This window comes from Stomoxys calcitrans, chromosome 2 (genome assembly GCF_963082655.1).
Source record: "Stomoxys calcitrans chromosome 2, idStoCalc2.1, whole genome shotgun sequence".
NCBI lineage: Eukaryota > Metazoa > Arthropoda > Insecta > Diptera > Muscidae > Stomoxys > Stomoxys calcitrans.
The window spans coordinates 40,598,861-40,659,808 of NC_081553.1; the positions used below are offsets into that span (position 1 = coordinate 40,598,861).

General features: G+C 39.9%; 3 protein-coding genes across 5 annotated transcripts in view; 2 read left to right on the plus strand and 1 right to left on the minus strand.

Annotated features, from left to right (window-relative positions):
• Positions 1-3,864, plus strand: part of LOC106088733 (BTB/POZ domain-containing protein KCTD3) — a 15,188-nt gene extending 11,324 nt beyond the window's left edge. The window contains exons 2-4 of the mRNA XM_013254397.2: positions 519-1,846; positions 1,908-2,027; positions 2,199-3,864. Of these exons, the coding sequence (XP_013109851.2) occupies positions 519-1,846; positions 1,908-2,027; positions 2,199-3,166 (2,416 nt within the window). The 3' untranslated portion in view covers positions 3,167-3,864. The remainder of the gene's footprint in view (positions 1-518; positions 1,847-1,907; positions 2,028-2,198) is intronic.
• A 17,633-nt stretch (positions 3,865-21,497) lies between these two features.
• On the minus strand, positions 21,498-39,153 carry LOC106088731 (mucin-2). Of its 3 annotated transcripts, XM_013254393.2 has the most exons (10): positions 38,776-39,153; positions 37,937-38,074; positions 37,747-37,877; positions 33,746-33,861; positions 33,309-33,672; positions 33,049-33,189; positions 28,116-28,804; positions 27,704-28,040; positions 22,359-22,945; positions 22,043-22,174 (listed from the first exon to the last, which is right to left on the minus strand). In XM_013254393.2, the coding sequence occupies exons 1-10, from the start codon at positions 38,904-38,906 to the stop codon at positions 22,133-22,135; spliced, it is 2,676 nt and encodes an 891-aa protein (XP_013109847.2). In that variant the 5' UTR covers positions 38,907-39,153; the 3' UTR covers positions 22,043-22,132. The 3 variants fall into 3 exon arrangements, with proteins under 3 accessions (XP_013109846.2, XP_013109845.2, XP_013109847.2); XM_013254392.2 differs by having other exon boundaries at positions 21,498-22,945; positions 33,049-33,186; XM_013254391.2 differs by having other exon boundaries at positions 21,498-22,945.
• A 4,667-nt stretch (positions 39,154-43,820) lies between these two features.
• Positions 43,821-48,245, plus strand: LOC106088726 (E3 ubiquitin-protein ligase TRAF7). Its single transcript, XM_013254382.2, has 3 exons — positions 43,821-44,051; positions 47,041-47,583; positions 47,659-48,245. The coding sequence occupies exons 1-3, from the start codon at positions 43,944-43,946 to the stop codon at positions 47,884-47,886; spliced, it is 879 nt and encodes a 292-aa protein (XP_013109836.1). The 5' UTR covers positions 43,821-43,943; the 3' UTR covers positions 47,887-48,245.
• Positions 48,246-60,948: the final 12,703 nt, after the last annotated feature.

Here is a 60,948-nt window from a genome sequence, read left to right on the forward strand (position 1 = left end):
GTGATTGGCTAATGTGCCCATTTTGGGCACATTCATTTCGACATGAATTTGTATGCCAGATTCGTTATCTACTCCCACATACTTTTCGTTTGATACCCATATTGTCCTTATCGGTCCACTTTTCATTTTGGGTGGTGTTTTTGTGGTAACGGCGGAGGGTCTGTCCCCTTCCGTTATCTATAAATTATAAAGCCAATTCCTTCTTCCTGGCCATATTCGTAATGTACTCCCGAATACTTTTCATTTGAGTCCCATATTGTCGTGATCGTCAAATAAACCTATTTTAAGGGGGTTCGGGGCTGGAACGGCCCCCAGGTACTTGGACCCAACTTTTATTATGAAATTCGTACTTTACTCTGTGAAAATTTCATGAAAATCGGTTCAGCCGTTTTTGGGTCTATACGGAACAAAGAACCCGAAACATAAGGAGTAGTTCATTATAATTTGTTTAAATTAGCCACTGCGTGGCTTCGAGTTGCATTGTTTGAATAAAATGAAATGAAATTATTTCTTTGCAGATTTTCGACATCACGTCAAACATTGACATGGATACCGGATACATTTTTTACAGCATTATTAAGTGGACGCATATCAAGTTTAAAAGATGAAACGGGGGCGATATTTATTGATAGGGACCCTTCTTTATTTTCGATAATTTTGAACTATTTACGCACCAAGGAAATTGATGTCAAGAATTGTGAGATTAGAGCATTAAGGCATGAAACTGAATACTATGGGCTAACGCCTTTGGTGAAGCGGTTGGCATTGTGCGAAGATTTGAATCATTCCTCCTGTGGAGATGTTTTGTTCTATGGGTTTTTGCCAGCACCGACAATTCCACCAAATGATAATCTGATTATAAATCAGCAACAGCCAGTTGGCAATGGTGGTGGTGGTGGCGGTGTTGGTCCTGCGCCAGCACAAGACGTTAATAACTTGAATGCGAGCTCTCTCAGAAATAATCAAAACGGTGGTTTTGCTGCTGCCCCGGTACCAGTACCTCTGGAGGCTTGTTTACCTTCGACTTCATCGGCGGCTGCAGCAGCGGCGGCCTCATTAAATGGAAATGCTCGACCTGGTTCTATGGTACGGGTACCAGAACCCTCTAACGTTGTCTCGAATCGTCATAATTCTCACTCTAGAAATTCATCGTGGGATTTGCGCATGGGTCGGGGTACCTCTGCAACCAATGAAAACCGTTGCTGGTCTTCCAATGCGCGTGGCGAACACTCACGCAACCCCTCATTAGATTTTATGCGCCACTCTCGAAACTCCTCGGCTGATCTGAATAAACTCATACGCAATGATGTCGGCTTAGTATTTTCACCCACACTCACCTCAAATTGGGTTGATCCCCTCAGAGTACAAATCATAAAAGCTCACCAGAATTGGTTTGCAGTGGCTTATGCCCATTTCGTAGCCTGTTATCGTGTCAAGGATTCCAACGGTTGGCAATTGGTATTTACTTCGCCCTATATTGATTCCACTATTGAACGTATAGCCATTAATTCCAAAGTGAATATGTCCACCGGAGAACAGGTGCCCAATAAAATGGTGGCCATCTCCTACGGCAGTCAGATACGTTTGTGGAGCATACAAGAGGGAGGAGATAAAACCGACATTGGTACATTCAATCTGAATGTACGGGTTGAGCATCTATTTTTCATAGGCAGTCAGCTGGTAGCTCTCTCATCGTCCTCGTCATCGTGTCAAACGAAAATAGGTGTATGGCATGCCATGATGACCCAGCATTGGCAGGTACAAGATCTAGTGCCGGTTCTGTCGTTTGACTCGGCTGGTTCATTTCTGCTGTTGGGTTGCAACAATGGTTCCATTTACTATATAGGTGAGTTATTGCGATTTGCAAAGTTCAAACTTCAAGTTGTAATTTTTGTCATTATGTTTAGATATGCAAAAATTCCCTTTGCGCATGAAAGATAACGATCTCCTAGTTACGGAATTGTACAAGGACCCCAATTTGGATCCCATTACGGCCATATCGGTGTATTTAACACCTAAAACATCAAGTATGTATCTGAAGGCTAGAACTAAACAACAATTGCGAAAGAAAAGTCTATTTAATGGTTGGTCTAACATGCCAAGTTCATTTCGTATTTAACTCTTAATCGAAAACTCATTTAACGAGCGCGCGCTCTCTCTCTCTCTCTCTCTCTCTCTCGCTCTTCTGTATATTTCAGGCATAAGTGGTAATTGGATTGAAATTGCCTATGGCACAAAAAGTGGTGCTGTGCGTATTATTGTGCAGCATCCCGAAACAGCCGGTCATGGCCCCCATTTGTTCGAGACATTCACCGTACATCAAAGTCCTGTAACCAAGGTTACACTTTCGGAAAAGTATTTAGTTTCGGTATGTAACGAATATCATCATGTGCGTACCTGGAGTCTAACCAGATTTCGCGGTATGTTGTCCACCCAACCGGGTTCTACGCCAGAGGCTTCTTTCAAGATTGTCTCCTTGGATGCCACCGAAGCCAATTACAGTTATGTGGCCGGCAATGATTTTGGACCCTATGGCGATTACGATGAGCAGATATTTGTGCAAAAAGTTGTTCCCGAAACGGATCAGCTATATGTGCGATTGGCATCGAATGGCGAAAGGGTTTGCATCATCAAATCTGTCGATGGCTCAGCGATAACCTCGTTTTGTGTACATGAATGCGAAGTGTCTTCGCGCATGGGATCACGCTTCATTTTGACTGGCCATTGTAATGGCAACATACAGATGTGGGATCTCACAACTGCTTTGGCTATATTTTTCAAAAAGAACGAAGATAGCCAGAAGCAGAAAACCGATGGCGGACCCGACACCAACGAGCTACTCCGCCTACTTGACCAGTGTGAGATCAGTAATAGCCTCTGCTCAACGCCTTGTATGTCACCATGTTTCACAGCTCTGGCTGGGATGGCGAACAGCACCAACAATATAGCGCGAATTAAGTCCAGCAATATGGCACTGCTCAATCAATCGTTAGCTCAAATGAATTTATCCACATCAAGCAACACTGCATCGGCATCAAGCGCATCAGCATCATCATCATTGCAGCAGCAACAGCAACAGCAACCACTAGGACAATCAAGCCACTCGCAGCATGCGTCACAAATGCGTGGCGGCCGTGGCGGCGGTGGTGGTAATGCCAGCGAATGAAATACGGTAGCGACGTTTGCAGAGGCGGCGTTAGTCGGGCGTATTTCGACATCATTTGCAGTGTTTCACATTTTAAATGACATACACAGTTGCTGTAAATTTTTACGTATTATATTTTGTACTTTATTTTATTTATCCATTATGACGCTATGCGTTCTAATCGCTCCCTGATGGCACCACTAACCAACAACAAGCCACCATCAACAATCAACCACCTAATATTAGAGATATGTATTCTTCACCAAGACAACCTTGAAAAGGTTACCTACCTACAAACTATACACAATTGAAAACAAAAACAAAATGTAGCATAGTTAGAAATTATTTTTCATTCTACAATACGTACATGTGGTAAACACCCTTTGATCCCTCATATTTTTTATATTCTACATTTTTTTTTGTTTGCATTATTATCTAAATGTATGTGTCTTATTTTCAAAAAAATTCCATATCAAGCCACCCAATCGATCAGTATAAAACGAAACAAAATTTGTATGTAGTACCTACCTATTATCTATGTGTGTTGTGTTTTCTTTTTTTTTTTAATTTTAATTTCCGGCTTGTGTTTTCTCTTTATCTTTTATTCGAACGTTTTTATGGGACATCTTATTAATGAAGGTTTGTTGACATTTCTTAAATGTTTTTATTTCAGAAATAAAACGAATAAAACATCTCAAAACATAAAATGTTATAACTCACGATTTCTTTTTTCATTTGGAAACGAGGAACGCCGGTTTGAGTGAGCGGGATGACAATGAGCGCCAAATGGGTTGGAAGGAACAATGAGCTCCCGTCGTAGCCACATTTGTATGTGGAGGTAGCGATCCTCGTCAAGCTCCGTGGGATAGCAGGATCGTTTTGGTTAATTGCACCGATCGCCGCAGGAACGTTATGGCCATTGGCTATTTAAAGGCGCCAAAAACTCCTATTGTATTAAAGCAAGAGCCGTTGCAAATCGGAGCTTAGGGATTTGGACACAACTCAGAAATTGGAAAATTTTCCTACGTTTAGCTGGTGACTTAACCTTCAATAAATTTGCCTAGCTGGACCGAAGCAGTAACACATTCATATGAAGTATGTGTGTGACTATCACATTAACATGTGCGTTAAGTACAGTTTCAAAAGCAAACAAGTAAAACGGCGTTAAGTTCGACCGGGCCGAACTTTGGATACCCACCACCTTTCGCCAAAATCCGGTGAAAAATGTTGCGATTAGGACCAAATACTAATTACAACAAGTTATTGTTCAATTGTGTACAACAAAATATTGGTCTTTTTAGTAGCTATATCGAAAAATAAACCGATCTGAACCATATACGACACGGATGTCGAAAAGCCTAACATAAGTCCCTGTGTCAAATTTTAGTGAAATCGGATTATAGATGCGCCTTCTATGGGGCCAAGACTTTAAATCGAGATATCGGTCTATATGGCAGCTATATCCAAATCTGACCCGATTTAGACCAAGTTGCGGAAATATTTCGAAGAGCCTAACACAACTCACTGCCCAAAATTTGGGACAATAAATGCGCCTTTTATGGGCCCAAAACCTTAAATCGAAAGATCGGTCTATATGGCAGCTATATTCAAATCTGGACCGATCTGGGCCAAATTGAAGAGAAATATCAAAGGGCCTAACACAACCAAATTTTGGCGATATCGGACAATAAATACGGTAATTATGGGCCCAGACGCTTAAATCGAGAGATCGGTCTATGTGGCAGCTATATCCAAATCTGGACCGATCTGTGCCATATTGCAGAAGTATGTCGAGGGGCTTAACTTAACTCACTGTCCCAAATTGCGGCGACATCGGACAATAAATGCGCCTATTATGGGCCCAAAGCCTTAAATCGAGAGATCGGTCTATATGGCAGGTATATTCAAATCTGGACCGATTTGGGCCAAATTAAAGAGAAATGTCGAAGGACCTAACACAAATCACTGTACCAAATTTCGGCGATATCGGACAATAAATACGGTAATTATGGGCCCAAAGCCTTAAATCGAGAGATCGGTCTATATGGCAGCTATATCCAAATCTGGACCGATCTGTGCCATATTGCAGAAGTATGTAGAGGGGCTTAACTTAACTCACTGTCCCAAATTGCGGCAAAATCGGATAATAAATGCGAATTTTATGGGCCTAAAACCTTAAATCGAGAGATCAGTCTATATGGCAGCTATATCCAAATCTGGACTGATCTGAGCCATATTGCAGTAGTATGCCTAGGGACTTAACACAACTCACTGTCCCAAATTTTAGCAAAATCGGATAATAAATGTGGCTTTTATGGGCCTAAGACCCTAAATCGGGGTATCGGTCTGTATGGGGGCTATATTAAGATATGGTCCGATATAGCCCATCTTCGAACTTAACCTGCTTATGGACAAAAAAAGAATCTGTGCAAAGTTTCAGCTCAATATCTCTATTTTTAAAGACAGTAGTGTGATTTCAACAGACAGACGGACGGACTGTCTAGATCGTCTTAGATTTTTACGCTAATCTAGAATATATATACTTTATAGGGTCGGAAATGGATATTTCGATGTGTTGCAAACGGAATGACAAAAGAGTATACCCCCATCCTTCGGTGGTGGGTATAAAAATCCGACACAGAGTTTACAATTCGTTCCGAATTCCTTCAGAATTGGCAGAACAAAAATTCCTAACAGTTCAAACAATGAAATATGTGAAAGAGCAAACACAAAAAAGACAAAAACATCCGACACGGAGTTCAGACGTCCTTCAAAATTACTTCCAAACTATCGGAAAAATAATTTAAAAAAAGCTTTGCGAAAAGACGGGCAGACATCTTTCAGAACTGTCGGAACAAAGATTCCTTCCCTAAAAATAAGACAAGTCGGAAAAAATATCAACATTTTATTCCAGAATGCGGTCTTAATTGGAAAAGACAAGTGGGAAAACACATCCATATTCATTAAGACTCAACAGCAGAATTCGGTCGAAAGTTTTAACGCAACTCTAAATTTTCTTCCGAATTTCTCATAATTTTGGTTCAGAATTCTGTAAGCGTTTGGACAGAAACATCGGCAAAAACAACCACTCCATATATTTTTCGTAAAGAATTCGGACCGACTCCGGATCTGAATTCGAATGAATTGTCCGACTTTTGCATAGACTTCTAGCCGAATTCTAAACATTTAGTTCGCTGGGCGGTCACCCCGGTAGTCGTGTTGGTATCGTGGCTGAACCTGAATCTACCGTTGAGCCATGAGTTGGAAGCATACTCGGATTGGCAGTGCGGGTCGTGGGTTCGATTCCGGCCAAAGGCCTGATCTGTCGTAACAATGACATAATTACCAGGTAGTGTACCGTAAACAGCTGAGTAAAATTTTTTCTCGCGAAGTACACTATCTGTCAACGAGTTTTGGTTGTGTGGGTATTATAGTTAAGAACCATGACACACAGAAACAACGAAAAATGGCGCAAATTTCAGTGAAATTGAATAAACAATACTGCTTTTATGGGCTCCAGACCTCTTATCGGGGGATCGATCTATATGGCAGTTATATCTAAATATAGTCCGATCCAGACCATATTTGGGGCGGATGTCGGGAGACCTACCCACTGTTTCAAATTTCATCGAAATCGGATAAAAAATAAAGCTTTTATGGGCTTCAGACCCTTTATCGGCAGATCAGTTTATATGGCAGCTATATCTAAATATAGTCCGATCTGAACCATATCTAGGTTCGAAGTTGAGAGGCCTGAAACAACCCGATATTTCAAATTTCAGCGAATCGGTTAAAAAATAAAGCTTTTATGGGCTTGAGACCCTTTATCGGGAGATGGGTCTATATGGCAGCTATATCTAAATATAGTCCGACCGGAACCATATTTGGGTCCGATATTGGGTGGCCTAAAACTACCCATTGTTCCAAATTTCAGCGGAATCGGTAAAAATAAAGCTTTTATGGGCTCCAGACCCTTTATCGGGAGATCGGTTTATATGGCACCTATATCTAAAAATAGTCCGATCTGAACCATATTTGGGTCCTATGTTAGGATGTCTAAAACTAATCACTGTTCCAAATTTCAGCGAAATCGGTAAAAAATAAATCTTTTATGGGCTCCAGACCCTTTATCGGGAGATCGGTTTATATGGCACCTATATCAAAAAATAGTCCGATCTGAACCATATTTGGGTCCTATATTAGGATGCCTAAAACTAATCACTGTTTCAAATTTCAGCGAAATCGGTAAAAAAATAAAGCTTTTATGGGCCTCAGACCCTTTATCGGGAGATAAAGGGTCTGAATTTTCGAAGCCTGTAGAGTGATTACAACAGACTAACGGACAGACACACGGACATCGTTAAATCGTCTTGGAATTTTACGACGATCCGAAATATGTATATGTACTTTGAAGGGTTGGAAATTGATATTTGGATGTGTTGCAAACGTAATGACTAAATAAATATACCCCCTATCCTACGGTGGTGGGTATAAAAATGAAACAAATTTAATAATTACCAATAAACAATATTTTTATTTTTTACTTACGACTGCCTTTTTGATCCCATTTTGGTGTTAGCTTTTGTATTTTCATATAGCGACTGCTGTTCATAAAACAGCTGACCTTTACATAACATCTGTTCAAAGTTGCAAATTTCTGCTGGCAAAAAAGTTCCAGTCGAAATTTGCAGGTTCTCTATTTTCGAACTGTCAAAATTTGTTCTCTCTCGCGCTCTCTTCAGCTGGCAAATAAAGTACACGAACGACTTCTAGTAAAAATTTGTGCAAATTTGAGTTCCCGAACAGAGCTATTATTTTATTATTAAAATATTTGAAATCTTTCAAAAATGTAATTGCGAAAAACATGTGTTTTCAACTGTGAAAAACGAACATAGTACCGGCCTTAAGTAATTTCTATTAAGATCATTAGGTATACTGTAAAATTACCAATTATTTCAGCCGAACTTACTTTTAAATTTACATTGCGATTTTAAATTTCCACACGAAATACTTGTTTTCTACGTGATTCTATCCTCACTCTATCCTTCCCTCCCCTAACTCTTGTATTTTTTGAGATTCCTTCTGTTCTGTTTTGCATCTCTCCAATACAACAACAAAATATTCTCTCATTCTCATGCATACTCTCTCATCATAAATTTTAAAAAACCGTTAGTTAGACGAGCCACCAATGTTGGGCAATAAGCGCTTGCAAAAATAAAATCAATTTTAGATTTTTTTTTTTAATAATGGCTACTAATTCTCTGGATTATTTACGCGTGGTGGTCAACATCAACGATAAACAAAATGATGGCAATAACAACGACTCCATGGTAGAGCACACCTTACAAAACAATCGTGACTTTAATCAAAACAAAACCATTGTCTATGAGAAAAAGAAATTCGAAACCACCATGTCATCGCCCCACAATGGAAGTCCCATGAAGGCGGAAATCCTGATTATTGATGAACAAAATTTACAAATGAATCTTTTGACAACCGACGAAATGCCCTACACCAACATCTCGCATAAAATGCAATTCGATCGGGTAGATCACAATAGTGCCAACTTTGTGAAAACTGAACTCTCGCTGGTAATGGATGAGTTGCTGGTGAAGAAGAAGAACAGCTGCATAATGCGTTTTTCCAACAGCGGTGAATTACAGACGGAGCTCTTTTACAAACACTTGGTTAACTTTCTCAACAAGCGTTTGCACTATCAAAAGTTATCATTGCAAAATATTGAAATCGCCTATCGTGATATAGCTGCCGCACCCTACTTAGACAAAGAAAGCAATACGGACAATGTCCGGGGAAAGCCATCATCGCATTGGACCATGTATACTTGTATGAAAGATGCCAAACAGCATTTCCGTGATTCACAAAATCTATTGCCTTGGCTGTTGAATGAACATCGTCGCAGGCGCCAGCATGTAAAGTTTCATCAAAAGCTCCAAATGACTCTGTACCTATATGACTCATGGCGAAAAAGTGTTTTCAAAATCCAGTTGCACATTTTCAATATACACTTGGATTATATGGACTCAAAGGAGCGCAATCATTGGCATCAATATATGGATCATACGAATGAATCATGCTCCGATCCAGCATGCAATTTCATGCATACTGGACTAACTGTCAGCCTTTCAAGTCATCTGGAGGCAGCCGTGGCAGAGGGTATTTGTGTGCTTATGTTCAATATCCCCAATAATCCAGAAATTCCAGGCGATACCGTGGAAATCATACAAATGGCTTATGCCGTGATAAAGAATCGTAAGAAGAAACAATTTGAATTATATAACAAAAAGTTGGATAAACGCAAGTCTATGTATGCCAAAACTTTGGCGAAATCTCTACATGATGTAAGAGCTGGCCCTAGTGATGCAGCTACCGCCACTGGACCTTCTTACATTGCGTGCAAGCCATTAACAGGACAAATAGCCGCGACAAAAGAGTCTAAACCAAAAGAAAGGCGTTTATCTTTACCGGCAATGACAAACCACACAGGCGTCCGTTTCACCATACCACAGCTAAGGGCAGACAGCTCTAATCCCCATCCCCATCCAATTTCCCCATTACCCCACTTCCACAATGGCAATGATCTTTGTATGACCCCACACTATCTCAACAATTTAAGCTGTTGGTATCGCAAAATCGATGAGCACTATTCAGCTCTTTGTTCATGGCGCGAAAAATATTACAAAGTTTATTTCAATTCGACCACAAAACTTCTATTGAATTCTTTCCAATCAATGCCCTTAGAGGAAGATTTAATTGCTCCCCTTCAACTGTCTAAAGAAGAAGGCCAGCAACTGCAGCATATCTTTGAGAAATATCGCCATGCCGAAAACGCATTCCAATTTCTATACAAAAGAGCTCACAATACCATTTATGAGGATGTTTTAAAAATCTATTTGGATACCAAATTTTTCCAACACAATCAAAACTCATTGGATTTAAAGCTCAAGCAACTGAATGACAGTGTTAAACGTTTAAATGTGTCCCTAGATTATACCTTTAATATGTGAATGTGTGTGTTTGAAATGTTTTGTTTAATAATTTTTCACTATTATTTTTTTTTTAATTTATGTGTATTGTTGTTGTTTTTAATCCTAATAAAGAAAAAATTATTTTTGTAAATGATTTGGCAAATATTTAAAAATAAGCAAAAAGGGCACTATGGTATGCCCATTTTCCGCAAAAGAAATCTAGGGATTGATAGTGTAGGGCGCCCCGGTAACCGAGTTGGTAGCGTGCATGGATTACCAGTGCAGGGGTCATGGGTTCGATTCCCGCTAGAAGCCTTTGTCTGTCGCCACTGTGGCATCACAATGGACTTAAATTTGTCTGAGTCTGTAAAGGACTGACACTCTTATCTAACCTAACCTATTACAATGTAAGATGGGGTCTTACGCAATTATGTACTTTAGCATGAAGGCGTTTCATTCGTCAAACATTTCTGGGAAATCATTAAATTGGATCTTAAATCAAGTATCCACACATCCCTACTAAACGCGCCCTTGCAAAAATGTAAATAAGGTTGCCTGAGGTTATGGAGAAAACATATCGCCAAAATTTTTGTATACGACTGTGGTAACGAGGTTTACTATCTGCAGACAGTGTGATTGAATAACTTCCTCTCAGAACGAAAAGCAAAAATCAGACTAAGCAACAAGAACCGATGGGTTGTCAGCTAAACTACTCTAGGCTGCAGGTCGGAAGTCAAAACGTAGGTGCCAACTAAATAGGAATAAATCTCCTTTTCTTCGAAAACGAAGTGAAAACAGGCGATTAAAATCGCAAATTTTGTTACATCTTGTTAAAGGTAAAGGGAGATGAAATATTCCCGGGTAATGGCAGCAGAAATCCATAAGTAGGTAGGTTCGATAGGGTTAGGTAGGAGTCCAACCGACAACAATCTCGGTTAATTATTAAAGGCGCCAATAACTGTCCTTGTCATATCGAGCATCATAGACACTCAGTATTTGCGCAAGAGCAGGTGCCGCCGGCCTCTCACTGAGACTCTCCGCTCGATACCGTTGATTGTCTGCGACTGTCGTTGCAGCTACTCCATATGTAGCATTCCACTATCCGCAACCTGTGGAGGGTCTCGGATTACCTGTCGCTTTCCGGGAAGGAAGCAGTGGGGGCAGATGCTGTGTTTGAGCTGGATTAGATCTAGGTATTCACTGACGCCTTCAAGATGGAGTCAGGGACGGGACTGAGGGTCAAATAAGAGACACTCGGCATCGGTAAGTCAGTTAGAAAGCCGGACAACTGCGCGATCTTTGTTCCTGATCTGCGTTCCTGAACACATCGATATTCTGGGAAACGGGAAGGTGGACGAGTATGCCAGGAGGTGATCCTCCAACGCAATCAGACCTGTGGCCGTTATTGCACGCACGCCTTTTGTTGAACTATTGAACATAGTAGAGGAGATGACTAGTTGGTTGGTTGTCGGATTGCCGGGACACTTTGGCTGCCTGTTGACCGGGAGAGGACGAGGGAGATAAGATGGCACTGAGTACGATTATGGGAAGTGGCATATCAAGCAGGTCTAAACAAAATTCATGTAGACACGGTAGCAGATGCGATAAATGGCTACCGGGTGAATGTGGTCCTTGGAGAACGACCGCCTCCCATTGCACCTGGAGAAATTGAACTCCCCCGGCAAACCAGAGTAGTTCTGGCTTAATTACGTTCCAGATGTAGTCGCCTCAACTCCTACAGAGCAAGGATTGATGCCGACGTGCCCGATTGTAACCAAGGACCGCACTATACACGTCACCTGTTTAACTACCAGGCCAAATCCACTCGACTCGACTCAGATCCCTGTGGACGCACCCCATCTTATTCGCAGAGATAGAACACAATAAACTGCTACAACAACAACAAGGCGAGAGAATTAGGTTTCTTAAGGCAATCCAGACACGGAAGGAGGGGTTCACACATTATCGAGTGTCTTCTTGCAATTTCGGGGTAGTGACAAAAAAGGTATATCAAAATGCCTAGGGCGACGTGGGAATGACCAGTCGGTATTCCTATAAGGGAAGGAGGGGTTCACACATTATCAAGTGTCTTCTTGCAATTTCGGGGTAGTGACAAAAAAGGTATATCAAAATGCTTAGGGCGACGTGGGAATGACCAGTCGGTATTCCTATAAGGGAATGACCAGTCGGTATTCCTATAGGGTGAGGCTATGAGCATCACACGGTTTGGTAGTCTAAGCTCCGATGTGTGTGGTGTTCATAGTCATCACGTGAAGCACAGCTGAGAGCTTGGCAGTTTTTGAGGGTTGGCGTGACCCCCTATACTTCAATCTGTTTTTGTATGCCAGATTCGAACACCTTTCATTTGAGCCCCATATTGAAATGAACGTCCAATATGTCTGTTTGGGAAGGTTTTGGGTTTGGGGCGGCCCGATGGGTACTTAGACTTAAATTTTAATACCATATTCGTATTCTACTCTCCGATACTTTTCATTTGATTCATATAATGTCCCGATCGGTCCACTTTAGATTTTGGGTTGGGGGTCCCCCCATAAGGGGGAGGGTCCGTCCTCCTTCCGATACCGAAAATTATATAGCCTATGTTTCCTATCGGTTCTGCCGTTTTTCAGTCTATATGGAACAAACAAACCGATTCCCATATAGTAGTACTTTTGGAGTAAGGTCCTATATTTCCTTCTAGACTAACCTACACAATCTGTGAAAATTTCAAGGTAATCGGTTCAGCCGTTTTTGAGTCTATACGGAACAAACAAACATACAAACTTTAACTTTAATTCATATGGAATAGTATTTGCATTCTTATCGGTACGAACTTCGGCATGGATTCAATTGCATGTTGCTTAAGAGAATTTATTGTTTGTTATAATTAAAATTTATTTTTAGCCAAAATCAAATGGAGGATTAGAAGAAAATAAACGATTTCAAGATAGATAAGAACCTAAACAGAATGCAAACTTAGCAGCGGCATACCTCCTTTGAGTCCTATCAATTTGATAATATATCACGCATTTTATCTACATTTCTTTGTTTAATTCATTTAGAAAAATTGATTCCATTCGCACTTACCTGGTTATTGACTTGACATATCGGACCTTATCATAATTTAATATGCAGTTAATGCAAAGTTAAATAACCTCCAGAATTTTGTGACCTTGATGAATTGAGCACAATAGACGATGTTAACTAAAAATGTAGGTTAGCTGTAAACATGGCCACTAACGATAGGAATACCATAAATGATTGGGGTGTAAACCACCTTGTTTTACTCACACCCACACTCCTACTCCAATCAAATTGATAATACACAGTTGATATTGCTTTACTGTAATACGCTTTAGTGCAAAATTCTGTTCAAGTGAAACTTGGTGGAAAATACCATTCATTTTTAGTATCCTTTGGTGCAATTGAATTCGCTTAAATGAGAATACTGATAAAGTGGAAAAGTTTTTACATCCCTAAATCAGTTTCGTATAAGTGAAATATATGATTCCATGGAAAACTATTTGGAATTTTAAAACCTCGCGTCATCAATAAAATTCGGAAAAATAAATTTTGGTATATCTTACTTTTAAAGAGTTCTTTTACTGAGCATTGCTCTTTTTCAAGTTATCTCGTACAGGATTATAACGTTAACGTGGAAATTCGCGTATATCGCTTAAGTGAAAGCTAGTTTCACTTATCCGAATTTCTCTAAATTGAAAATTACGGATAAGTGAAACCAAGTTGATGTATGTTTCACTTATCCGTAATTTTCACTTTAGAGAATTTCGGATAAGTGAAATTAGTTTTCACTTTAGCGATATACGCGAATTTCCACTTAAACGTTCTAATCATGTACGAGATAACTTGAAAAAGAGCAATGCTCAGTAAAAGAACTCTTTAAAAGTGAAACCAAGTTGATGTATATTTCACTTATCCGGTTTCGACTATATACAGATTAAAGAAAAGGTTTTCCATTATCTACACATTACTTTCTTACTAACTTTAATTGGCTATGACAGAATATTTGTTCCACTAGCCGAACGTAGAATATCGTTCCAAGCGCCTCGATCTTCTGCGCTCATTCTAAAATCGTTGACACCAAGTTTCGAGGTGTCTCACACAACTTGATCTTTCCATTGGGCTTTTGGTCTTCCCGGTTTGCGTGTACCACCGTGTTTGCCTTCAAAAGACTTCTTTGCTGGATCTTCTTCATCCATTCTGACAACATGACCTAGCCAACGCAGCCGTTGTATTTTGATGCGTTTAACTATGCTATCGTCGTCATACAGCTAGTGGTTCATACGTCGCCTATATTCTCCATTTACGCAAATTGGTCAATTTATTTTACGAAGAATCTTTCTCTCCAAGCACTGCCTCATCTGCTTTCACAAGTACCCATGCTTCAGAACCATATAACAGCGCGGGTAGTACCAGTGTCTTGTATAGTGTAATCTTCGTCTGTCGAGAGGTGGCCTTATTTCTAAACTGCTTACTTAGTCCAAAGTAGCATCTGTTTGCCAGTATTATTCTTCGCTTAATCTCAAAACTGGTGTCATTCGTTTCGGTATGGCGCTGCCGAGGTCTGACTGTCTCAAAGTTGTGGTTCCCAACGTTCCCCATTCTCTTTATCTGCTGGGTTGTTCAAGCCTTTTTTGGGAGTTGAAACCATCCATTTCGTCTTATCTCCATTTACTGCCAGACCCATTTTCACTGACTCTCTCTCTCGATTCTTTCAAAGGCTGCAGTTACTTCTCCCGGTGACCGACCTATGATATCGATGTCGTCGACATAGGCGAGTAGCATGTGTTGTGTTGTGATTAGTGTGCCATATCTATTCACATCTGCATCTCGTACAATCTTCTCCAGCAGGATATTAAAGAGATCACACGATAGGCTGTCTCCTTGTCTGAAACCTCGTTTGGTATTAAATGGTTCGCAGAGATTCTTACCTATTCTTAGTGAGGAACGCGTATCAGCAAGTGTTATCCAGGAGAGTCTTATTAATTTTGCAGGGATACCAAACTCATACATGGCTTGAAATACCTTTGAACGTAAAGGAAAATAGAAGGCGGCTATGTAGTCAACAAAGAGATGGTAGGTGTTGATTTGTTCTTCTCGGGTCATTTCCAGGATTTGGCGCAGTGTGAATATCTGGTCTAGGGTTGATTTACCAGGTCTAAAGCCGCATTCATAGGGCCCAATTATCTCATTGACTTTAGGTTTTAATCTTTCACACAGTACGCTCGAGAGTATCTTGTATGCGATGGGAATGGAGGGGGATTATCATCTACACATTAGCTGAAATTTTCTGGGTGCAACAGATCTGGGGCCGAATTACCGCATATGAGATGGAGTGCACTTTCCTAACAAATGCAATTTCATCTCGTATTTAATGGATGTTATACCACTTTTATATACATTTTGTTTGATTTTGTTTTATAAATCATGACCGATTTAAACATTCGAGTTCCTAAATTTCAAAAATTGTCGTTCAATAAAGTAATGTATAATTCACAATAGAGTGATTTCGAACAATTTTACTCGTTCATGTATGCCGTAATTCGGACCCTGGTACTTGATTGACTTTTTGCAACCCCTCGTCAGCATCAGAAATGTCAAAAAGCATTATTCTTCTTGTATAGGCATATTATAAAAAGGCCTTGTTTTATTTTTGTCATATAGGTTTTGTTTAAATAATAAATAATTAAATAAAATTTAAAAACAAAAATATTTACGAATTTTTTTTTCCGTAATTTTGTTGTTCGTTTTGTAAACAGTTACAAAGAAGATGGGCTCCTTAGTTATACAAATATGCTACGTACATACTTAGCTTATCGGAATAATTACAATTATAACACACAATAATAATAATAATTAAAATATACATATAATAATAGTAATAAAAAAATGATGGTAAAAAAAATACAAAAAATGGAACTATGTTTTTTTCCTACTTTTTTCCTTTTCTTTTAAATCAAAGTGCATAGCATGAGTGCGCTGAATTGTGCTCTGGAATTTTGTAAATATGAATAAAAACAAAAGAACAAGGAAAACGCATTTGGTAAAAAAATAAAAATATAAACAAAAAAACATAGCATCGCCTGAAATGCAAAAGAGCCTAAGAATTGTTTTTTTTTTTAGCAAAGAAAATAGGACATCGCCTGAAATGAACAAGAGCATAAGAATTGTTTTTTTAGCAAACAAAATAGGACTCCTTTAAAAGATATTCAGATTTTATTAAAAACGAAAATAATAACAGTTAATTATTAACGTCTTCATTTATGGTGGTCGCAACAGGGGGGCATTTAATCGCCACTCCTATGGGTGACCACCATAAATGATCTATTACGAATGCTGACTGAGTAGGGATTTGAACCTGTCTGCTATGCAGACGATGTTATAATACTTCTAAGGGGTAAGGATCCGAACTAGCTATGCACAAGAGCCGAAAGAGTCTTGCATATTGCATATGACTGGGCTAGACCCAGAGGTCTCAATATTAACCCAGAGAAGACTAAAATATGCCTGTTCACGAGGAAGACGAAGGTAGGCCAATTTAACGCATCGTCAATAAGACGATTTCGATATCTGACTGAGAAACTGAATTGGAAGTCTCACATTCAGGAGCGAACTGAGACGGCTCACAGATGTTGGGTACTGTGTAGACGGGCCTTAGGCTCGAAATGGGGACTGAATCCGAGGATGGTCCACTGGCTCTACTGGAGCGTGATTAGACCAATACTTATTTACGCCTCAGTAGTTTGGTGGACTGCTATGGAGCAAAAGTGCAACATAAGGACCATACAACAGGTTCAGAGAAGAGGTTGTTTCGGCAAAGGCGAAGCGATGAGGAGTTTGGTGGACTGCTATGGAGAAAAAGTGCAACATAAGGACCATACAACAGGTTCAGAGAAGATGTTGTCTTGGCATAGGCGGAGCGATGAGGACCACGCCCACCAGGGTACTGGAGACTATTCTAGATGTCCGGCCCATTGACATACATATTAAGTGTGAGGCAGCCATTGCGGCTATGAGACCTAAGGCGATGGGAGAATGGATTGAGGATAGGAGCAGGTCACACACTCGCTGTATAACCGAGGCGACAATAGAAATTACGGAAGGAATGGAAGAGGTTTCCGTTCGGATACCTGAGACGACACAGTCTTGCAAGTTCATGCTACACAGTCTGCAAGTTCATGCTACACAGATGGATCAAAGCTAGAGGATAGAGTGGGTCTAGGTGTCTACGCTGTAAACAGGGATTGATATCTGTTTTCCACTGCATGGCCATAATAGCCGGAGCGATGAGGACCACGCCCACTAGGGCACTGGAGAGTATTTTAGATGTCCGACCCATTGACATAGGAGATTAAGTGTAAGGCAGCCACTGCGGCTATGAGACTTAAGGCGATGGGAGAATGGATTGGAGAAGGGAGCAGCTGATACCATCGCGGTGTAATCGAGGCGACGATAGGAAACCTGGAAGGAAGGGAAGAGATTTCCGAGCGGAAACATGAGATGAGCCTTGAAGTCGAGTGCGAGGCGCTGCAGCCATCGACACAGTCTTGGATTGATGGAACCCTAGTATTGCCATCTGGAAGATCATGTTACACGGATGGATCAAAGCTAGAGGACAGAGTGGGCCTGGGGGTTTACATTGAGATCTGAGTCTGAGACTGCCTGACCATAATACGGTCCTGCAGGCGGAAATTCGGACGATTACGCAATGCGTGAAGTGGTGTGGTGCTAACGCGAGGACGTCGAGTGTGAACATCTTTACCGATAGTAAAATTGCCATAAGGGCAATAACAACCAGGACGGTAAGGTCACGAATAGTCTTGCAGTGTAAGGAGATTAACGCCTTCTCTGAGGATGGCAAAATCCGCATCGTTTGGGTGCCGGGCCATAACGGAGTAAGGAAAAATGAAAGGGCAGACGATTTGGCGGTGAAGGTCAGAGGACTGCCGTCAACAAACTTGGTTAACCCGAAGCCTTTCGGGTCGACGCAGTCTGAGTTAAGGGAGGGAGGGAATGGAATGGAGGGGGGAAAGGAAACACTTGGAAGAGAAGTTTTAACATGGCAGGATACCTCACACATGTAGCCTGTATTAAAAAGAGGATAACCAGCGCTGAAACTATTTCTGATGTTCACCCCAGGATTTGAACCCAGGCGCTCGGCGTCATAGGCGGACATGCTAACCTCTGCGCCACGGTGGCCTTAAAAAAAAGAAAAAAACATTTTCTTAAACATGTTTTTTTGATAAGAAAGACCGACATTTTCCTTTTCTATCAGAATATTGTTTTATCTGTTATTATAGTAAAAAGTTCTTACGTCTCTTTGCATTTTAGGTGACACTACATATGTACGTATGTGTATATAACAAAAAAATAAAATAATCAACTTTAAGCTGCATTCGTTCGATGCCTTAAAATGACATCATTATAGTTAACGAAGATCCAGAAGAAGCACACTTTGGTTCATTCAAATAAGAACAGGTCTTGTAAGTCTTTTGAGACTATTATGGATTGCAAAACAACTGTAGTTGCGTTACCAAGAGATTAAATCATGAAAATTGTATAAAGTTGGAAATTTTTCTCCGATGTATTTAATATCAGTGTTTTGAATGTTCGGTTACCAAGCAAATTGTAAACCAGTACCCAGTTTCTTTAACAAACTTGCCTGTTGGTAACGCAATTGAAGTTCGGTTAGACCCATTTGTCATAAGTATAGTCCGCATTTTTATGCAAAATCGTATCTTTCCTATCGTATCAAATGGAGAGATATATGCAATATACCATATACGCATTTGCCGAAAAATTGATGCCAAAATATTGATTTTGCACAAAAAACCGAACTCTACTCATAAAACATCCAGTACACAGGTGTACTAAAGCATTTTGATGAAAAATTTGGGTCGAAACCGTCATTTTGAGGTTTACCGGTTGCTCAAAGAAAACATTCTCAACGAATAACATGGCCATCGAGAAATCAAGAATCCTCAACCAACCTAGGCAACCAATCTATAGGTATCAAGTGAAAGTTATAAGCGAGTAGATTACAAATTTGTCGAATAGACATATGCGAATATGCCTAAAAATTGGACCCGGGAAAGTCCTACGTGGTCTTGAGAATTTTGAACTCCCTCAACCCTAGGCAATATGGGTAACAAATAAAAGTTATTAGCGAGTAGAGTGCGAATATGCAAAAACATGTCTAAAAATTGGACCCGGAAAGGACCTAAGGGGTCTTGAAATGGTGCAAAAAATGAAAAAATTGGGGTGCGCCCTATAACGTGCATTTTCCTCAGCTAGTCTTCTCGCCAGACAAAGTGTACAAGACATACTACATAGAAATACAACCCACGGAAATACTAGCCGAGGAGAGCTGGGAGCACAACACAGGCTGGTCCGATCTGTGTGGTTTTCATTGCTGTCACGCGAAGCTTAGTTGCGAGATACCGCGCGTGACCAGGAGTTGTGGATAGTGGAATGATCCATACGGAGTAGTTGCAACGGCCGTCGCGGACAGTCGGGCGGAGTCTCAGTGAGAGGCCGGGTGGCAATGTTTCCGCGGCAATCGGTCCTTTGGAACGAGCTTGCTCACCTACAGGAGACACCTCCACATGTAAATGTGCCTACAACAAAAACAGCATGACCAACGGTTTCGAAGTAAGGGTTCTTACGAAAAACAGTCGAATTAGTTATTGGAGTGTTTGAGAGAAAGATGCTTTGGAAAAATGAAATTTATGAACCAATATGCGTTAATGGAGAACCACGAGTTGCGGATAGTGGAATGCTCTATACGGAGTAGCTGCACCGCAGTCGCGGCCAATCAGAGGTATCGAGCAGAGAATCTCAGTGAGAGGCCGGGTGGCAATGTTCCCGCGACGATAGGTCCTTTGGACCGGAAGGAGCTTGCTCACCTACAGGAGCCACCTCCACATGCATAAATGCCTACAACAACAACAGCATGAACCACGGTTTCGAGGTAAGGGTTCTTACGAAAAACAGTCGAATTAGTTATTAGAGTGTTTGAGAGAAAGATACTGTGTAAAATGTATGAATCAATATGCGTTAATGGAGAACCATGAGTTGCGGATAGTGGAATGCTCTATATGGAGTAGCTGCAACGGCAGTCGTGGACAATCCGGAGCCACCTCCACATGTAAATGTGCCTACAACAACAGCAACATGACCCTCTGTTTCGAAGTAAGGATTCTTACGAAAAACAGTCCAATTAGATATTGGAGTGTTTGAGAAAAAGATACTGTGTAAAATGTATGAACCAATATGCATTAATGGAGAACCACAAGTTGCGGATAGTGGAATGCTCTATACGGAGCAGCTGCAACGGCAGTCGCGGACAATCCGCGGTATTGAGCGGAGAGTCTCAGTGAGAGGTCAGGTGGCACTGTTCCCGCGGCGATCGGTCTTTTGGACCGGAACGAGCTTGCTCACTTGCAGGAGCCACCTCCACATGCAAAAGTGCCTGCACCAACAACAGCATGATCCACGGTTTCGAGGTAAGGGTTCTTACGAAAAACAGTGAAACTAGTTATTGGAGTGTTTGAGAGAAAGATATTTGTAAAATATAGGAACCAATATGCGCTAATGGAGAATATCGTTGTCGTATGAATGACCATGTTTATGAATATGTTGGCATAGTTAAGCGAATCAAAATGCAACGATAGCGTCTCCACAGCGAATGGCTTTATGCACCACAACGATTTTGTTCACCTTAAGAAACTGGAAAAAGATAAGAACAACAACGATTACACATTGGGTATGTCATATTGACAATGAATGAAAAAAATCATTTGAGTAGGAATCTGCTGATTTACGCAGAAGGGATAACCCAAAACTACGATGAAAAGACCAAGTGGAGAAGGACACCTTGAAGCTATGGTTCAGAGAGATTCTAGAAAGGAGAATTATAGTTTTTTGAGAACGAATGAAAGATCATACGATCTGTAGCAATTAAATAAGTAAGTAAAGGTTGCTTTCAAAGATTCAAGAATTGAGATTTACTTGTTTGTGTTTGAGAGATTATAGTCAACATTCGGTATTGTTATGAAGAAATGCACTAAAGATTTTGAATTTTCGTCTGTATGACAGAACAAACTAACAGAAATAACATACACGGTATTTAATTATAAAAATAATGAAAGAAAGTATAGACTGTCCTTATTTAAATGACCCAAAGTATGTACACAACAATGTACTCATTAGAAAATGATTACCCATAGATAATAAAAAAAAACTTAAATCTCAAAAACAAAAAAAAAAAAAAAAACAATATAATACATATACATAATATTTGTGTGTTTAAATCTACTTTTTGAAAGCAATAAACAGATGTTCGGTAAAAAAATGTATCGTCTTTGAAATGATATGTTCGTGCCAATACTTAATAATTGCTAAGCAAAAAAGCCCTAAACTAGTTTCATATGTTTGTCCGTTTGTGTTAAGTGTCCGTCTGTTGGAATTTACTATACAATACGCGTATATACTATCTTAAATTGTCTGTCTGTCTGTCTGTCTGTCCGTCTATTTGTTTCAGTGATTGATATCTATGCCTTAATGTGTTTTTTTTTGTTGCTTATATAGTAAAATTTAGTTTTTGTATATCTTGTAAAAATATAAATTAATCAATGGAATCACTGTCTGTCTGTCTATCTAAGTGTCTCATCATCTGCTAACTATTCAATTTATACTTGAAAATAGTCATTAACCAAAATATCATTAGTTGTATCTTGGGCTAGATTTAGCTTGGAACCATTTGCAGCTGCGGCTATTGCTGTTGTTGCAGTCAGAATTCTATTATGTTCTGCTGGCGAGGCGTTGATGGCATGGGCATGGGCGGAAGGGGTTTGCGCCGCCGAGCTGGTTGTAGAGATGGCCTCTGGCGTTAGGGGGTTACTACTTAATTGGGTGTCATCGGAAATCTCAGTGTTTAGCCTCTCGTAGGGATTCTCCTCTTGGCCACCCGACGAGGTGTTTAGGTAGCATACCGATTCATAGTTGGGATCTGTTTCACTGCCTGTAAGGGATTCATATTGAGAAGATGAGGTAGGTGTTTGGCGAGAACTAATTGTGCTAGTGGTTGTTAAATTTGTGGAAGTGGAATTTATTGAACTGGTGGTGTTAAGCATTGAACTACTTGTTATGGACGTTGGTGATGTTATGGATAGTTCTGTGGTGCGTGGTGTTAATAATTCATCTACCATTGATTTATTGGAAGCACTTAGCGGTAAGCTGGGCGGTGTACGTGGTAATGGTGGCTCATTTTTCTCAGCAATGCGAGCATAATGATCACTGTCAGTCTCAAGGTGTTGGTGGTGGTCAAGATCACCTCCGGCCGCTTCACGTTTTGTCTCTATAATGCTGGCATAGTTGTGATTGGCATCTGGTCTTTTCACATCGGCTATGGTGCTATAACCTGCCGCTGCTAAGTTGCGCATATCATCACCGTCTTCTCCCTTTACCTTGCTATACCCGTCTATGGTGTCTTCATCCACAACTAAATGTTTCTTCTCCAAAACCTTAGCATAACCATCGTCAGAGGCCCCAGCCGAGTTTGTGGCCGTTCCACTGGGACCCTTAAGGACCTCATAGTTGGGATCGTAGTCGGAAGATTTCTTTTCATTGTCATCCTGCAGCTGTGGGCGATTGGTTTTTGGCTTCAACAAAGTCTCATAACCAGGATCATTTGAACTTGCATTAGGCGGTTGGGCTATAGTTTCATAATGCTTATCGCTATTGTTTAATTGTATATTATAGACGTTAATCGGTGGTACGGATGAGGTATGAACTGCAACACACAATAGTGAAAAGAATGAGAGCGGAAACGTATGTTAATATTAAATTATTATTAAAACAATAAATTAAACAAAAATGCAACATTCAGGTATAAATAAATATATACACACACACATACATATATACAAACATATAAGGACTAAAGGGTAAACTTCTAATCGTGTGCAAAAGTGATTAAACAAAATTTAACAAAAAAATCCTTTGAATTGACGAAGAAAGCGTGAAAAGTCTTTGCATTTGGGTTTAATGGAACACTAGGTTTCATTGGACTACAAAATATAAGAAAACAAACTATTTATAAAACAAAATGCTAGGTTTTACTTAATAAAAAAGAATTCAACCAACACCAAGAGGATATCCTCCATATTGTTTTGAATGATTTGACTATCTGTGGCAACCAGCTCAGAATAAGGTGCAATTACCGGGTGTATTTGCAGGTAGATTGAGTAAAATAACTGGGCTTGATAAGCGGTTGCATGTGTGCATTGTGGCATGAGGTCCCTAAATACACACTGAATATGTCTATCATCAAAGAACATACAGTGACATCCTTTTACTGTTCTCCGTGTGGTATTCTGGCAGGTTTGAATATTTCTCCATTTGGGGGCTATACTCATCGAAAACGTTGTCGACAAAGAAAAACTTATACGGGCGATATGCAAGTTATATCAATTTTAAGAACGTACTTAATGTTCCAGCCTGCAGCGATTCGTTCGCTTCCGCGATTCGATCGCTTACGCGATTCGTTCGATTACACGATTCGTTCGCTTACGCGATTCGTTCGATTACACGATTCGTTCGCTTACGCGATTCGTTCGCTTACACGATTTATTCGCTTACGCGATTCATTCGCTTACGCGATTCATTCGCTTACGCGAATCATTCGCTTACGCGATTCGTTCGCTTACGCGAATCATTCGCTTACGCGATTCATTCGCTTACGCGATTCATTCGCTTACGCGATTCATTCGCTTACGCGATTCATTCGCTTACGCGATTCATTCGCTTACGCGATTCATTCGCTTACGCGATTCATTCGCTTACGCGATTCATTCGCTTACGCGTTTCATTCGCTTACGCGATTCATTCGCTTACGCGATTCATGCGCTTACGCGATTCATTCGCTTACGCGATTCATTCGCTTACGCGATTCATTCGCTTACGCGATTCATTCGCTTACGCGATTCATTCGCTTACGCGATTCATTCGCTTACGCGATTCATTCGCTTACGCGATTCATTCGCTTACGCGATTCATTCGCTTACGCGATTCATTCGCTTACGCGATTCATTCGCTTACGCGATTCATTCGCTTACGCGATTCATTCGCTTACGCGATTCATTCGCTTACGCGATTCATTCGCTTACGCGATTCATTCGCTTACGCGATTCATTCGCTTACGCGATTCATTCGCTTACGCGATTCATTCGCTTACGCGATTCATTCGCTTACGCGATTCATTCGCTTACGCGATTCATTCGCTTACGCGATTCATTCGCTTACGCGATTCATTCGCTTACGCGATTCATTCGCTTACGCGATTCATTCGCTTACGCGATTCATTCGCTTACGCGATTCATTCGCTTACGCGATTCATTCGCTTACGCGATTCATTCGCTTACGCAATTCATTCGCTTACGCGATTCATTCGCTTACGCGATTCATTCGCTTACGTTATTCATTCGCTTACGCGATTCATTCGCTTACGCGATTCGTTTGCTTACGCGATTCGTTCGTTTACGCGATTCGTTCGCTTACGCGATTCGTTCGCTTACGCGAATCGTTCGCTTACGCGATTCGTTCGCTTACGCAATTCGTTCGCTTACGCGATTCGTTCGCTTACGCGATTCGTTTGCTTACGCGATTCGATCGCTTACGCGATTCGTTTGCTTACGCGATTCGTTCGCTAACGCGATTCGTTCGCTTTCGCGATTCGTTCGCTTACGCGATACGTTCGCTTACGCGACTCGTTCGTTTACGGGATTCGTTCACACGATGACCCTCGCGCGAATTATTCCCTTACGGGATTCGTTTGCCAACACGATGACCCCCACGCGATTTATTCCCTTTCGCGATTAGTTACGGAATTCTTTTTTCATTTTTTCTGTTACGCGAGTTGTTACCTTACTTGATTTGTTAATTTTTTCGCTTACACCATTTATTCGCTTACGCGATTTACTCGTTTACGCGAATTTATTCACTTAGGCAAATTTATCTCTTCGCCATTTGTTTGCTTATGGGATTTGTTCGTTTATGCGTTGTATCCGTTAATGCGATGTATTCGTTTATGCGATGTATTCGTTTATACAATTTGTTCGCTTACGAGATTTTTTCGCTTACGCAATTTGTTCGTTCACGCAATTTTTCGATTATATTATTTAATTTTTCGTTTGAACGTTTCGTTAGCTTACTCTATTTGTACGCTTAGCAATTTCATCACTTATGCTATTTGTTCTCTTCGTTCATTTTTGCGATTCGTTCGCAAACGCTATTTGTTCATTAATACGATTTGCGTTTACGCTATTACATTGAATGCGCAATTCCTTAATTTACGTGATTCGTTCGCTTAAGGCCAAAGCAGAATGAGTGCGTTGTATTTGTTTTTTGAGCGTTGCGTTGAAAAATGCAGCTCTGCTAACAAAATTTGTTTGCTTGCGCAATTCAATTGGTTATGCGATTTACTTTCTACACGATTTGATCGCTTATGCGATTAGTTCAATTACGCGATTTTTTAAGGGCGCGGTTCTTTTGTTAGTGCGATAAATTTGCTTTGCTGTTTTTTCGCTTATGCAGTTTGTACGCTATCCCTTTTCGTTTACGAGATTTTTTCGTCTTTGCTGCTTGTTTGCTTACGTGGTTTTTCGCTTACGTAAATTGTTTGCTTACGCGATTTGTAGGCCTAAGCTATTTGTATGCTTCTGCGGTTTGCTCGCTTGCGCGGTTTGTTTGCTTATGCTTATTTACAGGAAGCGTTCATTTGCGTGATTCGTTCGTTTAGACGATTTGTTCATTTAGGCGTTATGTACGTTTATGTTATAAGTTTGCTAACGTGATTTGTTTGCGTTATTTTTCGATTTCACGATTTTTTCACTTGCGCGATTCGATTGGTTACGCGATTTGTTTGTTCACTTACGCGTTTTGATCGCTTAAGCAATTTGTTTAATTACGCGATTTTTAAGGCCGCGTTTTTTTTTGTTCGCGGGATAAATTTTCTTTGCTGTTTGTTCGCTTATGCAGTTTGTACGCTATCCCTTTACGTTTACGAGTTTTTTTTTTGCTTATACGGGATGTTTGCTTACCCGGTTTTTCGATAAAGTGAATTGTTCGCTGGCGTAATTTGTTTGGTTACGCGATTTGTAGGTCTACGCTATTGCTTCTGCGGTTCGCTTGCTTGTGTGGTTTGTTTGCTTACGCGATTTTGTACCATTTGTATTTTATCGCGGTTCGTTCGTCTGGGCGATGATTTCGATTATTATTACTTATGCGATTTGTTCGCTTAACCGATTTGTTCGCTTACGCGATTTGGTCGCTTACGCGATTTGTTCGTTTACGCGATTTGTTCGCTTACGCGATTTGTTCGCTTAGGCGATTTGTTAGTTTACCCAATTTGTTCGCTTACGCGATTTGTTCGCTTCCGCGATTTGTTCGCTTCCGCGATTTGTTCGCTTACGCGATTTGTTCGTTTGCACGATTTGTTCGCTTACGCGATTTGTTCGCTTACGCGATTTGTTCGTTTACGCGATTTGTTCGCTTACGCGATTATAAAATTTCTTCGCTAACCCTATTCGTTTGCACACGTTCGTTCTCTTGTGCGATTCGTTCCATAAGGCGATGCATACTTTTACGTCATCACTTTGTATGCGCGATTTATTCGTTTGCGGATTTCTTCCATTCTTTTGCTTAAACGGCTCGTCCACTTATACCCTTCCGTACGCTTCAGCTTTTATCTCTCCTTCAAGCATATACTGTCCAATGAAATATTAGCCAGCCAAAGGGTAACGTGCAACCAAAACTAGAGCCCAAAAATTCAACCGCCATGATTTACGCACGAATATAGAAGCGAGAGTAGTTCCACTGTAGGCTTTCAGTTTAAAGAGGTGATAAAAATTAATAAAAAAAAAGATCAGTTTCTACAGAAAACTTACAAAACTACTTTTTGTAAAACGAAAAACAAAAACTGTTTTTATTATTCATTCAATTTTCCAACTGCACTTTTCACAACAATCTCATCGCTACCGCTACCTAAAGTAAAATAATTTTTCTGGCTAATCTAAAAAGACATCATGCAGCTGGAATAAGGTTAATTTAAATTTTGATTATACTAACCATGGGTTCCAAATTAACAAATTCGATGATTACGATTTTTTTGAAGGGAGGAGTTTTATGAAATGTCAATTCGTTTCAAATCATAAGAAAAGAAATCATTTTTTGGTTTCATTTTGGTAAGACTAATTCGTTTTAGTAGTTAAGGGAATAGAACATAGAACAAATAAAAGTAGGTATGTGAGGTAGTGAGAACAACAATGAAAAAAAAAGAATGAGTTGGGGAAGAAAAGCATAAAAGCGATAATTTGATTTGATTTGATTTTGGAGGAAAAAAAGTATAGGAAGAAAAAAATGTTGTCAATAGTGAAAATATACAGAAATGGAATTATAATAACAACAACAATTAAGGGACAGATGATTTGGTTATTTGGTTAAACATATGTATATGGGAATATGGAGGGCCCACTTTAGTTTCCATACATACCATTTTCACGCTGCCTTTCTTTTTGTAAAATATGAGTATAACAATCGGATTTGCGATTTTCTATAACACCTTGTGAGGAATTTGTACGCATGGTGTCAGCGGGTATGGTCTCATAGCCATGATCTTTAGAAGCTCCATAGCTATTGCTGCGCAAACGACTGCGTTCACTGGTTGAGTTAATAATACTATGATTCTCCAAGAGATCAGCTGCCATTGAATCTAAGGGGCTAATGCCCAAAGCTGAAGCATTATCATCGGGGGCATATTTTCGTTGCATAACGGGTGAACTATTCTGCGATGAGGGGGAATTGCGAGAGAATTTATTTTTCTTCATAACCTAAAAAAACAAAAGAACAGAAAGAGAGTGAGAGAGAGCTCAATAATAAGACTTTGTATGTTGGCTTCCTCTTACCTTGGCATACATGCCCTCTATATCCTTGGAGGGACTTAAACTTTTATTCCTTCTCTGCGGCGAACCTTCTTGTGCTAATTCTGCTAGAGTCTCCTCATTCAGTTCACCCGCACATTCGATCACAGATATCACTGAGTTGCGGCCTGATGTCAAATTGCTGGTGGAACTCAAGGCTTGCAATTGACTTGTGGAGGAAACATTTGACTTTGGTGTTGGCGGTAGCGGTGAATTGGCTTGGCGTTTTTCCGGTTTGGGCGAACCCAAAGTGCACAATGAGGTGCTGTTATTAGATGATGCTGAGGCCTGCCTCGAATGCATTTGTGCTCTTAAACTATCAACGGGTGGTGGTATTGGTGTTGTTGTTATTATTTCTAAACTTGCACGCACCGAACCGACCACAGTATTTGTGGAATGCTGCGAACTGAATGATGCATTGTGCGCATCTGTATGAGATGATGGCGTTGAAGTATTTTGATGTGCTGTGCCACCAACATTACTGCTAGTGTTTGCTGCTACCGGAACGATAGAGGGAGCAAAGGCATTATTGATTTCGACCGAAACTACCATGGAGTTGGGCGACTGCATTGGTTGAATTTGGGCATATGTTTCAGAACCACTGGTATAAATATCAGTAGCGACATTAGCCTGCGGTCGATTGTTGGGATCTTCAATGGCGGCGTATGTTTCATCTGTAAGATAAGAATTAAAAACATGAGTATGAAAAAAAAAAAATATTTGGGCTTTTGAGTTTAGGTGGGCTAATGCTCCATCATGTAGCGTCATTTCAAGACAGAGGGACGGACAGTGCTGGATAGTCTTCGATTTTTACGACGACTAGCATTATATGTATACTTTACAAGCTGAACCGGTCCTGCTCCGCTGCAGTTTTTTTTTAACTTTTTATGGAACAGAATTATACTTTGAATATTGATTTTCGACAATTAAAGAGCTTTTAGGAAATATCATGCAAATAGTACATGCATACCGCTTGACTAAGTGCCTTAATCTGTATCCCATTTGATCTTTATTGGTCTATGAATTTTTCTCGAAGAGTTTAATGTCATTTAAGTTTGGGGAAGGGTGGGTGCCCCAAAAACATGTTCCCACATTGTCCCAAATACCTATATTTGAGCCCCATATTGCAATGGTCAGCAAATACTTCGTATATGGGTAGTGTTCTGGGGGTGGGGTGGCCCCATAAAAACTTTTTCCCGAATATTGATATCAGATTCGTTCTTAACTCTCGAAGACCTTTCATTTGACCCCCATATTGATATGGTCGTAAATATGTCCTTCTTGGGGTCATGACCAAGTGTTTGGGGGGCCGCCCCTCGGTCCCACATTTGGATATCAGATTCGTATTATACACTCAAATAGCTTTTACTTAAGCCCCATATTGCCATGGTCAGTAAATAAGTCCTGTTTGGGGGGTGTTTTGGTGAAGTGGTAGACCCCCAGAAATATGGTCTTACATTTGGATATCAGATTCTTATTCTACTTGCAAATACTTTTCACTTGAATCCCATATTGCCAATGCCGGTAAATATGCTCTATTTAGGGCTGTTTTTGGGGTTGGGGTGGTCACCCAACACTAGGTCCGACAATTGGATATCAGATACGTTTTCTAATCTTAAATACCTTTCATTTGAGCCCCATATTGTAGTGATTGGTCTATATATATATCTGGTAAGTTTTGGGGAGGAGCGGTCCCCCTAGGTACCCCATCCGAAATTTTTGTTTTTAGGTTAATATAAGAGAGCACCCAAAATTTCGCTTAAATCGCACCAACCATCTACGAGATCTGGCCTTTCTGAAAATCAGGGTAGGGGGAGGGTCCGCCCTCCCTTCAGATATCAAAAAAACGCAGTACCCTATTTTCACCACGGGATCATTATGTACCATCTTTGAAAATTTCAAGAAAAACGGTTCAGCCGTTTTTGAGTCTATAAGGAACACACAAATAAACACAAATTGATTTTTATATATAAGACTAGCTGGACAGGGCCGGCTCTGCTGCGCCCTCTTTTACTCTTTTATTTTATCTAAACCCTATACTGGCACGGTCTAGAAAAAGTCTTGTTTTGGGGGTGCTGATACGGCCTTTCAAATTTTTCACCCCAATGTGGATATCATATTGGTGTTCTGCTCCCAAATTTCTTTCATTTGAGCCTTATATTGCTATGGTCAGTAAATATGTCCGATATGGCTGTGTTTTTTGGGGTGAGGTTCATACTCTACTCCCAAAAACCACATTTGAGCTAAATATTGCTATAGTCGGTATATATGTGTGGTTTAGGGGGAGTTTATGTGGTGAGACGTCCCTGAAAAACTTGGCCCTTTTTGCCATAATCCACAAATATGATCAGTTTGAGGGGTATGTAGGGTGGGGCGACCACCCCCGCATTTAGCTCTGATTTTCGATTTTCTTTTATTTGAGCCAATATTGCCATTCGTTAAGGGAGAATTTATGGGCTGAGATGACTTGGCCTCAAAATTCGATATCAAATTAGCTTTCTACTATCAAATACATGGCCGGTTTGAAGGGAGTTTAGGGGGCGGACCCTGAAATAATATCAGCATCGTGCTGGACCACGATTTTGTTTGAGCTCTATAAAGTCAAGCGTTTTGAAGGTGGCTATCAAGAGATTCAGGGCTTGTGGTCTCGTTCAGATGCACACTAATTAAATTTTTTTGTATTGGTTATCTACATCCAAAATCATTTTTCAAAGCTACCACTTGGGATATCACATTTTTAAAGATCCGTAGGTCCTCCTGTGTCTATTCCAATTTAAGGGTAAAAAGTGTACTCTCCTGCCAAAGACCTTTTATTGCTGTCCTATTCTATCCTGATTGGTCTTCATTTTTTATTTTAAATTCATTGTTTTGGGTAGGATGGGGGAAAGGCGATTGCCCTCTGGCACGTCCTTTCATTTGAATACAATATATTCTCGGTCGCCCTACATGACAGTTGGGTGTTAATTTTAGTGGAAGAAGAGGGTCGGTCCCTCGACGCTAAGACCCAAAAGACAATTTTTTTGAGTACTTTAATGTCAAGATCTACATATCTGTCTGAACGGCAATACTCCAGGGCGCAACCCAGATATTGAATCCTTATATCAACATTAGATTCGAACTCTACTGTCATAGACCCTTCGTTTATTTGCCATATTATTCCGATCGAACTACACGTCTTATTGAAGCGTATTAGGTGGGTGGGCCATCAGATTCGTAGACAACTCTTAAAGACCTTTTATTTAAATATGTCGTTGGGGGGCCCTCAGACACCAAGGAATACATTTATAATGCAGGGCGCAACCCAGATATTAAATCCTTATATCAACATTAGATTCGAACTCTACTGTCATAGACCCTTCGTTTAATTGCCATATTATCCCGATCGAACTACAAGTATAATTGAAGCTTATTAGGTGGGTGGGCCATCAGATTTGCAGACAACTCTTAAACCTTTCATTTTATACCCATTTTGTGACATTGGACATTCATGTCCGTTTGGTGGTTTTTGGGTTTGGAGAGGAACCCTACCACCTTGGACAAAATTCTTATAACAGATGTGTACTTATTGTCCCAATCGGAAAATACATCCTGTTGAGGGGTTTTTTTGGTTGGTGGGGTCACCTCAGACCCCAAAGAATACGTTTTTATATCAGTTTTCTACTATACTTTTAAATACCTTTCATTTGATATCCATACTGACCAAATCGGTAAATATGTCGGTGGGGGGCCCTCAGGCACCAAGGAATACATTTTTATTTCAGAATTGTACTCTACTTATAAATACCTTTCATTTGATACCCATATTGCCCAGAGCGGTAAGTGTCCTGGTGGGTGGTGTTGATGGGGGTGGGTAACCCCCTGACACTTAAGGTGACATTTTTATGCCAAGTATGTACTCTAATTTTGAACACATCTCATTTGATGCCCAAATTGCCCAAAGCGGTAACAGTGTCCTCTTGGGTGGTGTTTGTGGGGGTGGGATACCCCCAGACGCTTAGTGTGCAAAGTTCGTACTCAACTCATAAATACCTTTCATTTGATATCCATATTGTCCCAATCGGTAAATATGTCCGGCTAGGGGGTTATGGGGGGTGGGGAGGGATGTGCGCCTCAGACACCAAAAAGAAACTTTTATGTCAGTTTTGTATACTACTTTTAAATACCTTTCATTTGATACCCATATTGCCCAAAGCAATGAAGAAGCCCTGTTGGGGGGTTTTTTGGGGGTGGGGGACCCTCACGAACACTTAGGGTAAAATTTTTATACCAAGTTCGTACTCTACTCTTAAATACCTTTCATTTGATACCCATTATGCCCCAATCGGCGAACGTGTCCGTTCGGGTGGATTTTAGGATGGGGCGTCCCCCCAGGTTATTTGACCCCAAAATTGTATACTTATTTCGTGTTTTTGGGAGACCATAAGGTGGCATACAAAATTTCGATTAAATCAGTGCACACATCTCCGAGATCTGGCGTATTTGAAAATAGGGGTGAGGGGGAGGGTCCCCCGCCCCTTCGGATATCAAAAAATTTAGTACCCTATTTTCACCGGGGGCTCAAACTGTACCATCTGTGAAAATTTCATGAAATCGGCTCAACCGTTTTTGAGTCCATAAGGAACACACAAACAAACAAACCGACAAACAAACCCAAATTGACTTTTTTTTAAATAAGATTGGGTCGGAAAGGAATATTTCGATGTGTTGCACCCAAACTTTCTGTGGTGGGTGTACAAAATAAGGTTTCAAGGCACATGTTATCAAGCATTACTTTTAACGGGGAGCTACCCCAGTTGACTCCGCGATAAGGTCTGTGTACACATTTAAAATGAGGAGGGAAATAATAAGGGTCTGGGCTTGGCCACGTTAAAGCCACTCAGAACATTTGCTTTAGTTTCATAAGACATCATCTACTTACCAGAATCATCTGAGACCGTCGCATAATGTGAGTCATTAACATCACGTGAATGTGCTGCATTACGGGCTACTGGTTGAGGCGGAGGTTGTTGGGCTAAAATGTTCGCCAAAGGTTCTCGTACACTGATACTGGTGTAGCCTTCTGATAATAAATGAATCAATAGGTATGAAAACAAATATAACAAGTAATTTGTAAGTAATAAAATAACAACAACAAAACACACACATACACACACACAAAATTTCAAATTGTAATCTTACTTGAGGAATCTTGGGAATCACCACTAAAATGTTGATTTGCTATTGGTGGTGTCATATACGGCAAATCTTGACTGGCCGAAATCATGCCAGCGATAGCAGACGCAGCAGGTATTTCCGCTTGTTGACCAACGCTGACGCCACTCTCATTACCATGCTGTGAATTATCACTGTGATGCGAAGAACGCTGTTGATGAATTTCACCGTTGTTGTTGTTGGATAGTTGTGTACCTGAGACATGGTGTTGTTGCTGCGGCTGTTGAACAATGACGCCGTCTACAATGGAATTTGCTGATACAGCTGCAGACGTGGTGTGCGATGTCGATGGGACATTTAACTGGGCATACGGGTGTTCGGTAGGACGCACCTATAAGATTATAAGATTTTATTAAATATGTGCAAAGTCATTGCTGGCTAATGTTTTTTTATAGACAACTTACCTTGGCATAATCATGGGGAGAGTTTTTAACTCTTGAATAGGGAGAGCTTACATCATCTGCTTGACTGATGGAACTATGCTGGGAAACACTGATCTGTTTCTTTAAACTGGGTACAGCTGAAAAGGAGAAATAACATTAGTAGAAAAAAAAACATTAGGGAAAGTAGCATTAAAAAGCAAGGCATGATGAAGTACAGCAATATTATTATCATCATGGAGAGACCAGACGACGGGATGTCTTACTTTGGAGGGGTTTTTCTGTACTAACCACTTGTAGCCCAACATAATTTTAGCCACTTTGGCAATAAGATACATGGCCATGGTTGAATGAATAGATCATAGACGCAGTTCATACTATGGCTGTAATATCCAAGCAATGATGGGAAACCTGCATTGAATAGCAGGGGTCTGGGATTGGAGGATATCTGGTGTGGCCATCTGGAAATGCATGAATGGAGCTAAGCCAGAAGACAGATTGGGCTAGGGGCTCTACATTGAGATACAGAAACTAAATGCTTTGGGATGGTATGTATTTAGCGCGAGGACATCGTGTGTAAACTTGGTTTTCGATTCTGTGCCCCTAAGTTGGTTCAAGCATGGAATGGTATACGCACGCTGTCACTTGAAGCAAGTCATACTTTGGCTGAATAATCAAAGCACCGATAGGAAACCTGCATGGAATAGGAGGGGTCTTGGATTGGAGGATATCTGGTATTGCCATCTGAAAGTTCATGCAACATGAATGAGATCCAGAAACTGAATGCGTTGAGATGTTATGGATTTAGCGCGAGGACCTCGTGTGCAAACTTAGTTTTCGCTTCTGTGCCCTCAAGTTGGTTCAGGCCTGGAATGGTATGCGCACGCTGTCCCTTGAAGCAGGTCATACTATCGCTTTAAAATCGAAGCGACGATAGGAAACTTAGATGGAATAAAAGGGGTCTTGGATTGGAGGATATCTGGTATTGCCATTTGGGAGTTCATGCAACACGAATGGAGCTAATCTAGAAGACAGATTGGGGTAGTAAGTAATATTCAGGAAATAAATGCTTTGAGATGACATGGATTTAGCGCGAGGACTTCATGTGCAAACTTAGTTTTCGAATCGGTGCCCTTAAGTTGGTTCGAGCCTGAAATGGTATGCGCACTTAAGTGGCGAAATCTTTTATCTGCGAAAGCCGGGCATAGGCATGGGCAATCTTTCAACATATCTTCCTCTTCTCCACATGCCCTAAGCATACTGTCAGCTGTGGGTTTGTCGCCCACGGCCATAGGACGTCCTCGGGATAACACCAAACCAAATCGCAAAGCAGTTCCTGACTACCCGCATCTCCGCCTGATGGGCCGTATTATGGGCAGGCAAACCTAGCAACGTATCTTCGAAGTCTTACCGCTCTTGAATGTCACAGATCTCTCAACGAGATGGCTGAACAATTCAAAATTCACCTCTTCTGGGTGCCGGGCCACAGAGATATTCCAAGCTTGCGACTACCCTACACATTCTAGGGATACTGGGATCTGTGGGTATGCCTCTAGCGACATGGAAGCTACATTTTCAGGACCAGGCCCGAAGGACAACGAATGATAGATGGTCACAACGAGGGGGCTGTGAGCATTACAAAACTATGTGCCCTAATCAAGACTTGAAGAGATCTACCGCTTTGCTGTCATTGGCTAGAATAGCCGCCTCAGTCATTGTGTTCGTCATGACAGGTTACTGTCTAATGGGAAAACATGTTGACAGACTGAAGGTTGCCAGCAACGACTTTTGCAGAAGCTGTGTGGGCTTCGAAGAAGAATATACAATAGAACACCTTCTGTGTGCGTGTCCCGCAGTCAGAAGGAGTTCCAATTTAGGTTCTCATTTTTCTGAGAACCTGTCTTTTTTGGCGGATGTGAACGTTCACAAGTTGTTGGGATTTTTAAAGTGATCTGGATGGTTCAAGGGTAGGAACTAAAGACATCCTCCTTCTTCTGTTCCTGTGGTGTTGCAATAAACGGAAACGTCCACGTGAGTCTGATGGCAGACTGCCGTTTGAACCTAACCTAACCCAAACATCTTCGAAATCTTCACGTTCCCTACGCACGCTGTCACTTGGCTCACCAATGCTGCATAAGTGTGCTCGTTGTCCTATTTGAGGCGCAATGATACCGGAAGCCATAATGATCTTTTTCTTACTTCCGCTTTCGTCTTTTTACGATCCGCATTTTCTAATAGAATTTGTGTCGTCCTACTGAGCATTTAACAGTTCCACAGTGTTACATGCGCGTTTGCCCTGCATAGTGCCCAAGATCCTCAAAACTTCTTGGAACGCTCCTGAATGTGACACTTCCAATTCAGTTTTCTGCCTACGATCACTATAAGTATGTGGGGTGCAAGGATACCGAAAGCCATAATTACCTTCATCCGACTTTCTCTCAGTATAAGCATCGTCTTTGCACGATCCGAATTTTTCCATAGAATTTTCGTTGCTCTACCGAGCATTTTACCGTTCCACAGTGTTACATGCGCGTTCATCGCCCATGTACTTAGTACGTCCTCCGGTTTACGCCATACCAAATCGAGCACTCCCTGACTACCTGCACCTCCCAATATCATGGCAGACGGAGACGCTGAACGCCTGGGTTCGAATCCTGCCAAGAGCATCAGGGAATTTTGTGAAGTACTATGTCATGTAAAACTTCTCTCCAAAGAGGTGTCGCACTGCGGCACGACGTTCCGATTCGGCTATAAAAAGGGGGGCCATTATCATTGAGCTTAGACTTGAATCGGACTGCACTAATTGATATTTGAGAAGTTTGCTCCCGTTCCTTAGTGAAATGTTCATGGGTAAAATTTGCATGTGTTACATGTGCGTTCGTCGCCCATGCCCTTGGGACGTCCTCGGGTTAACACCATACTAAATCAAGATGTCCCTGACTACCCACATCTCTGCCTGCAGGTCAGACAATCTTACAACGTATCAATGACGTCGTTACTTGCCCTACGCACACTGTCACTTGGCGCACCAATTCCGCATAAATGTGCTCGTTGTCCTATGTGGGTGCAAAGATACCGAATGCGGTAATGACCTTCTTCCTACTTTCTCTCATTACTAGCCTCGTCTTGCAACGATCCAGATCTGACGTTTCGCGTTTGATCGTCTGCATAGTGCCCAAGATCTTTGAGCCTTCTTGGTACGCTTCTGAATGTGACACTTCCAATTTATTTTCCTGTCTAAGATCACTCCTAAGTATGTGGGGCGTAAAGATACCGAAATTCATAATGACCATCTTCGTACCTCCTCTCATTATTAGCTTCATATTCTCACGATCCGGATCTTTCCATAAAATATTCGTCGCTCTACCGAGCGTTTTACTGTTCCACAGTGTTACATGTGCGTTCTTCGCCCATGCCCTTAGTACGTCCTCGGGTTAACACCATACCATTGTACGTAACGGATTGACCCGATGGAGTTCATCATCGGCAAGGGCTGGCACCTTAGTGTATAACACAATGCTACAACAACAACAATAAACGTAGCATCCATAAAAATCACCCTGGTTCCAAAACGGAGGCCACCGTAGCGCAGAAGTTAGCATGTCCGCCTATGACGCTGAACGCCTGGGTTCGAATCCTGGCGAAATTATCAGAGAATTTTCATCGATGGTTTCCCCCCCCCAATGCTGGCAACATTTGTGAGGTAGTGTGCCATGTAAAACTTCTTTCCAAAGAGGTGTCACACTGTGGCACGCCGTTCGGAATGGGCTATAAAAAGGAGGACCCTTATCATTGAGCTTAGACTTGAAACGGACTGCACTCGTTGATATGTGAGAAGTAAGCCCCTGTTCCTTAGTGGAATGTTCATGGCCAAAAGTTGCATTTGATTCCAAAATGTTAATGGAACAGAAGATTGCAAGCTTCTCCTTGGCTATCCAGACTAACATTTCTCCAAGATTGACATTTTTGATATATGTTCATGTCTCCAAAAACTTTAGAGTACATTGATTTTTGTTGAAACTTACGACTTTTATTTTGATTTTGTGCATCCATAAGCATTTTATCAGCCACAGTTTCATACAACTCGGAGCCGGTGTCACCATTTGCCTCCGCCACTGGTATATCGGGTAAGGACCGATGTGCTGCTGTACTAGCCCTGGAAAATTGACAAAAATAATCACCATACTTCAACAAATAAACATTGGAAATAATTACCTTTTTTCCGAGTCTCCTTGAGAAATGGTAGAGTTGTTCAGATCCGCATGAGATTCACTGTTGTTTAATTGTGTCATCACAATTACTTCATCGGGATTTTTCAGTTTGACCATGCCCTCCAGACCCAAAAGATCATTCCTGAAAAAACAACAAATGTTATGGATTATAAGCAGCAACAACAATAAGAAAACAATGTAAAGCAAATTGCAATTATTTTAATTTTTGTTGGCTGTAAATACAAGTCGAAATTAAACGAAGCATGACACTCAAAACTTAAAATTGCCCAGTGAATGAAGCATAGCAAAAATGAAAAAAAACCATGCAGCAAATTTAAAACGGAATTATGTTGCATTTCATGTAGAGAGACCAAGCAAAGACAGGCCATACACACATGCTTACAAATACACGGTGTTTCATATTGACCCAATGTCGTTCATGGCTAGCTACAGCTAGCTTAGCTTAATACTTTCCCCTTGCTGTGATGTTTACAACATTGTGGCATTCCAACAATAACAACAACAAATTAAAAACCACGGCCCACAACCGTGCAAACACCCAACCAAGCAAAGCGCCCCAACAACAACAACACACATCACAGCAGTGTAAAAACAACAACACAACTTAAAAAATAATAATAATAATAGCGATACCCCATCAATACTAAGTTTTAGAAAGGTTTCACACTAACACTAATGAGACTTAAAAACTGAAGCTGAGAGACATGCAGACCCATAAGCTCCCCCCTCTTTCATCCAACTGGCACTCATCATGGGTTGTATATTGTATGTTAGCTTGCTACAAACGCCCGTACTTCAGTCACACCACTCATTACTACTCACTTTGGCAATTTTTTCTTGCAACATAGACACGCCGCCAACATTATCACAAATGCTATGGACACATTCACTGTCATCAATAGTATATATAGAAATCGTTCCTTCTGATATTCCTCCCCGTTCTCTTGTAACATAATAGAAATTTGGAAATGTCGTATACGATGATGATGATTTGTTTTTTTTTCTTAGTTTTTCAATTATTTATTGCTATTTAAAAAAGCTCCATAAAAAGGAGCCAACACTGGAACACTACAAATGTATAATTCACAACAAGCAGACATTGGGACGACTTTGTTTTGAAGATTTTAATATAGCTAAAATTTTAATTTCTATTTCTATTGGATTTTTATTTTTTTTTTGATGAAGGAACCCAAAACTAGGTTTTCGATTGGTTGGGAAATCGAATTTCGATTAGACACCATGGTTAGTATTGCCAATCGATTAGTTGCGTGAGAAACGATTAATTTATAAAGTGAGCTTATCGAAGTTTCCACTGAAAGGGTTGCCAATTAGTGTTGTGCAAAATGCTTGAATGTTTTTTTAATGGTGTAGTTTAGTTTAATTACTACGTGCAAAGAGTAAAATTAGTGTTATTTTCTGCTTTCGTCAGCTATGGATCTATTTTATTTTTGGTGTATGCGCATATTTCGTACTGTATCTATCGTTCAAGCGATGATGAGCACTTTCTTAAAATACACAAGCTTGCTGTAGCTAAAAGCCAAATGGCCATAAAGCTGTGGTGCGATGAAAAGCAAGTTTTAAATGAAATAAAAAAAGCATTGAAATGGAATACTAAAATAAAATACCCTCCAATTTGACATGTGTAACATTTATAGACCTATCGGGGCAGTATAACACTCGGATTAAAGGTCTTTGGGGGCAGATTAGGAAATTTGACTTTGAGTCAAATATCAAAAACTGCCAAAGGAAAGAAATTCGGTTAAGACAAAGCATTTGACATTCTAGTGGGATTTGCATACAACTCTGGAATTAGAAAATGGCAGCAGCTGGTCTAATGACTTTACCTAAGCTAGTAACCAAGATATTATATTCATTTACAGGTAGTGAGAAAAAATTTTACTCAGCTGTTAACGGTACACTAACTGGTATTTATGTCATGGTTGGTAGTGTACCGTAAACAGATGAGTACAAATTTTTCTCGCGAAGTTCAATATCTGTTATCGAGTTTTGGTTGTGCGTGTGTGTGTTTTATAGTTAAAAACCATAATACACACAAACAACAAAAAATGTGTACCAAAACACACTGTTTTAAATTTTATCCAAATCGGATGAAAAATGCTCCTTTTATTGGCTCAATACTCATATGTCGGGAGATGGGTCTATATGGCAGCTATATCCAAATATGGTCCGATCTGTACGATATTCAACATAAGGGTTAAGATGGGTATCAAAACTCGCTGAGCCAAATTTCATCGAAATAAGATGAAAAATGCTTCTTTCATTGGCTCATTACACTATATCGGGAGATCGGTCTATATGGGTAGGGATCTACCAGAATACACTGTGTCAAATTTCATCGAATTCGGGTTATAATTTGATCCTTTATGGCCCCAATACCCTATATCTGGAGATCGAGTTGTCGGTCTAAAGGCAGCTATATCCAAATATAGCCCAATCTAAACCGCACTTCACAGAAATGAAAAGGGGTCTACCATAAATGGTATTTACCCAATTTCCCGCCATTTTTCATTGTTTGTGTGAGTTATGGTTCTTAACTATAATACACACACACACACAACCAAAACTCGTTGACAGTAAGTACACTTCGCGAGAAAAAGTTGTACTCAGCTGTTTACGGTACACTACCTGGTAGTTCTGTCATGTATAGACATGAGTTTTAACATTGCAAATTGCAAAATTGCAAATTTTACCCATAAACATTCTACTAAGGAACAGGGGCAAACTTCTCACTTATCGATGATTGCAGTCCGATTCAAGTTTAAGCTCAATGATAAGGGGCCTCTTTTTTATAGCCGAGTCCGAATGGCGTGCCGCAGTGCAACATGACATAGTACAAATGTTGCCAGCATTAGGAGGGGAAAACCACCGCTGAATTTTTTTTCTGATGGTCTCGTCAGGATTCGAACCCAGGCGTTCAGCGGCATAGGCGGACATGCTAACCTCTGCGCTACGGTGGCCTCCAACAGTTTTAACATAGCCGCACAAAAAATAGTCTAAAGGCGTTAAATCGCACAATCGAGGCGGCCAATTAACCGGTACCGAACTCGCCTCTCAAAAAGTCCTTTGTAACGCGTGCTGTGTGGCATGTGGCACCGTCTTGTTGGCACCACTTGTCATGCAAGTCAAGCTCTTGCATTTTGGGCAAAAAAGTTGGATATCATCTCCAGGTAGCACTCATCATTCACAGTTACATTACGATTCGCATCATCTTTGAAGAAGTATGGTCTAATGATGCCACCAGCGCGAAGATGGGCTATATTGGACTATATCTTGATATAGCTCCCATATAGACCGATCCGTCGATTTAGGGTCTTAGGCCTATAAAAACCACATTTATTATTCGATTTTGCTGAAATTGGGGACAGTGAGTTATGTTAGGCCAGTCGACATCATTTTTCACTTTGGTCTAGATCGGTCCAGATTTGGATATAGCTGCCATATAGACCGATCTCTCGATTTAGGATTTTGGGCCCATAAAAGGCGCATTTATTGGCCGATGTCGTCAAAATTTGAGACAGTGACTTAAGTTAGGCCCCTTGACGTCTTTCTACAATATGGCACAAATCGGCCCAGATTTGGATATAGCTGCTTTGTATACCGATCTTTCGATTTAAGGTTTTGGCCCATAAAAGGCGCATTTATTTTCCGATTTCGCCAAAATTTGAGACAGTGAGTTGTGTTAGGCCCTTCAACAATCGTCTTCAATTTGGCCGAGATCGGTTCAGATTTGGATATATCAGCCATATAGACCGATCTCTCGATTTAGGGTCTTGGGCCCATAAAAGCCACATTTATTGTCCAATGTCGCCGTAATTTGAGACAGTGAGTTAAGTTAGGCCCTTCGACGTCTTTCTGCAATATGGCACAAATCGGTCCAGATTTGGAAATAGCTGCCATATAGACCAAATCGGTATATAACCTGTTATAGCTCCCATATAAACTGATCTCGCGATTTAACTTCTTATATCCCTGGAAGCCACAATTTTTGTCCGATTTGGCTGAAATTTTGCGCATTTTGTTATGTTCCAACAACTGTGTCAAGTACGATCCGAATCGGTATATAACCTGTTATAGAACCCATATAAACCGATCTCCCGGTTTGACTTCTTGAGCATCTGGAAGTCACAATTTTCATCCGATTTGGCAGAAATTTTGCACATAGCATTCTGTTATGACCTCCAACATCTGAGTAAAGTATAGTCCAAATCGGTATTTAACCTGGTATAGCTACCATATGAACCGATCTGCCGATTTGATTTCTTGAGCCCCTGGAAGTCACAATTTTCATCCGATTTGGCTGAAATTTTGCACATAATGTTCTCTTATGATTTCTAACAACTCTGCCAAGTAAGGTTCAGATCGGTCTATAACCTGATATAGCTCCCATATAAACCTATCTCCCGATTTGACTTCTTGAGCCCCTGGAAGCCGCAATTTTTGTCCGATTTGGCTGAAATTTTGCATGCGGTGTTCTGTTATGACCTCCAAAATCTGAGTAAGGTACGGTCCAAATCGGTATATAACCTGATATAGCTACCATATAAACCGATCTACCGATTTGACTTCTTGAACCCCTGGAAGTCACAATTTTCATCCGATTTGGCTGAAATTTTGCACATAATGTTCTCTTATGACTTCTAACAACTGTGCCAAGTACGGTCCAAATCGGTCTATAACCTGATATAGATCCTATATAAACCTATCTCCCGATTTGACTTCTTGAGCCCCTGGAAGTCACAATTTTCATCCGATTTGGCTGAAATTTTGCACATAATGTTCGCTTATGACTTCTAACAACTGTGCTTAGTAGGGCCCAAATCGGTCTATAACCTGATACAGCTCCCATATAAACCGATCTGCCGATTCGACTTCTTGAGCCCCTGGAAGCCACAATTTTCATCCGATTTGGTGGAAATTCTGCACCTAGCATTCTGTTATGACCTCCAATATCTGAGTAAAGTACGGTCCAAATCGGTATATAACCTGGTATAGCTACCATATAAACCGATCTACCGATTTGACTTTTTGAACCCCTGGAAGTCACAATTTTTATCCGATTTGGCTGAAATTTTGCACATAATGTTCTCTTATGACTTCTTATGACTCTGCCAAGTAAGGTCGAAATCGGTATATAACCTGATATAGCTCCCATATAAACCGATCTCCCGATTTGACTTCTTAAGCCCCTGGAAGCCGCAATTTTTGTCCGATTTGGCTGAAATTTTGCATGCGGTGTTCTGTTTTGACTTTCCACTACTGTGCCAAGTACGGTCCAAATCGGTATATAACCTGTATAGCTCCCATGTAAACCGGTCTCTCGATCATCCTTGTTCGGTTTCTAGAAGCTTCAATTTTACTGGTTTGACAGAAGTTTGGTATGTAGAATAAAATTATGCCCTTCAACTAAACTAAGTTTGCATGAATTTTTAGCTGAATCCATGGTGGGTGGGGTTCCCAAGATTCTGCCCGGCCGAACTTAGCACACTTTTACTTGTTAACATTCAAACCGTTCGGGTCTTCGTGATAATTCTTGCAATCACAATGATGGCGAAGAAATTTTTTCGACCTATTCCAACTTTCGCACTTCCCCACATTATGGATGTACACTTTTATCCAATCGCAAGATATTTTCAATATAGTGCAGCGAACTTTGTTTTGAGGATGATTCCATCGACACATAGATATACGTATGTATGCATGTATGTATGTAAACACATTTCATCAATGTTTCTATATATAGACGATGTCTACGTAAAAACGTCTCATACATGTATGTCGACTTCTCTCTATTTTTCTAGAGATCTTAGCCAATGATTTGAAACAGTTTGTTTTCAGATATTAAATAAGAAACATCAAAGAGGAAAACCGGAAAAGCAATTTTGCAAAACGTCGAATTTTTTTTTGATTTCTATAAATTTTATTAAAAGTTTTGATTTTAAGTAAAATTTTAAAAAAAACTTAGAAAGAAAATGCCTTCCATTGATAAGGTGTCTACGGAAAAGCACGAAGGTGATGCTGTGTGCATTGCATTCTATGGAAATCAGGTCTTCTCAGGTGGTGCCGATGGTAAAATTAAAGTAAGAAATAATTGGGGACTGTAAAATTAATGAAAAAGAGACATTAGGAATAATGGATAATAATGCAAAACAACATTTTTGCGTTAGTGCCTATTCATTTAATATTATGTTGGCATCAAAAAAAAAAAAAAAGAAAATACTGGCAAGATTCTCGATTTCTCTTAAGGAAAGCTAGAATAATTGATGTTGTGTGTGGAAATGTTATAAAAAGACAAACACTTTCGTTTTTTGCACAAGTTTTCACTACACTTACTATGGAATTTGGTGTTTACCAATAAATATTTACCTTAGGGTTTGTAAGAAATATGGGTGTCTCTTCTGGAAAATTCGGTTGACATTTCAAAAACCAATAAATATTACAACGTTTTTTCCTTATGGATTTTTTTTAACCGTTGAATTGAAAATTCGCCAAATTTTGAAATAAGAGGGGCCTAACTTAACTCACGGTCCCAAATTTTGGCAAAATCGGACAATAAATGCGCCTTTTATGGGCCCAAAACCTTAAATCGAGAGATCGGACTATACGGCAGCTATATCCAAATCTGAACCGATCTGGGCCAAATTGAAGAGGGATATCGACTGGCCCTAACACAACTCACTGTCCCAAATTTTGGCAAAATCGGACAATAAATGCGCTTTTTATGGGCCACAGACCCTAAATGGGGAGATAGGTCTATATGGCAGCTATATCTAAATCCGGGCAGCTCTGGGCCAAATTGAAGAATAATGTCGACTGGCCTAACACAACTCACTGTCCCAAATTTCGGCGACATCGGATAATAAACGCGATCTGAGCCACATTTAAGAAGAATATCGACTGGCCTAACACAACTCACTGTCCCAAATTTTGGCGAAATCGGACAATAATTGCGCCTTTTATTTGCCCAAGACCTTAAATCGAGAGATTGGTCTATAGGCAGCTATATCCAAAACTAGACCGATCTGCGCCAAATTGCAGAGGAAAATCAGAGGGCCGAACACAGCTCACTGCCCCAAATTTTGCCAAAATCGGACAATAAATGTGTCTTTAATGGGCCTTAGATCTTAAATCGAGAGATCGGTCTATAAGGCAGCTATATCCAAATCTGAATCGATCTGGGCCAAATTGAAGAAGGATATCGACTGGCCTAATACAACTCACTGTCCTAAATTTTGGCAAAATCGGATAATAAATGCGCCTTTAATGGGCCCAAGACTTTAAATTGTGAGATCGGTCTATATGGTAGCTATATTCAAATCTGGACCGATATGAGCCAAATTGAAGAAGGATGTCGAGGACCTAACACAACTCACTGTCCAAAATTTTGGCAAAATCGGACAATAAATGCGTCTTTTATGGGCACAAGACCTTAAATCGAGAGATCGGTCAATATGGCAGCTATATCCAAATCTGAACCGATCTGGGCTGAATTCAAGAAGGATGTCGACTGGCCTAACACAACTCACTGTCCCAAATTTTGGTGAAATCGGACAATAAATGCGCCTTTTATTGGCCCAAGACCTTAAATCGAGAGATCGGGCTATATGGCAGCTATATCCAAATCTGTACCGATCTGTGGCAAATTGCTAAAAGATGTCAAGGGGTCTAACACAACTCACTGCTCCAAATTTCGGCGACTTCGGGTAATAAATGCGCCTTTTCTAAATGGCCTAAATGGCAGTTATATCCAAATCTAGACCGATCTGGGCAAAATTGAAGAGGGATGTCAAAGGTTCTAACACAACTGACTGTTCCAAACTTCGGCGAAATCGGACAATAAATGCGCTTTTTATGGGCCCCAGACCTTAAATCGCAGCTATATTAAAATCTGGACCGATTTAGGTCAAATTGAAGAAGGATGTCGACTGGCCTAACACAACTCACTGTCCCAAATTTTGGTGAAATCGGACAATAAATGCACCTTTTATGGGCCCAAGACCTTAAATCGAGAGATCGGTCTATATGGCTGCTTTATCCAAATTTGAACCGATCTGGGCCAAACTGAAAAAGGATGTCGACTGACCTAACACAACTCACTGTTCCAAATTTTGGCGAAATCGGACAATAAATGCGCCTTTTATGGGCCCAAAACCTTAAATCAAGAGATCGGTGTATATGGCAGCTATATCAAAATCAAGACCGATCCGGTATAAATTTAGGAAGAATATCGAAGGGCCTTATGCTACTCACTGTTCTAAATTTCAGCAAAATCGGATAATAAATGTGGGTTTTATGGGCCTAAGACCCTAAATCAGCGGATCGGTCTATATGGGGGCTATATAAAGTTATAGTCTTATATAGCCTTAGATTTTTACGACGATCAAGAATATATATAGTTTACTAGCCGAACCGGGCCCGCTCCGCTGCGCCTTTTTTAACTTTTTAATATCTTTTTAAGGTGGGGACATTTCGCCCTGAATGCGGATATCGAATTCGTGCCATAGTAGCCGATGAACGCGTTCGAATCCTGGCGAGAACATCGGACAAAGCGATGTTTATCCCCTCTTAATGTTGGCGACATTTGCGAGTTACAATGCCATGCATGGTAATTTCAAACATTTTCCCCAAAGAGGTGCCGCACTGCGGGACGCCGTTCGGACTCGCCCATAAGGGACTCATTAGGGGAGGGATAGCATCTCAGACGTTTCGACTCAAATATGGATTTAGATTTCGTGCCATTAATTTGAGCCCCATATTGCCATGACTGGTAGATATGAACCGTTTGAAGGGTGTTTTGGGGCTGGGGTGGCCACCGGCACTTTGCACTGAAAATAGATATCAAATTCGTTCTTGGGAATACCCAACGGAAATGAAGTTCAAGTTAGGGGGTGCTGTAGGGCGTACCCCAAAACACTTGGCTCCCAAATAGGATATCAAATTTACTCTACTCTTAAATACCTATAATTTGAGTTCCGTATTGTCATATTGGGTTTAAGACCCTAAATCGGTTTAAGTTTCGCAGGCAATGATTTAATCCATTTCCATTACGTTTTCTTCTTCTCCTTTCAGATATGGGATGGTGATTTGAATCTCATTAAAAGCATTGATGCCCATGAATCGTACATCTATGCCTTGGCCATCAACAGTCAAGGCAAAGTGTATTCGAGCAGTTGCGATGGTTGTGTGAAATTTATGCTGCCACCCTATGATAAAGTCGAGGAGCTAGTCAGATGCGATGATGTTATACAGGCCATGTATTGCGAAGGGGATGTCTTGTATGCGGGCGACGACAAAGGTGTTGTCTCCAATTGGGAAAATGATAAAATGCTCTTCAAATATAATCTCGTGGAAGAGGTGAAATCATTGGCAGCCGAAAAAGGTTGGATCTACACTGTGCGTGATTTGGATATGGTCATTTCAGAAGTGGTGCAGGGAAAATCAGGCAAATATGTGACAAGAGGAGTTATGCCAGGAAAATCACCACTGTGTTTGTTATGTCCCACCCCAGAGATGAGGCATAAATATGTGGCCTTGGCCGATCGCACAGGAAAGGGTTTTGTAATGATAAGCAATTCACCGGAAGAGCAATTCAAAGTGAAATCGGAACAAGCGGTGAGAATAAGAAGTGATTTTTATTTTCCTTAAAAAGAGAGGGGGAATTAATAAAATTTGTTTTTTTCTTTAAAGGACTGCCATGAAATGATTATCAATGCCTTTTGCAGTGATGGCACTAACCTGTATAGTGGCGGCTATGATAACAAAGTCAAAGGCTGGACGGATATGGATCAACCAAAACTTAAAGCCTTGGGAGAAGTCGAGGCTGGCTCTTGTGTTAATGCCTTGTGTTGTGGCACCGCAAATGCCGTCTACATAGCAACCAGCGATGGTGTCATTCGCCGAGCTAAATTTGTTTAAGCAGACAGTATTTGGAAGACTTAGGTTATGAATTTTAAATGTGTGTATAGGTAGTGACTTTTTGAATTAGTTGTAGAATACTAAAACAAACTAAATTTGTTTAGTACAGCTTTCTTTTTATTATGATTTTTACAATTTTATATAAAACAGGCTTTCAATAACAAATATGCTTTCGAAAAATATATTTGAATTTGAGTTTAAGACTCTAAAACGGGAGAAAGGTTAATTAGTGGGGGTTTTATCAAGCAATAGTTCGATAAATCCTATTTTCAAAAATATCCTTAAAAGAAAATTTGAACAAAAACTCATAGTCGGCATTCAAGGAGAGACTTTCCTTATTATAACAGAGGTCGGACGAAACTTTTAAGTTTGCCAAAAGAAAAAAGGTTCTTGATTTTACCCTAGGTATGTGGTCTCTGGATGGATTGTATTGGAACATAAATTTATATATTTCGAGATATATTGGGTTGCCCAAAAAGTAATTGCGGATTTTTCATATAGTCGGCGTTGACCAATTTTTTCACAGCTTGTGACTCTGTAATTGCATTCTTTCTTCTGTTAGTTATCAGCTGTTACTTTTAGCTTGCTTTAGAAAAAAAGTGTAAAAAAAGTATATTTGATTAAAGTTCATTTTAAGTTTTATTAAAAATGCATTTACTTTCTTTTAAAAAATCCGCAATTACTTTTTGGGCAACCCAATATTTAGGCAACAGGATGCTGAGCCCTTCCGAAAGTCAAGGCGGGAGTTTTGAGCTTCAACGGGGAGAAGGAGGGAAGGAAGGATTTGAAGGATTTGTTGTACGGTGGAGATTTCGAGCGTGGAAGAGTTTGAAGAGTAGGTCCAAAGCAAGAATTGTGGGATTACATGCTTATGTGTCGAAGAGGCCGAGAAAGAAGAGACACAAGATGTGGTAGAAAGCCGATTTTATGGTACTTGGAAAGAATGAAAGAGCGCTAAATGCAACCGATGGATGTAGTAGAGATCTATAGGGATAAGATGAGAGTCTATAAGAAATAATTGAGAAAATCTAAAAGTTTAGATTTTGTTAAACTGATGGATGAACTATCGAGTTTGATGGAAACCTCAGAGGAGTTCTTTGCACACCGTGGTAATTAAATGGACCATTGCCGACCAAGTGAGTCTAATTTCAGAATGCCAATTTAATCTTAAGTAAGGGTACAAGATACCTTTAGGGTACTCCCTTTGTTGGAGACGGTTACAAAACTTTTGTATCATTGTCCTGCAATTATGGGGAGCGAAGATCGAACTAAGTGCCCCGCGTTACCCTGGTATATTTGTTATTGTCTTCTCCAGTACATAGAAAAACAAGTAAAAAAGACGTTAAGTTCGGCCGGGCCGAACTTTGGATACCCACCACCTCGGGTATATATGTAAACCACCTTTCGTCAAAATCCGATGAAAAATGCATACCTTATTGCGACTTCTAGATGCTCAAGAAGTCAAGACCCAAGATCGGTTTATATGGCAGCTATATCAGGTTATGAACCGATTTGAACCATACTTGGCACAGTTGTTGGATATCATAACAAAACACGTCGTGCAAAACTTCATTCCAATCGGATATGAATTGCGCCATCTAGAGGCTCAAGAAGTCAAGACCCAAAATCGATTTATATGGCAGCTATATCAGGTTATCGACCGATTTAAAAAATACTTGGTACAGTTGTTGGATATCATGACAAAACGCGTCGTGCAAAATTTCATTCCAATCGGATAAGAATTGCTCCCTCTATGGGCTCAAGAAGTCAAGACCCACGATAGGTTTATATGGCAGCCATGTCAAAATATGGACCGATTTGGCCAATTTACAATCCCAACCGACCTACACTTATAAGAAGTATTTGTGCAACATTGCAAGCGGCTATTTTTACTCTATCGAAAGTTAGCGTGCTTCCGACAGACAGACGGACGGACATGGCTAGATCGACTTAGAATGTCATGACGATCAAGAATATATATACTTTATGGGGTCTCAGACGAATATTTCGAGTAGTTACAAACAGAATGACGAAATTAGTATACCCCCATCCTATGGTGGAGGGTATGAAAAGGATGTCGAAGGGCCTAACTCAACTCACTGTCCCAAATTTCGGTGAAATCGGACAATAAACGCGCCTTTTATGGCCCCAAAACCATAAATGGTCTATATGACAGTTATATCCAAATCTGAACCGATCTGTGCCATATTGCAGAAGTATGTCGAGGGGATTATCTTAACTCACTGTCCTAAATTTCGGCGACATTAGACAATAAATGCGCCTTTTATGGGCCCAACACCTTAGATTGAGAGATCGGGCTATAAGGCAGCTATATCCAAATCTGAACCGATCTGTGCCATATTGCAGAAGTATGTTGAGGGGTTTAATTTAACTCACTGTCCACAATTTCGGCCACATCGGACAATAAATGTGGCTTTTATGGGCCCAAAACCTTAAATCGAGAGATCGGTCTAAAGGGTGATTTTTTTGAGGTTAGGATTTTCATGCATTAGTATTTGTCAGATCACGTGGGATTTCAGACATGGTGTCAAAGAGAAAGATGCTCAGTATGCTTTGACATTTCATCATGAATAGACTTACTAACGAGCAACGCTTGCAAATCATTGAATTTTATTACCAAAATCAGTGTTCGGTTCGAAATGTGTTCAAATTTTGACAAATTTTGTTCAGCGATGAGGCTCATTTCTGGTTGAATGGCTACGTAAATAAGCAAAATTGCCGCATTTGGAGTGAAGAGCAACCAGAAGCCGTTCAAGAACTGCCCATGCATCCCGAAAAATGCACTGTTTGGTGTGGTTTGTACGCTGGTGGAATCATTGGACCGTATTTTTTCAAAGATGCTGTTGGACGCAACGTTACGGTGAATGAACACATTTCGAACCGAACACTGATTTTGGTAATAAAATTCAATGATTTGCAAGCGTTGCTCGTTAGTAAGTCTATTCATGATGAAATGTCAAAGCATACTGAGCATCTTTCTCTTTGACACCATGTCTGAAATCCCACGTGATCTGTCAAATACTAATGCATGAAAATCCTAACCTCAAAAAAATCACCCTTTATATGGCAGTTATATCCAAATCTGGACCGATCAGGACCAAATTGAAGAAAAATGTCGATGGGTCTAAGACAAATCACTGTCCCAAATTTCAGCAAAATCGGATAATAAATGTGGCTTTAATGGGCCTAAGACCCTAAATCGGAGGATCCGTCTATATGGCAGCTATCTGAACCGATCTGGGCCAAATTGACGAAGAATGTTGAAAGGCATAACATAACTCACTGTCCCAAATTCCTAGCTGGGGTACATCGGACTATATCTTGATATAGCTCCCATATATACCGATCCGCCGATTTAGGGTTTCAGGCCTATAAAATCCACATTTATTATCCGATTTTGCTGAAATTTGGGACAGTGAGTTGTGTTAGGCCCTTCGACATACTTTTTTTCAATTTGGCCCAGATCGGTCCAGATTTGAATATAGCTGCCATATAGACCGATCCGCCGCCACATTTATCATTCGATTTTGCAGAAATTTGGGACAGTAAGTTGTGTCAGGCCACTCAACATATTTCTTTAATTTGGTCCAGATCCGTTCAGATTTGGATATAGCTGCCATATAGACCGATCCTCCGATTTAGGGTCTTAGGCCCATAAAAGCCACATTTATTGCCTGATGTTGCCGAAATTTGAGACAATGAGTTGTGTTTGGCCCTCAGAAATTCTTCTTCAATTACGCCCAGATCGGTTCAGATTTCGATATAGCTGTCATATAGACCGATCTCTCGATTTAAGGCTTTGGGCCCATAAAAGGTGCATTTATTATCTTATTTTGTTGAAATTTGGGACAGTGAGTTACGTTGGACCTTGCAACATCCTTCGTCAATTTGGCCCAGATTGGTTTAGATTTGGATATAGCTGCCATATAGACGGATCCTCCGATTTAGGGTTTAAGGCCCATAAAAGCCACATTTTTTATCCGATTTTGCTGAAATTCGGGACAGTGAGTTGCGTTAGGCCCTTCGACATACTTCTTCAATTTCACTCAGATCGGTCCAGATTTGGATAAAGAAAATCGACACAGTGACTTATATTAGGCTTTCCGACATCCGTGTCGCATATGCTTCAAATCAAAATTTGGTCCATATGTCGAAATATTTGCTACGGGGGCATAAATTATGCATTTTTCACTGATTATGACGAAAGGTGGTTTGCATATATATCCCAAGTGGTTGGTGTCTAAAGTTCGACTTTCTTCCTTTCTACTTGTTTTATTTTGTGTTAATTTAACGTAGAATCCATGGTGGTGGCCCGGCCGAACTAAGTACGTTTTTATATGTTTATCTTGGCAGCGTTATTAACGCTATCGCCTTGTTCGCAAAAAAGCTTCCACGTGGTACGTTTGGCCGCTTTGATTATCTTTTTGTATTCCTTGAGCCGTGTGCAATACACACCCTAATAAACTGTTCTTTTACGATGTGCACTGTTATAAAGTCTGCGGACCTTTTACCCATTCCGAATGTCCCCTGTCATCCAGGGGTTTTTTTGGTTTGATTTTCTTTCTTTAAGAAGACATCTTCAAAAGACCCCGAAGTCTTTTGTACTTAGGCGATCTTTAGTATCTTATCCAAGCCATCCTTTGTATAGTGCAGTTGGTTTTCACCTTATGCCGGAAGCTTATTAGAATTTTACCTTACCTTTATATATTTTTGGTGTGTATGTGCATGTTACCTTTTTAGAATGTTAGCGAATTAAAAAACATGTATTCTTCATTTCATTTCATTTCTTCTTTTTTTTTAATTATATTTTGTTTTTTTCTCATTTCGAAAAGAATGTACAGTTTTATTTGTTTTGTATTTTTTTTTCACTAAACATAAAAACACAATTAACAATTCCTTTGTATTTTATTTTATAGTTTTAGCTTAGTATTCTAGTTTCATTATTTCTTGTTGCAGTGTAGTTCATATAACAACTTAAGATTAACATGTGTATGTAAATACAGAAAACTCAAAGAAAGATTTGAAATTAATGGCAAACCAAATATTTGTAATATTATGTTTAATTTATTCTTGTCGAATCATTTTTTTAGGATTGTCCTTGCTGCATTAGAATACGGGTATTTATTTCAATATATATTCCTTTGATGTTTGTCATTCAGTTTTATTGGTTATATTATTTCTAAGGGATTTGTATGTAGTACGACAAATAGATTGCAGCTTTGTTTTTTTTGTTCTTAAATAATTTTTTTACTTTAGTTATTTTTTCTTATTGAATTGTTTTTTTTTTTTTTTTGGTTTTACTTATTTCGTAGTCAGTTTTACACAAACATTTATACATTTAGGTCACATTTATTACTTTATTGTATGTATTTATTTAGTTGATCTATGTGGGGGCTATATATTATTGTTGTTTTGTTCTTTTTCTTACTTTGTTTATTATACTTTATTTGAGTTTTTCGTCTTTAGTTGCTTAGTAGTATTAATATTTATATTTTGTTGTTAAATAATCTTGCATGATGTCTAAATGTTTGCAAATGGTAAGCATTGAATAGGGAAGTATACTAAATAGATATTTAGTATACAAAAAGTTAAATGTTACTTAAAGATTGTTATTCATCGAGGGAATGTGAATATGAATTGTGGTAAATTACCAATTTTACGTCATGCTTTATGGGAGTTATGAGTTAGTAAAATACTCAGCCTTATGAATCATTTGGCTTCGAACCTGATGTCGCACAGTAGAATAAAATCATATATATAACCAGTAAAGAAAGGCAAAAGTCCGGCGACGCCGAACGTTGTTGTTACTACGACAATCTGAACCGATTTTGATGAAATATCGCAGATATGTTAAGATCAGTAAAAAAAAAGAATCCGTGCCAAATTTTGTGCATATCGATTGAAAATTGTAGCTTCTTCGGCCATTTAAGTAAAAATCGGGCGATACATATATATGGGAGCTATATCTAAATCTGAACCGATTTTGATGAAATCTCGCAGATATGTTAAGATCAGTAACAAAAGAATCCGTGCCAAATTTTGTGCAGATCGGTTGAAAATTTTTGCTACCACGGCAATTTAAGTGCAAATCGGGCGATACATATATATGGGAGCTATATCTAAATCTGAACCGATTTTGATGAAATATCGCAGATATGTTAAGATCAGTAACAAAAGAATCTGTGCCAAATTTGGTGCATATCGATTGAAAATTTTAGCTTCTTTGGCCATATAAGTAAAAATCGGGCAATACATATATATGGGAGCTATATCTAAATCTGAACCGATTTTGATGAAATTTTGCAGACATGTTAAAATTGGCAACAAAACAATCCGTGTAAAATTTTGCGCAGATCGGTTGAAAATTTGAGTTACTACGGCCATTTAAGTGCAAATCGGGCGATACATATATATGGGAGCTATATCTTAATCTGAACCGATTTTGATGAAATTTTGCAAATATGTGAAAATCAGTAACAAAACAATCCCAGCCAAATTTTGTGCAGTTCGGTTGAAAATTTTTGCTACTAAGGCCATTTAAGTGCAAATCGGGCGATACATATATATGGGAGCTATATCTTAATCTGAACCGATTTTGATGAAATTTTGCAGACATGTTAAAATTGGCAACAAAACAATTAGTGTCAAATTTTGCGCAGATCGGTTGAAAATTTGAGTTACTACGGCCATTTAAGTGCAAATCGGGCGATACATATATATGGGAGCTATATCTAAATCTGAACCGATTTTTATCAAAATCAATAGTATTCGTTCTTGGGCCAAAAAAGTGAGATGTGCATAATTTCGTAATGATTGGACAACAAATACGATCTGCACACTGATTACAAGAATATACAAACCCACAGACGGACATGACTAAATCGAATCAGAAAGTGATTCTAAATCGATCGGTATACTTATCAATGGGTCTAGCTCTTGTCCTTCTTAGCGTTGCAAACAAATGCACAAACTTAGAATAAAAATCAATTTGTGGTTGTTTGTTTATTTCAAAAACAGCCGAACCGATTTTCAAATTTGCCCAGATGGTGCATAATGATCCCGTGGTGAAAATAGGGTACTAAATTTTTTGATTTCTGAAGAGGGAGGCGGACTCTCCCCCTTACCCAAATTTTCAGAAACGCCAGATTTCGTAGATGGGTGGTGCGATTTAAGCGAAATTTTATGTGACTTCTTATAGTTACCTAAAAACAAAAATTTGGTATCCAAATTCCGAATGGGGTACCTAGGGGGGACGCCCCACCCCAAAACGTACCAATCGTACGTATATATAGACCAATCACAACAATATGAGACTCAAATGAAAGGAATTTAAAATTTGAAAACATATCTGACATCCAATTTTCGGACCAAGTGTTGGGGGGACCACCCCAACCCCCAAAACACGCCTAAATCGAACATACTTACCGACCATGGCAATATGGTCGGTAAGTATGCGGTCAATGTATACTCATCGGATGAGAACACTTACAAAGAACAAGTGGTGATATACCGGGACGGTGAAGAATTTCCATCAAACATTTCAGCCAGTTGATTAGTCTTATCAACCGGATCAATGAATACCTCATCATCCTCACCAAGAGTTGGGATTGCCGATGGGTTGCCCTTTACTCTTTTTACGAATCACTAAAAGCTCTAGCTTTCCCTCGGAGAAGCAATAACTTTGACACGAAGACGCTGTTCGTAAAGAAACTTTTCGTGTCTATGTACTATGGCACACCAAGTTCTTGCCTGTTTGCGCAGCATTTCGGTATTGGCATTTTTATTCAGACGCCAAGTCCTAAATGCATTCTATTTTGATCTGAAATGACCGATTAAACAAAATTTTATTCTTTGATTTAACCGACAAATTCTTAGTCGGAATTAACGATCTCATTCTTATTAATATTACTTTCTGCACCATTTCGGCAGCAAAATGGGCTATATGGGTTCAGATTTGGATATAGCAACCATATTAACCGATCTCCCGATTTGACTTATTGAGCCAATGGAAGCCGCAATTTTTGTCCGATTTAGCTAAAAAATTTGCAGAAAGTGTTCTGTTATGACTTCCAACAACTGTGCCATGCACGGTTCAAATTGGTTTAAAACCTGATGTAGCTCCCAAATAAACCGATATCCCGATTCAACTTTTTGACCCTTTACAAGCCGCAATTTTTGTCCGATTTGGCTGAAATTTTGCATGTGATGTTCTGTCATGACTTCCTAAGTACGGTCTAAATCGGTCCAAAACCTGGTATAACTCCCATGTAAACCGGTCTCTCGATTATCCTTGTTCGGTTCCTAGAGGCTTTAATTTTTGCTTGTTTGACAGAAGTTTGGTATGTAGAATAAAACTATTCGCTTCAACTCAATTTATTTTGCATCATCTTTTAGCAGAATCCATAGTTGTGGGTTGTCAAAATTCGGCCCGGATAAACTTAGCACGCTATTACTTGTTTTTGGCCGATTTTAATTTATTTATGAGTTATGCTATTGGGGGTGGCAGAACTAGTTGATAATTGTGGTCAAACGTCATCTGTGAAAGTGAATAGTATTCGGTATACTCTGTCATTTCTACATGGCCAAAACCCATTAACGAGCAACCACTGCAAAGTGTTCAAATTTATTACCAAAATTCGTGTTCTATTAAACAGCTCAATGGAAATCCATAGTTTTATAGAAAAATTGTGTTCTGGGTAGGAGAACAAACGCATGCCTTACAAGAATAATCGATGCATCCCGTAAAAACGACAGCTTGGTTAGGTTTATGGGCTGGTGGCATCATCGGTCCATTTTTCTTCAAAGAAGACCGTCGTAGAAACATTACTGTGAACGTCAACCAATGCCTCTTAGAAGCCCCAAGCATTACCCGATTTGATTTCTAACAAGTAAAAACGTGCTAAGTTCGGCCGGGCCGAATCTTATATACCCTCCACCATGGATCGCATTTATCGAGTTCTTTTCCCGGCATCTCTTCTTTGGCAAAAAAGGATATAAGAAAAGATTTGCTCTGCTATTAGAGCGATATCAAGATATGGTCCGGTTTGGACCACAATTAAATTATATGTTGGAGACTTGTGTAAAATGTTAGCCAATTCGAATATTCGAATTGTGCCCTTTGGGGGCTCAAGAAGTAAAATAGAGAGATCGATTTATATGGGAGCTGTATCAGGCTATAGACCGATTCAGACCATAATAAACACGTATGTTGATGGTCATGAGAGAGGATCCGTCGTACAAAATTTCAGGAAATCGGGGAATAATTGCGACCTCCAGAGGATCAAGAAGTCAAGATCTCAGATCGGTTTATATGCCAGCTATATCAGCTTATAAACCGATTTGAACCTTATTTGACACAGTTGTTGAAAGTAAGAATAAAATACGTCATGCAAAATTTCAGCCAAATCGGATAGGAATTGCGCCCTCTAGACGCTGAAGAAGTCAAGTCCCCAGATCTGTTTATATGACAGCTATATCAGGTTATGAACTGATTAAACCATACTTGGCACAGTTGTTGGATATCATAACAAAATACTTCGTGCAAAAATTCATTCAAATCGGATAAGAATTGCGCACTCTAGAGGCTCAAGAAGTCAAGACCCAAGTTCGGTTTATATGGCAGCTATATCAAAACATGGACCGATGTGGCCCATTTACAATTCCAACTGACCCACTCTAATTAAAAGTATTTGTGGAAAATTGAAAGCGGCTAGCTTTACTCCTTCGAAAGTTAGTGTGCTTTCGACAGACAGACGGACGGACGGACAGACGGACGGAAATGGCTAGATCGACTTAAAATATCATGACGATCAAGCATATATCTACTTTATAGGGTCTTAAACGCCTATTTCGAGGTGTTACAAACAGAATGACGAAATTAGTATACCCCCATCCTATACCATACAAGACACTGATACTACCCGTGTTGTTATATGGCTCTAAGGCATGGGTACTTGTGAAAGCAGACGAGGCAGTGCTTAGAGTGTTTGGTAGAAAGATTCTTGGTAAAATATATGGACCAGTTTGCGTTAATGGAGAATATAGGCGTCGTATGAACCACGAGGCATGGGTACTTGTGAACGCAGACGAGGCAGTGCTTGGAGTGTTTGATAGAAAGATTCTTGGTAAAATATATGGACCAGTTTGCGTTAATGGAGAATATAGGCGTCGTATAAACCACGAGCTGTATGACGACGACAGCATTGTGATACGTATCATAATACAACGGCTGCTTTGTCTAGGTCATGTTGTCAGAATGGATGAAGAAGCTCCAGCAAAGAAGTCTTTTGAAGGCAAACACAATGGTACACCCAAATCGGGAAGACGAAAAGCCCGATGGAAAGAACAAGTGTTGGGAGACACTTCGAAACTTGGTGTCAGAGATTTTAGAATTTGCGCAGTAGATCGAGGCGCTTGGAACGCTATTCTACGCTCGACTGCATGGCGAAACAATTAAAGGTGGTCTCATTTGTGCAATAACCACCAATCATATGGTATAATCTGCCATGTTGTCATCAAGCTGATCGACGTTTTGCCAACACACGCAAAGAAATTTGTATACGTGTGCGTATACAGAGAATATGCGAGAAAGCAGATAACAATAAAGAGAATGCAAACAAAAATCTGTCATCTTAATACCGTCAAACCTGGCCGGCTGTTAACAGCTGCTCGCGTGAGATCAACTTTTTATAAATCCGCCTTGGTTTGGATAGTAGAACAAATGTTCTCTCATAGCCAATTAAAGTAAGTAACTGTAAATTTTCAGCAGAATTCATGCTGGTTACTCCGACCGGACTTGGCACGTGGTTACTGGATTCCCATTAGCATCATTTACAAACATCTTAGACTACATTATCAGACTGTTAACTTAGGGAATACGTATACGACTTAAATTATATTTTGGTTATTTTCTATTATAATTTAATCTTTTTCAACGCATACAAGTATGTTAGTAATTTTCTTTTTGTTTTTTTTTTGAAGTATATAATATTGCTTATAAACCAGAGACATTTACAGAACACCCTGTGTGTGTGTGTGTTAGACAATACACGCGCATGTATGCAATTAATATTAGTATTCTAGAATTACATTGTCATTATTAATAACGTGAAATGTCTGCGTTAATGTGGGCGTGTATATTGGGTGTGTTTTCGATACAGATGTGAAAATTTGAAAAACGCTAGGCAAATTTAAGTGCAGCAATAATAGGTCTCTTCGCGTACTTTTCCAGCAAAAATTTGGAGGATGGTAAACACATACTTACCTAACCTAAGCACATGCTTCACTCTTTTTTGCTATTTATTTGAAATAAACAGCTGGTTTTCAAAAAACAGCTGTTTGATGCTGAAAATTTCTGCTGGGAAAAATACCTCCAGTAGAAACTTGCAAGCTCTCAATTCCAAACTTTAAAACTCTCTCGCTCTCAGCAGCTGTTTTGTTCCAATAAACAATGAAAGGGAGTAAATTTTGTTTTTAATTTCCTCCGTTTCGAGAATACATTTGTAACAGAACAAAAAAAATTGAGAAGAAAATTAGTAAAAACAAGTAAGAGCGTATTAAGTTCGGTCGGGCCGAATCTTATATACCCTCTTCCATGGATCGCATTTATCAAGTTCTATGCGCAGTATCTCTTTTTAGGCAAACAAAGAATATTGAATAAGAACTGTTATGCTATTGGAGCTATATCAAGTTATAGTCCGATTCAGACCATAAATGAATGCTGAACATTGTAGAAGTCATTGTGTAATATTTCAGTATATTCGGATAAGAATTGCGCCTTGTAGGGGCTCAAGAAGCAAAATCGGGATATAGGTTTATATGGGAGCTGTATCAAGCTATTGATCGATTCAGACCATATTGGACACGTATGTTGAAGGTCATGAGAGAAGCCGTTGTACAAAATTTCTGCCAATCTAGAGGCTCAAGAAGTCAAGATCCCAGATCGGTATATAGGGCAGCTATATCAGGTTATGTACAGTTTCATAACACAGCACTTTGTGCAAAATTTCAGCCAAATCGGATGAGAATTGCGCGCTCTACTGGCTCGAAGGGATCAAGATCCAAGATCAGTTTATACGACATCTATACCAGATTATGAGCCGATTTGAATCATACTTAACACAGTTGTTGGAAGTGATACCAAAACACTACGTGCAAAATTTCATTCAAATCGGACGATAATTGCGCCCTCTAGAGGCTCAAGAAGTCAAGATCTCCGATCGGTTTATATGGCAGCTATATCAGCTTATGAACCGATTTGAACCTTATTGGAAACAGTTGTTCAAAGTAAGAATAAAATATGCCATGCAAAATTTCTGCCTAATCCGATAGGAATTGCGCCCTCTAGAAGCTCAAGAAGTCAAGTCCCCAGATCTGTTAATATGACAGCTATATCAGGTTATGAACCGATTTGAATCATACTTGGCACAGTTGTTGGATCATAACAAAATACTATGTGCAAAAATTCATTCAAATCGGATAAGAATTGCGCCCTCTAGAGGCTCAGGATGTCAACACCCAAGATCGGTTTATATGGCAGCTATATCAGGTTATTGACCGATTTGAACCATATATGGCACATTTGTTGGATATCATAATAAAACACGTTGTGCAAAATTTCATTTCAATCGGACGAGAATTGCGCCCTCTAGAGGCTCAAGAAGTCAAGAACCAAGATCGGTTTATATGGCAGCTACATCAAAACATGAACCGATTTAAACCATATTTAGCGCAGTTGTTGGAAGTGATACCAAAACACCATGTGCAAAATTTCAGTCAAATCGGTCCAGAATTGCGCTCTCTTGAGACTCAAGAAGTCAAGACCCAAGATCGGTTTATATGGCAGCTATACCAAAACATGGACCGATACGGCCCATTTACAATCCCACCCGACCAACACTAATAAAAAGTATTTGTGCAAAATTGCAAGCGGCTAGCTTTACTCCTTCGAAATTTAGCGTGCTTTCGACAGACAGACGGACGGACATGGCTAAATCGACATAAAATGTCTCGACGATCAAGAATATATATACTTTATGGGGT

Excerpts from the sequence above, each read along its gene's own strand:
- LOC106088731 (XM_013254391.2), bottom strand. The coding sequence starts at position 38,906 with ATGTTACAAGAGAACGGGGAGGAATATCAGAAGGAACGATTTCTATAT. Across the intron at positions 37,878-37,936 it reads CAAGGAGACTCGGAAAAAAG|GGCTAGTACAGCAGCACATC; the intron begins GTAATTATTTCC and ends TCAATTTTCCAG. Across the intron at positions 28,041-28,115 it reads TAGAGGGCATGTATGCCAAG|GTTATGAAGAAAAATAAATT; the intron begins GTAAGAGGAAGC and ends TTGTTTTTTTAG.
- LOC106088726 (XM_013254382.2), top strand. The coding sequence starts at position 43,944 with ATGCCTTCCATTGATAAGGTGTCTACGGAAAAGCACGAAGGTGATGCT. Across the intron at positions 44,052-47,040 it reads GTGCCGATGGTAAAATTAAA|ATATGGGATGGTGATTTGAA; the intron begins GTAAGAAATAAT and ends TTCTCCTTTCAG. Across the intron at positions 47,584-47,658 it reads AAGTGAAATCGGAACAAGCG|GACTGCCATGAAATGATTAT; the intron begins GTGAGAATAAGA and ends TTTTCTTTAAAG.